Raw genomic sequence first — 72,089 nt, 5'->3', positions numbered from 1 at the left:
TGAAGCTGAAGCTCCAACACTTTGGCCACCTGATGGGAAGAACCAACTCACTGGAAAAGACTCTGATGCTGGGGAAGACGGAAGGCAGGAGGAGAAGGGGACGACAGAGGATGAGATGGTTGGATGGCATCACTGATGCAATAGACATGAGTTTGAGCAAGCTCTGGGAGATAGTGAAGGACCGGGAAGCCGTGTGCTGCAGTCCATGGGGTCGCAAAGAGTCAGACATGACTGAGCAACTGAATGACAACAAAATCCGGGAATGTATACAACTTTTAACAAGAACTCTTGGAAAAGAGGAAACGTGGTGCATGGAATATTTTCAAATGTACTGTCTCAGCTAAACCTAAAAAATAGGAACAAATGGTTTTTAAGCAGATAAGACTCTGAGCAAAGCTGGCTAACAGGGAGTGGGCAACATAAACTAGCGCAGGACCTACACGTGCAGACCGCAGTGCCGACTCATGAAACAAGACACTGGCTGGATTCTCAGCACTGCCCAGCAATCCTTTGTCCTTCCTTGTTAGAAGTTCTGAGTGGAAACCAAAGGGGCAAGTAGTGGAAAGAGCTTGCGGAGGCTCAAATGGAGGTGACAGGTAGACTCTGGTTGAGAGCTCAGAGGGCAGCTCTGAACCAGAGAGCTACATCTGTGACCATCTGTGTCGAGGGGAGGTGAGCCTTCAGCTTTGCAGGAGATGGCTTAGGGACAAAGAACAGAGTGAGAAGATAAGGGGCCAGGACTGAGCTTCTTTTCCTGCTCTTCACTGCACTTTCTTTTCTCCTAAAATCCCTTACCTGCCAGCTCCCCAGGACACCCTCAGCAGATGACTGTGCTGCCCACTTTACCAAGGACAGCTTCCCTGGTGGCTCAGTGGTAAAGAATCCACCTGCCAATGCAGGAGACCCATGTTCAATCCCTGGGTCAGGAAGATCCCCTGGAGAAGGAAATGGCAACCCACCTACAGTATTCTTGCCTGGAGAATCCCATGGACAGAGGAGCCTGGTGGGCTACAGTCCACGGGGTTGCAAAGAGTCGGACACGACTGAGTGACTAACATTCACTTGCACTCTTACCAAGGACACAAAACCATTAGTTGAGAACCCCCTGAACTTCTTACCACCAAATCAACATGCTTACCTGCAGTCACGCCCTTCTTACGTTTCCAAGCCCCCTCCTCAGCATCAACCCTCTCCTAGATCTTCCAGCTCTCGAGATGAACTCACTCCAGTCGCTGCCATCTTTTAAAAACCCTCCTCCAGAGAGTGGTACCCTGTCTCCCTCCTCCTTCAGAGTTGTTGTTCAGCCACTCAGTCGTGTCCGATTTTTTGTGACCCCATGAACGGCAGCACACCAGGCTTCTCTGTCCTTCACTATCTCACAGAGCTTGCTCAAACTCATGTCCACTGAGTCAGTGATGCCATCCAAACATCTCATCTTCTGTCATCCCCTTCTCCTCCTGCATCAGGAATCTTTCCCAGCCTCACGGTCTTTTCCAATGAGTCGGCTTTTCCCATCAGGCGGCCAAAGCATTGGAGCTTCAGCTTCAGATCAGTAACTCCTTTGGAGTTAAACAGCTTTAAAACTCAGTCTCCGCTGGTCTCACCGTCTCCTCTGCACTCTATCATCTCTCTGTAGCAGCTTCTGCTCCCGCTACTCCACTGAAACTGCTCCTGTTGGGAACCCCAAAGGCATCCCTGTTGCAAAAGCCAGTGAGTCCGTTAAGTGTCCTAACTTTAACTGACCCTTGGCCGCGTCTGACACCAGTGACCACTTCCCGCCTCCTGGGAATGCTCTTCTCTCACTTTCTCTGAGCTCCTTCCCCACAGTGTCGCAGGTTCTTCCATAAACTCCCCTTCTCCTCACACTTTCCGTAGAAGAGCTCCATGTCCCCATGGCTTCCTAACCCTCTGTCTGCTCATGTCTCACCAATCTGTAACGCGGGTCCCCAAACCACTGCTGAGCTTCTGACCAAACACCGATGCATCCAACTCAGCACAACTAAAAGCGAAGCTCCTCTCCCGCTTCCCTCCTGTTCTCATTCTCAGTGGCAAGCACTCTGGTCTCTCTTCCTTATTCTCCCCATCCTACCTTTTCTCCCACACTCAGCCCTAATCTATTCTTCACTCTGTAGTAAGAGGTAAGAGGCTGTTTCCAAGATTTCAATCAGACCACCTAACCTGCCTCTTGAGAAATCTGTATGCAGGTCAGGAAGCAACAGTTAGAACTGGACATGAAACAACAGACTGGTTCCAAATAGGAAAAGCAGTACGTCAAGGCTGTATATTGTCACCCTGCTTATTTAATTATATGCAGAGTACATCATGCAATATGCCAGGCTGGATGAAGCACAAGCTGGAATCAAGATTGTGGGGAGAGATATCAGTAACATCAGATATGCAGATGACACCACCCTAACGGCAGAAGGTGAAGAGGAACTAAAGAGTGTCTTGATGAAAGTGAAAGAGGGGAGTGAAAAAGCTGGCTTAAAGCTCAACATTCAAAAAATGAACGTCATGGCATCTGGTCCCATCACTTAATGGCAAATAGATGGGGAAACAATGGAAACAGTGACAGACTTTATTTTCTTGGGCTCCAAAATCACTGTGGATGGTGACAGCAGCCATGAAATTAAAAGACTCTTGTTCCTTGGAAGAAAAGTTATGACAAACCTAGACAGGGTATTAAAAAGCAGAGACATTATCTTGCCTACAAAGGTCCTTATAATCAAAACTATGGTTTTTCCAGTAGTCATGTATGAATGTGAGAGCTGGACAATAAAAAAGGCTGAGTGCTGGAGAACTGATGCCTTCAAATTGTGATGCTGGAGAAAACTATTGAGAGTCCCTTGGACAGCAAGGAGATCAAGCCAGTTAATACTGAAGGAAATCAGTCCTGAATATTCACTGGAAGGACTGATGCTGAAGCTGAAGCTCCAATACTTTGGCCACCTGATTCGAGGAGCCAACTCATTGGAAAAGACCCTGAATGCTGGACAAGATCAAAGGCAGGAGGAGAAGTGGACAACAGAGAATGAGATGATTGGATGGCTTCACTGACTCAATGGACATGAATTTAAGCAAACTCCAAGAGATGGTGAAGAACAGGGAATCCTGGCATGCTGCAGTCCATGGGGTCGCAAAGCATTGTACACGACTGAGCGATTGAACAATTCTACACTTCGGCAATTGTGAACAAATTTCAGTTCCCTGATTTTCCATGGTCTCTGATGCTTTAAGACCTCTGCTGATGTTGTTCGTTTGTGTCTTGAACTCTCTTCCTCAGCTTCCTCATCTTCCCGAGGCTTATGCTATGTACTGTCAGAGCTTAGAAATCAATTCTCTCCAAAGACCTTCTCTGACCCCCTCCTGTAGTCTTTGAGGTTTACCTTGTATGTACTCCTATAATAATATCTGTCATATAGTGATACAAATGTGTCTTCATTCATCTATATCTTTCATCAGAGTAGAAGTATACTAAAGCCAAGGAATGCCTTGTTCACCAGTTCACCCTCTATCTAACACTATGCATGGCACATATTAGGAAATCAAAACATATTTGTTGAATGAATGAATGAACTGGGACTTTATGTCTAAAATGTTTTATCTCAAGTTAGGAGGCAATGCAGTAAAATGGTTGGTGCTGCTGCTAAGTCACTTCAGTCGTGTCTGACTCTGTGAGACCCCATAGACGGCAGCCCACCAGGCTCCCCTGTCCCTAGGATTCTCCAGGCAAGAACACTGGAGCGGGTTGCCATTTCCTTCTCCAATGCATGAAAGTGAAAAGTGAAAGTGAAGTCATTCAGTCGTGTCCGACTCTTAACGACCCCATGGACTGCAGCCTACCAGGCTTCTCTGTCCATGGGATTTTTCCAGGCAAAAGTACTGGAGTGGGGTAAAATGGCAGGTACACAAAACTCAGAAACCTGAATTGCATGCCAGCTCTCTGCCTGTTAGGGGCTTCCCTCGTGGCTCAAATGGTAAACAATCTGCCTGCAATGTGGGAGACCCCGGTTTGATCCCTGGGTCAAGAAGATCCCCTGGAGAAGGGAATGGCAACCCACTCCAGTATTCTTGCCTGGGAAATGCCATGGACAGAGGAGCCTGGTGGGCTACAGTCCATGTGGACACGACTAAGTGACGGCTAACACCACTTTCACTTTCTTTACCTGTTTACCAGCTGTATGACCATGAGCAATTTAACTTCTCTGAATTCAGAGCCCACCCAATGCCAGGCACTGTACTGGGTGCTTGCAAGGTAAAGATGAAGAGAGCCATGCTAATGGCCATCAAGGAAGCCGAGTCCAAAACAATGTGTTGGATGTGGGAGGAAAGAACATTCCAGGTAGAGGGAGTAACACTCGAGAAGGGCTAGAGGTGAGCAGTCAACCAGGTGAGCAATCGATCACATGCCTTCTGAGAGGAGGTGGATCTAGTTCAATAAATCCAGAAGAGAAGGTGCAGGACAGAGAGTTGGGATGAAGCAATGAGACTGGAGACATACAACGAGCCACATCACAAAGCATCCTTTACAGAGTGTCAGAGACTTTGAGATTCATCCTCAAAGGCATGGAATTAAAACCCCTAAGAGTTCTAAGCAGGAGAGTCGCAACACTAGAGCTCTATCAGAGAGGGAGCTATGTCAAGTGGCAAGGCAGAGAATGGGCTGAAAGACAGTGAGGTCAGAAGCAGGTTACGGGGCTGTTGTAGCGGTCCAGTCAAGGGGCCTCAGCTTTGACAAGGACTTTGAAGATGGAGAAAAGTAGTGGGAGACTGATTTGAGAGATACAAGTGACCGAACATACAGAACTTGGTGACTGATTCCATGAGTGGGGTGAGAGACAAGGAAGAATAAGGGTGGCGCCCAAGTGTCTGGTACAGGCAGTTGGTATAGAGAGGTGCCATTTACCGAGATGGGGACTGCAGAAGATGGAAAGACTTTTGAACAAAGAACTGGCATGATCACAGGGATCCTTCAGTGAGAGCGTTCGGTTGGCAGGAAGCAGGATGGGAAAGCGAAATGTCTGGAGTCAGGAAAATGAACTAAGAAGTTACTGCAATGGTCCAGGGGAAGCTGAGAGGGCCTGGACTAGGATGAGCAGTGAGCCTGGAAGGGAAGCTTCAGTAACAATAGACAGGGTTGGCAATTACTGTGGAGAGTCTTGGAGAATAGGATTAAACAGCTGCATTAGGAAAGCTGACCTGAAGGTCTTTGAAAGCCAAGCAGAGGAACTGAGACTTGATACAATAGGAAAAAATAAAACTTTACAGTGTTACTGAACAAAGTAGCATTTGAGGATATGTGCTTACTAAGTCCATTCAGTCGTGTCTGACTCTTGGCGACACTAGGGACTGTAGCCCGCCAGGCTCCTCTGTCCATGGGATTCTCCAGACAAGAATACTGGAGTGGGCTGCCATGCCCTCCTCCAGGGGATCTTCCCAGCCCGGGGATAGAACCTTTGTCTCAAGTCTCCTGGTTTGGCCACCAGGTTCTCCACCACTAGCGCCACCTGAGAAGCCCCAATATTTTCATCAAGCATTTAAAAATTTCACATGATCATCTCCTTTGGGGTACAGAGGGAGCTGATCCTATTCTGTTTCTACTTTCAGTCCGAGGAAAACTTTTAGAGAAAAAGAAAACTTTAGTACCACGTAAGACGAAAGGAGGTGGAAGAACCCAGGGCCAAGACAGGGTCACTGTGTGTGATGCTGAGGGAGGCTAAGCCCCTGGTTCACTCCACTCATTCCCTTCCCTGATCCTCTTCTCTGTTGGCCGTAACTCAATCCGTTCTAAGGTTTTAACAACTAACAATAGAACCAGTAACTATCCCTTCTAGAACTTTGTTAAGAGGTTTCTTAAAAATTAAAAAATAATTTTTTCTTTCTAAGCCAGAGTTAGTATTTTTGGCAAGTGGGGACCCAGGTCCTTCTTAGTATTGGATCAGAAATAAATACAACAGTGACCTTGAACTTGTATCACCAGGGGAACATAAGGTATAATGATGCTAAGTGGGGATAGTGTTTATCTAAAAGCGTTCTAGTAATTCTACTGCTCTAAGATTTTAGGGGGTGGAGAGAGGTGGGGATTCCTTAGTTAAATTCTTTCAGAAAAGCTGCGTACTACCATCCTCTCTTGGAGATTTATATTGTATGTTAAAATATTAAGGGCGTTAAGAGTTTTAACACAAAATTATCAGATGAGGTGTGTTTAGCACAGAGATGATAAACTCGACTGACCACGGAACACCTCACTTTATGACCTTCCTCTCTGAGGAATGAATTTCTATGGAATACACCTTTGGACACACTGTTACTGAGAAACCAGCCCCTGCCCTTGAGGTCACTGAAGTGGCCGCACACCTTGTTTGGAGATAGGGGTGCCTATTTCTGAGATGGGGTTGCTGATCAGACCAGTGCTATCAGGGTCCTTACCCCATGGTTTCATGGTATATGAGCTCTTGCTAAGTCACTTCAGTCGTGTCCGACTCTGTGCGACCCCACAGACAGCAGCCTACCAGGCTCCCCCGTCCCTGGGATTCTCCAGGCAAGAACACTGGAGTGGGTTGCCATTTCCTTCTCCAATGCACGAAAGTGAAAAGTCAAAGTGAAGTCGCTCAGTCGTGTCCAACCCTCAGCGACCTCATGGACTGCAGCCTATCAGGCTTCTCCATCCATGGGATTTTCCAGGCAAGAGTACTGGAGTGGGGTGCCATTGCCTTCTCCGATATGAGCTCTAGTAGTATACGTTAGGTGTCACCCTTCCATTCTCTTCAAATCTCCTGAAGTCAGGAAATGCCTAAAATTATTATTCTTTCTTGCTACTGTTAGTACAATTGCCAGCTAACCTTCTTAGGCTGCTGTGTTATTTATGGTGATATTAAAATATTCAAGGATTTCCTTCCTTCCCCAGTTGCTTGTCAATCTTGGCTCTGTTTCCTTGACTATTTTTTTTTTGAGAGCTTCTCCTTAAAACTTATATTTTAATATGCATCATGTGAATCCTCCTTTGTGCCTCTGTCACATTTCTTGGGCATAATTGGTCAAACAGTTGGCCAGAGCACAAATGGGACAAAGAGAGCCTACAGCCTCAGCATTCACTGGCCTGCATCTGCCACATTAGCTTTCATTAGCTGGGAGCATACAATAAGCACAGGAATCAAGGAAAGGCTCATTAATAGTGTGCCAAGGTGTTTGTGTTCTGCTTCTTAAATGTTTTAAGGACATATTTCCCTCAGAATAATATTTCAGGAACATGTATGACTTCAAGTCAGTACTATGTAGGCAGAATTCACTCGTGTTACAGTGTATCTTAAAGCAGCCCGTGCTGGGTCTTGAAGAAACAGATGCCAACATGAGGTTAAATGTGCAAGAAACTTGCTGGAGGAAATGCCTGTGAGAAAAAATAGGAAAGAGCCTGAAGAGGCTCTGAGAGCCATCAAACTGATGCAAATCTGACCTTGAGTGGAGAGGCAGAAAGAAGGGACAGAGGAAGGCTGTGTAGCAGTTGTTGTTCAGTTACTCAGTTGTGTCTGACTTTGCAACCCCATGGACTGCAGCATGCCAGGCTTCCGTGTCCTTCACTATCTCCTGGAGTTTGCTCAAACTCATGTCCATTGAGTAGGTGATGCTATCCAACCACCTCATCCTCTGTTGCCCCCGTTTTCTCTTGTCCTTAATCTTTCCCAACATCAGGGTCTTTTCCAATGAGTCAGTTTTTCACATCAGGTAGCCAAAGTATTGGAGCTTCAATGAATATTCAGTGAACGTTCAGGGTTGATTTCCTTTAGGATTGACTGGTTTGATATCCTTGCTGTCCAAGGGACTCTCAAGAGTCTTCTCCAGCACCACAGTTCAAAAGAAGCACTCAGTCTTCTTTATGGTCCAACTCTCACATCCATACATGGCTACTGGAAAAACCATAGCTTTGACTATATGAAACTTTGTCAGCAAAGTGATGTCTGCTTTTTAATATGCTGTCTAGGTTTGTCATCGCTTTTCTTCCAAGCAGCAAGTGTCTTTTAATTTCATGGCTGCAGTCATTGTTGGCAGTGACTTTGAAGCAGTAAACCTAAGGAAAGTTCAGCAAGACCTTTGGGAGCCCAGGACCCCAAGCCTCCCATCAGAGGAGTTGTCTTATCCCTCAGGAATGGGTCAGTTTGGGTCACTGCTGTGTGCCTGGCTGAAGGCAGCCCACGGGAAGTACAGTCTCACAGTGCAAACACAGTAACAGATCTCAGAGCATAGTGGGGCCCTCAGTCAATTACCCTCCCTGTCCTCCAAGATCTGAGAAGTGCTTTCCCATGGCCATCACACAAGATTCTCAAAATTTAATTTGCATAAGAGTCACTCAGGAATCTTACTAAAACGCAGACCCAATGGGTCTGGCATGGAGGCCTGAGTTTCCATACTTCTACCAAGCTCTTAGATAACATGATGCTGTTGGTCCACAGACCTCACCTTAAGTAGCAAGGTCCTAGAGAATATTTAGAAGACCCCTATTCAAACCATCAATGTAGGTTGAAATAGGTTTATGGAGTACTGTTCACAGGTCTCTTTCCTCATGTTCACAGGCCATTTCCTGATGTGACAGTCATCTCAGTTACAGTCAGATATATATAATTCCAGGTTAGGTTTTTTTCCCACTCAAATAACTCATTCCTCTTCCTGTTATCACAGCTGTCAACCCCTTTTGTCACATTGCTTATATAACCTGTTAATGATCATTTCCACAACATCTCTCTATCTATATGCACTCATTTTGGTACCAAGAGAGAACTTTGGTCCTTTATGGTCTGAGTATGACTCCTTCTCCCTCCATGTATTTAGTTTGGACAGTTTATGTTTCTTCAGTTCAGTTCAGCCACTCAGTCGTGTCTGACTCTTTGCAACCCCATGAATCGCAGCACGCCAGGCCTCCCTGTCCATCACCAACTCCTGCAGTTCACCCAAACTCATGTGCATTGAGTCAGTGATGCCATCCAGCCATTTCATTCTCTGTCATCCTGTTCTCCTCCTGCCCCCAAACCGTCCCAGCATTAGGGTCTTTTCCAATGAGTCAACTCTTTGCATCAGGTGGCTAAAGTATTGGAGTTACAGCCTCAGCATCAGTCCTTCCAATGAACACCCAGGACCGATCTCCTTTAGGATGGACTGGTTGGATCTCCTTGCAGTCCAAGGTGTTTCTTAATCTTAAGCAAAAATTTCTAAGCACCTCCTTCCAATCATATTGGGTTCTGAAGTCCACTCTACATAGAAATTCTGGTACAGGCAATCATCATATTTCTCCTCTACGTGCAAGTTCTGAGGGATCTGGCCACATGCCTCCCCATCACCTGAAGACTTCTGCAGTTATCATCCTAATACCACGTAGCTGTCCATCTATTACTAAACAGATGCATCTTCTTCCTTCACTCCATTCACTGGTCTCTTTGTACATCTTCCCTGGTGGCTCAGATTGTAAAGAATCTGCCTGCATTACAGGAGATCTGGGTTCTATCCCTGGGTCAGGAAAATCCCCTGGAGGAGGAAATGGCAACCACTCCAGTATTCTTGCCTAGAGAGTTCCAGGGATGGGCTACAGTCTGTGGGTCTCAAAGAGCTGGACATGACTGACGGAGTAACACTTCCATTTTGTATGTCTTCACACCCCACACAGTTTCTATGGTGTAAAATAGCAGTTTTCACATTCCCTCCTGCCCCCTGCTAAATCCATAGAATTTTTTCATCAAAGAAAGCTTCAGTAAAATAGTTGAGGCTGGTCTGGGTAAAATAGTGGGAAATAAAATAGAGGTACCTAGGAACACATCTTGTGTGTTAGGGTATTTGAGTATTACCATGAAAGCTATGGGGAGCAAATAAAGGATTTCCAGGGAGGAAAGACACATCAGACATGTGCATTTTGAAGGATTCCTCTGGCAGATGTGAGGTGGGTAACTTAAAGAGGGTCCAGATGGAATCAGAAAAACTAGGAGAATATAAGGAAGGTAAGTGATATTAAGGAATCAGAATCATTAGAACTTGTTGTCTGTGTATGAAGACAGTGAAAATTGTACAGTATTCCTCCCAGGTTTCAGGCTTGGCCAATTATTGATGCTCAGTTGTGTCCAACTCTTAATGACGCCATGAACTGTAGCCCACCAGGCTCCTCTGTCCATGGGATTTTCCAGGCAAGAATATTGGAGCAGGTTGCCATTTCCTTCTCCAGGGGATCTTCCCAACCCAGGGATAGAAACCGGGTCTCCGGCATTGCAGCCAGACTCCTTACTGGCTGAGCTATGAGGGAAGTATGATGCAGGGATCAGGGGTTGCCAATATGGAAATGGGGAAGATAGGAAGAGGAGTAGGATTAGGGAGAAAGATACTGAGTTGTTTTGAACATACTGAGTTTGAAGATGTTCAGTAACCAGCCATTTAGGTAAATGGATGGGGAAATCAGCAGGATCTGGTGTAGAGACCTTGCATCTTTCCAAATCTGTTATTTGCTGTCCATTCTCAGCAACTGCTTAACTGCTCAAAGTTCCTATTAAGTAAAGCCTTTTCAACTAAATTGCCTATAAAATCTTGCTTTCTGCAAATCTAGGTTGTCTGCCACACTTATTACTTCAGTAATTGTTTCCCTCTTCTTTTTCCAAAGTGCTCTTTGAATATCTGAGTTTAGAACCTTATTCAGGGTTGTTTGCAGGGAATGATGTGAAGTTTAAAAAAAAAAAAAAAGGTTACAGAGGTCCTATTTGGAATATGAAATAGACACAGCCACAATCTCAATTTGCAACATCCTTAGTCTCATGCCCCTTAAAATGCATTTTTAGGTGGGAATAGTTATAATAAGCTGTTCAAATCATGTTAGTATTCATAAGGACATACTTTAACTTCCTCTGTGTGTAGACCCAGAAAAGAACATTTGTAGTGTGATGGGATATTGCATAAAGTAGTTAATGCCTTGAAAATGAATCATTTCATAAAGTGGTGGTGTAAATATTTTTGTGTACTTTGGCAGAAAGAGTAACTTCAATTTAGAATCTGAGCTCAAAAGAAGATTCAAGACTCGAGCTATGAAGAAGTAGGAATCAATAGAAAATCATGGGCGCGGTCTCCAGAAGGTAAAATAGACTGGGTTGATGTCTGTGGCAAGAAAAGAGGTGCTATGTATGAGAAACTAGATATACTACTACTATGCCTTGTTTAGAAGGTTAAGTTGTGCTGCGCATTGTTTTCTATTACATTCTAATGCAATAGTTTTAAAATCTGGGTTGAAGGAGGGAGGTTGCTAGGTAGCTGGGACTTCAGGCCCAACACCACTATTTCAGGCAGAACAACCTAATCTGTTTTACATAAGCTTTCACTGAAGAAAGGATTCTATGGCTTTTCTTTTTTTTTTCTTTTTTAAGGGTGCCAGTTACTAATTTTTGCAACAAGTTGTAAGATGTTAAGAAGAGATCAGTAGAGTTCAGAGTGAAGGAAGAAAAACAGCTGTTTAAGAATAGACAGTCATCTAGGTAGTATTAGGATGGTAACTGCAGAAATCTTCAGGCAACCTGGAAATGCACAGTGGCCAAAACTCACAGTGTGTGTGTGCACACCACATTGCTTCAGTCATGTCCACCTCTTTGTCATCCTATGGATGACAGCCTGCCAGTTTCCTCTATACATCGGATTCTCCAGGCAAGAATACTGGAGTGGGTTCCTTGCCCTCTTCCAGGGTATCTTCCTGATCCAAGGATCATCTGTGTCTCCTGCATTGGCAGGTAGGTTCTTTGCCACTAGCGCCACCTGGGAAGCCCAAACCTCAGGTAACTTTCAGGCAAATCCTCACCAAGAAGAAAAATACCGTGATGGACTGGTCACACATGAACTTTGGGGCCCTACTTGATTGGAAGGAGGAGTTTAAAACTACTTTTATTGAAGATGAAGGAAAACATACTATCCAAACCAAATAATTGGAGGAAGGGGGTGTGGCTGGCACGAAAGAGAATCCCAGGGACGGGATTCTTCAAGCCTTCTCTTGGAACCAAAATGAGTGCACATGTGCAGATTTATGGAGACAATCATAAAGGGATTATGCAAGTCATATGACAAAAAGAGGTTGACAGCTGTGATGTCAGAGGCAATGAAATGCATGACGTTCCCTAAATGGGCCACAATTTTTCTGCTAATATTTTTTTCTCCATCGAAAACAATTTCCTTCCTTTTTCAATGAGCTAATCTCTACCTCTTCTTCTGTAACTCACTTCAAGCATCTTCTGGAAGGAAAAGCCCAATAAAATTCGAATAGATGGCCCTTCCTTTAAAAAAAAAAATCTTAAAATTTCTGTTAACTCATAGCCGATTAACAATGTGATCATTTCAAGAGAACAGCGAAGGTGTTCAGTAGAGGCCCTTCCTTGTGCTACTGCTGCTGCTGCTAAGTCACTTCAGTCGTGTCTGATTCTGTGCGACCCCATAGACAGCAGCCCACCAGGCTCCACCGTCCCTGGGATTCTCCAGGCAAGAACACTGGAGTGGGGTGCCATTGCCTTCTCCGCCTTGTGCTACTAAGTGAAGTTGCTCAGTCCTGTCCGACTCTTTGAGACCCCATGGACTGTAACCTACCAGGCTCCTCCGTCCATGGGATTTTCCAGGCAAGAATACTGGAGTGGGTTGCCATTTCCTTCTCCAGATCTTCCCGACCCAGGGATTGAACCCGGGCCTCCCGCATTGTAGGCAGATGCTTTACCATCTGGGCCAGATGGTAATTCCCACCCATTTAAATACTAATTTACTTTTGTTCTCCCTCATTTTAGCTTCTTAAAGGCAGTGCACAACATCTAAATCTGCATTTCCAAAGCTTAGCACTGTAAGAACCTAATAAATGTCTGTTGAATTAATAAATCCACAAGACTTATAATAAGATCCCTTCAAAGTCAATTCGGGTGGAATTCTTCGTGTAATTCTCCCGATTCAGATAAGTGTTTCAAAGCGGGGAATAAAACACGCCCGTGATTAGGGAAGACAGACGAGAGAGGAAAGATGCAATATTTTGAGTTTGTGTGTGTGCATGAAGACAGTGAAGCAAAAGGGGATGAATTGTGTTTCGAATAAGACATTAAGGGACTTGATTAAGGTGTCTCATGTAAAGTGACAGATGTTAGCCACAACCAGTATACTGGAATGCATGGGTTGGGGACAGGGGAGAAACGACACAAACAGATCCAAAGGTTTGGACAGTGAGACAAGGACTTTTATGTTGACTGGTAAAACCTAGTGTCTTGAGCGAAAGCTCTCCCGGAAAAATAGTCCAAGGACACCCAAGAAAATTATCATAAGACAACAGCGAGTTCTAAGTTTTTCAGCAGGTTTTCAAAATTGCCTTCTGCCCTCTCCTGCTCTATAGTTTTGGGGAAATTAATCTCACCCTTGCTCAAATCACAAAAACATCTTAAAACACGTAAAACAAAACAAAACCACCCTGCTTAAAATGCAAAGATGAGTCTTGGGACTGTGGACTGCGGTGAGTCCTTTCCTGGGACGCTGCCGTGAACCCGACTCCCCAGTCTACGGGTGAGTTCGATAGCACCGAGGGCGCCGTGGGCGAGCAGAAGCCCCCAGCCCCGGAGTGTTTCAGGAGCAAATTCCAAGCGGACTCCTGCCGCTGCTTGGGAGGGACTGCGTCCAGAGGCCCGGCGGAAGAGGTGGGGAGAGGCTGGCGCGACAAAGCCCTAGCGCCGGCAGCCCCCTGCCCAACCTGGCCCGCAACCCGGAAGCAGAGGCGAGCCGCGCGGCGTGGCGGGGTTGCGGTTCCGGGTCGGGTCTCGCTGCAGCCCGCGCTCCGCTCACTGCCGCAGCGCCCCGCCCCCGCACTCCGGACCTGGGCGGGCGGTGGCCGCCCGGCAGCTCCCGGGGCCACATGGCTGAGGGGGACGCAGGCAGCGACCAGAGGCAGGTGAGGCCCCAGCGGGGCGCCGACCTCCAGGCTCGGCTTGGCCTTGTCTCGCCGCCCCAGGCCTCCTCGGCAGAGGGGGCTTCTGCCCGGGGCCACCCCCGGTTTCGCTCGCACCACCAGGGGCTGAGGCTGCGCCATTCTCTCAGCCGTATCCCATTTTCCCGGCGCTTGATCTCAGCCCATCTATCGCGCTGGCGGCTCCCGGGCGTCGGCGCACTGGGCCTGTCTTGGACGGTGCCATCGTCAACCATCAGCACGCGACTCAGCAGCGCCGGGCTGGAGGCAGAAACCAGGGTTCTGCTCCCCAGCCTGTCTCTGCCGGGTGATCTTGTAGTGGCCACTTAAGACCCCAGTTTCTGCGTTTGCAAAAGGGGCAGTTATAACACGGACCCTGGAGTCCCCTGAGGACCCGTGGATCTAATGCTCTTGGGCTTGAGCTTACCCCCAGCGCGTGGCTCACGTGGGCGCTATTGAAGCTTTTCCTAAAGGGCCGTAAGGACAAAATGAAATCAAAGTTGGAAGTGTACGTTGCTCCCCATTTTTACCTTTAGATCCCGTTTTATTTCTAACCTGAAACCAAAGGTTATTTCTGAAACGTTTCGAGGATTTGATTACCAAAATCCCCAACAATCACCCAGCCTCGTGGCCAAATTCAAAACAAAGCAGGAGATAGGCAGTAGTAATATAAGGGCAAACATAATAGGTAGCAGTGGTCCAGGGGTCGGGGGGCATGTGGGAGGGGTTACCTGTTAAAAAGAAGGTGGAGCGGAGAAGACACGTTTATCCTTTCACTTGCGAGTCTCATACAGAATATAGGAGTGCGTATATGTTTTGGCTCAGTAGTGGTCAAAGGCATAGCGATGTAGGAGCAAGGCTGGCGTCAGTCATTGCTATAGAGTCTGGTACCCAGGGAGTAGGACATTTTGACCCGCTGCTGAGAACGTTTGGTGTTGTTCCTTTAGCGCTCCTTCACCCAAGATGGTTATGTTAAATGCAAATACCGTATAAAGCAGTAAGGAAGACTCAGGTTTTTTAGGGTAGTCAAAATTTTTTTGACTTTGTCCCCTCATCCATCTCTTTCAGAATGAGGAAATTGAAGCAATGGCTGCTATATATGGCGAGGAATGGTGTGTCATTGATGACTGCGCCAAAATATTTTGTATTCGAATTAGCGACGATATAGATGACCCCAAGTGGACACTTTGCTTACAGGTATTTTTCTTTTCATCTACAGCCGTTTTCCAGTTACAGTATTGATTTTGTATCATTGACTACTGTTGTATTCCTCTAATTATTCTTGTGTGACTTGCTCTGATTTGTCATTTTGTTGCTGACTTTTGTTAACGATTGATAATCTAAATGTATGGGTAGTTAGATCACTCTCCAGTAATGCTTTCATTGATAATACCCTTCTTTCCTATGCCAGTTCTTTAAGTGTTCTTCATGTACCTTTGGCAGACTCCAGTTTCACTTCCTTTCATTATCTTCTCCATTTAATAGAAGAGGGTGTAAACCTGGGAAGATGGCTAACGTTTTCTGAGAAAGAATAGATTAGTAATTTAGATGGTTCATAGAACAGATAACTCATTTCTTTGTTAATTGGGAATCAGTTGTGGTTAGGATACATACATGAAACTTACGGCTTTGTGTTTAATGCTTATTCTTTGGTGCCTGTCTGTACTTCCAACATAAAAGATGTCAAATTGAGTTTTTAATCAGCATTCATTTTTATAGTAATACTGATTTCAAAAGAAATATGCATGGTTTTCTAATAAGTGTTAGCTATTTAATAGTATTTGGTAGGATTTTTTTTTTTAATTTCTTAAAAATATCTGGAACACGTTACAATGCCACCCTCGTCATCCGGGGTTGGGTTATAATGACTCTATTTCAGTTTCCCTTTTGTCTTTGTCCACCCTACTTTTTCTAATTTTAATTGCTTTTATACTTTCTCGGCAAATAATCTCCTTAAAAAATTGGCATCATCTTAACAACATATTTAGGGCTTCCCTGGTGGCTCAGACGGTAAAGCGTCGCCTACAATGCGGGAGACCCGGGTTCAGTCCCTGGGTCAGGAAAATCCTCTGGAGAAGGAAATGGCAACCCAGTCCAGTATTCTTGCCTGGAAAATCCCATCGATGGAGGAGCCTGCTAGGCTACAGTCTATGGGGTCCCAAAGAGTCGGACACGACTGAGTGACTTCACTCACTCACTCACTAACAACATATTTACCCTAGAGAAGGGAATGGCAACCCACTCCAGTATTCTTGCCTGGAGAATTCCGTGGACAGAGGAGCCTGGTGAGCCACAGTCCATGGGGTCGCAAAGAGTTGGACACGACTGAGCAACTAACAACTATTTAAGGTGGAAGCATAAATGTGAGGAGGGAATTCGCTTTTGAAATTTGATAAAACAATGGTTTTGTGTCTTAGTTTGGCAAGTTAGAAATCTGTCTGGTGACTGGCTTTATGAATGTTGTTGTTTTTGAACCACGATAAAGTATAAGCAGGTTTGTTTTTAAACTGCTTTGCAGGTGATGCTACCAAATGAATACCCAGGTACAGCTCCACCTATTTATCAACTGAAGTAAGCTATATTTCTACATTTATATTTTTATAAAGAGTTTTACTTTGCAAAGATTGTTTGTACTGTACCTTGTGTTTATATAGACTGTAGTCAATATGTATATAGAAAATGTCAAAATGTATATAGAAAGTAAAAACATGTTGGACTTAATGTGGAGTATTTACATTTAAAAATTAAATTATGTAAAAACACACTGACGTTTGCCAGTTAGTATAAAAGAATCAAGGGATTCATAGGGGATAAAATAGCTCCAGAATGTCGTTAGAGATGGGGAAGGGAATCTTCCTCGTTAGAGTCTAGTAATCTAGAAACCTTGGTCTGTAGAGTCATTCCTAACCTGTTTCCCTGAGTGTTTTAAAACCACAGCAGTAAAGTTTGCTATCACTCATGGTTCTGTAATTTTTCATTTTTATTCATTGAGAATGAAAGATAGGATTATAGAAAGCTTGTAAACATAAGTGCTCTTTTCAGAAAAAGTTGATTTATAGTCATGTGGCAATTGACTTACTTGTTAGAGTTGTTTTTTGGGACATCAGTTAGAAAAAATTGGGAACTCTGGTTGTGTGGCAAATACTGTGAATTTGGAAATATAGATTCTGGAACATATTCTGCCACTTAGGTAAACTTAGGCAGCTTTTATGATATGCACTCCTCCATTTTTTAAACTAATTTTAATTGAATAATTTGTTGGTGTCATCATGGTTTCCTGAGAGGACTAAATGAGTTAATGCAAATGAAAGCATTTTGGAACTGTTTAGATTTTACAACATAAAATAATATTTTGATCAAAGTAGAAAAGTTTTAAAACTTAAAATCAGTTTGTGATTAATCAGTATTTTTTCTTTGTGATATAAACACAGTCTTTGAGTAATCATCTTTATTTTGTTTTATTTAATCTTAGTGCTCCTTGGCTTAAAGGGCAAGAACGGGCAGATTTATCTAATAGCCTTGAGGAAATATACATGTAAGTAATGGATGATAAAACAATGCTATTAGTGACTCTTATGGGCTTTGTTGGAACTGTGATATATTAGGCCCTTTTGTAAACTTTATGTTAATGTTTTTCCATTAACAAAAAGAGTACAGTTAAAGAATCCTTGAAAGATTAGTTATATAGTTTTATATATACATTTGATATAAATTCTGTTTAGAAACAAAAATAAAAGTATCATTTAGAACTAATAGCTATAAAAACACTTAGCTAGCTGTGAAAGTAAATTCAGAGACACTGTTCTTATTTTGATATTTTCATAGGCTATGTTGAATGAAACTGGTAACAGCAGAATCCTAAGCATAATTATTCTTTAAACTACCATGTACTGTTAATGGTAATGTTCTTGTATTAGGCCATAGGACTGAGAGTGTATTGATAGTATACTGTATTTTTCACTCATTCATTCAGCAGATACTACATAGCAGGTATTATACTAGATCCTGGATATATATAATTAGTAAAAACAGAAATGGTCCCAGTTTTCATAGCATTTAGAATTTGCTGGTAGGGGAGATATTACTGATAACTCTGTAAAAATGAATGTCAAACTGCAGCTGTGATGAGTTCTATGAAAGAAGGATATTAATGTGTAGTACTGAGTTTGAAATAAGACCTGACCTAGTAGGAGGTGAGGGATGGCTTGTTTGACTTAAGAGCTGAGTTACTTAAATGAAAAGAACTCCAGTGAAAGGCCACAGCATGTGCAGAGGCTCTGTGTCAAGGAGTTTGGAACATATGAAGACACAAAATAATGGTGGTATAAGGAGGGGGTGTTGGGGGAAAAGGGAGCATGGTGGGAAAGGAACCTGGTGAGGTGAGCAGGGGAAGTTATGGAGAGTTCTGTAGGCCATGTGGAGTGTCTGTCTTTGTCCTGAGACCTATGGGAAGCTTAGAAGAGCCGAGAAGTACTTTGATGCTGTGGTGAGATTTTCATTTTGAAAACCCCGTTCTGTGTCTGGGTGGAGAACTGACTGGAAGGGAGCAACTACATTTGGGATATCAATTAGGAGGCTGGTGCAATAGTCCAGAGAAGATGTTTCTGTGATTCGGGTGAATTGTATTAGGATATATTAATTAATACAACAAATAATGTTCTGAAATATCAGCTTTACTGTAATCCAGGAACTGATAAGGATTGTCTTACATGTTCTAGGTGGCCTCCCCATCTGGCACAGTGAGAAAACCCACTTTGTGTCTATACCAGGGTTCTTTTCTTCACAGAATAGTAAATTTAAAAATACTAAGTCTTCATGGAATTGATTCTGTTGGTTCTTACTAGGAGGAAGTGTGGTCTTCCTTGAGTCCCTAGGTTTACATTTGACTCAAGAAGTAACCTAGAACTGGAGATATCAATGGGAGATGCTCCCATTTAGTGATTCCATAGTCCTCAGAATATAGATATTACATGTTTTCTCAATGAAATGTTTTCTGTCCATGATCTTACTGGCCATTCCAACTTTTGTGCCCCCAACAAACTTCTTTCTGTAATCTTCTATTTATGCGTATTTACCAATGTAGCCCCTAAGGTAGAATAAGATAAATAACGCTGCAGATTTGCTCACCAAGGATGTCGTAATTTTACATCTTAAGTTCATTTTTCAGTTCTTATCTTATTTGGCCTCTAACTTTTGATGGTGTTGAACACTTCCTCTTCTTGGAAAATCTTCCCACACTTGCCTTCCGTCCTGTTAGTCATATTCATCAGTGAGATTTTTCTATTTTGCACAGTGTCATGCACTCTGAAATGGCTTCCCATCTGCCTTTTTTCTACCCCAAAGTGCCCCCTTTATTAAGAGATACCCTCCTATAGGGCACAACTTGCCGATCTCCTTAGCTGGTTCTCTTGAGCTATTAGAGAATTAGGAAGGATCAGAAATAACAAAGCAGTTTGTTCTGAAGATAGGATATTGTTCGTCCCATCTTGTTTATTAAAAGCACTTGAAAATAACCCCGGTCCAATAGTATTCTTTTCACACATGTGGTCTAGGTAGAAATGCAGATTGTGTTTTTAAAAGTTTTGTGTGACAACTTTTAATGGTATTTTCCCATAAAATCCCAGCAAGGGGCAACAAGTGAAATGCTATTGGTCATTGAAAAGTAAACATTTAAAATGTATAAATATAGTTCTTAATGTTTATAGTTTCATTATGTTCTAAATATTATAACATTATCAAGATTTTCATATTTATTTAGAATCATTTTGACTGCTGAAAATTTTTTTTGCCTAGATAAGAAGGTGAACTATGTTTTCTTTTATGCCAAGGAGGGAAGAAATCTGAAAGCTAACAGTCTTATCCAGTAAACATTTTATAAGTATTTTCTATATGCTAGCACTCTGTTAGGAGTTTGGAATTTAAAAATTAAGATAGATGTGTACCAATACACTATAGTGACATAATTGCTGAGAGGTTTGGACCAAGTGCTGTTCCTTTTAGAGGTCTCTGGAAATGTGGTGAGGTTGCAAAGGAGGGTTCCATTGTGAAGGTGACCTTTGGGTGTGGTGCTTGGCAGATACTCAGAAAGGGAGAGATTTTCAGATAGAAGGAACTGCAGAGTTCAACAGTCTGATATGCTGGGGATAGGAATTGATATAGGTGTAAGAAGAACCTGTTACCTGGGGTAAGGAGCTTGGACATTATCTTTAGGCTCCAGGCATTTTAGGCAGGGGAGTGATGTAGTCAGATCCGTGTGGCAGTGTGGAGGGTGGGCAGTGAAGAGTCTGAAGGAAGGGACTCTGTCGGAGCAGCAGTCAGTAACTAGCAGGGAGACGGGAGATCTTCATTGAGGCAACAAGAATGTAGGAGAGAAGAATGGTCAGTTAGAGGAATACTTAAGAGCATACACTAGGATTTGGTGATTGGGTAGATGTGGAGTTATTTGCTTATCATACCTTATTTTTGTTTAAACATTTTGCATTTTAAACATGGATAGTTTGAATATATGAAAATAATGATTTTTATAAAACAAAAGGTAAATGATAGATTTTAAAAATATTTCAAACATTATACCACTTGGTATTAAGAGAAAAATGAAAAAGATTAAGCTTTTTTAAAATTTGAATTTATGATAGTTCATTTCAACAATATTTACTTTTAAATCCAAGAAAATGATTAATTTCCCACAGCTCTTCACAGTGTAATGTATCACATGAAGTCTTAGATTTGGAACCTAGAGAATGAGCCTTGTCAAAGCAGAAAGTGCACCAAACCAAGTTAAACAGGCGAGGAATACTCTCTTCAAGACTATTGTAACAGGGGAGAGAGGCAGAACTCGGTCTGAACTCAGCTGGCTGAAACCAAAGGCAGCACGGTTTCTGAGGGCTGGGATAAGCTGTGCTAACCTGTAGAAAAGCAGAGGGGAATGCTGGGGAAGGTTGATCAGAGAGTGTCCAGCACATTCAGTTACTTCCTGAGTTTGCAAGTGTTTCTCGTGGTCAGGCCATCTGCGTGTGCAGATCGTGGCTCATCAGTAGTTAGATGCTCTTTCCAACAGAGACTGGGCAACAGGGCATTCTCTTCCTTGATGACTGCATTTCAGAAGAATGGCTCCCAGGTCCTTGAGAAAGACACTCCTTGGTTCTAAAGCTGACATAGCTTCTAAAAAGATACCCATAATCTCAAAGGAGCAAAAGAAAAATTTATGATGACAAGTTTTCTAAAGAAAATGCTCTAAGAACAGAGAGGTCAGGGCCTAGAGTCAGGAAGCTCTGCCTGTCTGAAGTTTAATCAAGCTGATGTTAAGGGTGTCTTGGGCAGGCTTCTGGGGTCAGTTTTTGAAATAATGCGACCTCTTTCTCATCTGTAAAATGAGGATAATAAAATAATATCATTGTGAGGATTAAGTGACATAATCCATGTGATATATTTTAGCACTTTATATTAGCAGCTCTCATTTTTGTTCTTGTCAGAAGAGTCGTCTCATCAAGTTTTGTCATTTTTAAATGAGATGATGGAAACTCAGATTGAGTGATTTGTCTGAGGTTACCCAGCTTTGTAGTACATTTTAGTGTATATCTTTACCCTTAAATAACAAATATACATACTGGAGAATTAAAATGAAAATTAGAGCCACAGGTCAAATGAGAGTCACAAGTAACTTGACTTTGTTTTGATCATTCTGAATTGGATTATAGTTATTTAAGTATAGTTAATCACAGTTATGTCTCAACTAAAATAGCAGTTTTTAATCCAAGTTGATCTTTTATTCAATTTGAAAAAAATTTGTTCTAGACTTTTTATATTCAGCTACTATACCACAATAATTTCATAAATTAAAAGCTTAGCATCTCACCGTATAATGAATATTCTGATTTTGCACCGATTTTTAGAATTCAGCAAACTTCCTCCAGGACCACTGGGGTGTGGGAAAAGAAGGGCACAGGAGGGAGGGCTCCAGCTTTTGTCTGTTTTAATTTGTTTTTGGTTCCATGAGAGATTTCATTACAGTGAAGGCAGAAGTTTGAAAACCACCAAATCCTAGTCTGCAGTTAAAAGATATAAGTAATCAACTCTTCTTTAAAAAAGCGGGGGTGGGGTGGGTGGGGTGGGGGGTGGTTTACAAACTACTGTTGTGAGAGAAAACACAAAAAAGCAGGAACAATGACATCACCCAAACCACCATCAGTGATAGAATTTGGAGGTCCAAGGGAAAGAATTTTCATTTTCTTCAGGAAACCTTTCACATCTGCTACCACTTCCTTAAACTAGATTTCAGTAAATCTAGTTAAATAGTAGGGACAAAGGAAGTAGTCAATAAATGATGTTAGATGGAGTGCTCCGGAATATTTTTCTTCAGGAAGCCATGGGTTAGAGGAGAGGAAATTTAGAGTTAAGGTTTAATGTCTTATTATTATTAGAAAAATTAGTTATTAACTGCAGAAATTCTTCCAAGGCATTTTCCACTGCCTTTCCCCCAAAAGTCCCCTAACAAAAATAACAAATCTGAATATGAATATATATTCACAGAGGGATGATTTTCCCGTCTCAAAGGGGGCTGTAAAGATTAAATGAAGTAACCAAGCATTTTCTACACCTTACATATGGTAGGTGTTCAATAAACACTAGATATTAGTGCTCCTACTTTTGGTGATGATGATGATGTGATGAATTCAATAGAATGGGGTTAGGAGATGGAGAGAATTACATATAAAAGCATATGTTTTTAAGAACAGTAATTGTAAGCACTGAGACCACGGACCCAGTTTTCTCATTCACTGCTGTACCCTCAGGGTTGCACATAGTGCCTGGTGTGTAGGCGAGGCCCTTACAGATGTGTTGAGTGAATTAAGACAGGTCCACTTGAAAAGAGACTGCTTTTGTAAAGTAAGACAAGATGCTGTAAATCTGTTTTGTAGGTGGGGAAACTGAGGCAGTTCAAGTGTCTTACTTGCCTAAGGGCACAGCTGCTTGCTAGGAGAGCAAAGTGATGTGGGCGACCTGAGCTCTGGAGTAAGTCTGCATTCCCATTCTCGCTCTGGACTTCTTACTGCTTACAAGACTGTCTTAGGCAAGTTAATTGATCTCTCCAGGCCTGCTTTCTCATCTGTACCATGGGAAAATAAAGCCTACTCTGTTAGCAAATTATGAGCATTAAATGTGTTGGTATATCAATATATAATGTACTTTGGGCTTAGTATATATTCAATACATTTTACCTTTCTCTGTCTCTATACCTCTGAATCTTTTATGGAGGAGAGAGGAAGGGAGTAGGAATTGTTTAAAAGAAACTCAACCAACGTTCTTAATTTTTAAAACTTTTCCAGTTGACTTTTGCCCTCTCTAAATAAGACAGGTTGTCAAAGAGCACAGAGGGTCGTTTAGTGCTCAGGGATTATGGGTGGGATGGGAGTGTTTGAGGGTACAGAATTATTTGAAAACAGTGTTGTTTTCTTCTGTATGCTTGTTTTGAAAGCTTCCTTTGGGTGCTGATGAGTGGTGATAAAGAGAGATAATGGTTTCAAGAGCAACTGTTAGAGGAAGGGGTAAGGTGTTATGAAGTAGTTTGGTGAGTTCCTTAAACACACATATTAACACATCTAAAATTAGTATCATTCCCTAAAAAACAGACACTTGGGCCTTTATTTTATTGCTGTTGCCATCATTTAACATAACTCTGTGGAAATGAACTATGACTTCTTCTTTTTCTCAGTGAGCCTTTGAGATGGATTCAATTATCTGATGCAGCCAGATAGCTCTTTGGAACCGAAATGAATTTGGGCAATAGAATATTATGTGGAAAACAAAATAAGAATCTAAAGCTTTGCATTGCATTAGTCTTGTAAATTGGCTTTCTTGGGGAGTTTCTAAAATGCTTTGTATTCTTAATTGTTGAAATAAGTATACAAAATTAAGTGGTTTGAAATTGTTCAAAAAGTTTAGGAAAGCAAGCAATGACTGGGCATCAGTACTACAATTATATTCACTGACAGAAACAAAATCATGTTTATATCTATCTTAATTCCTTTCAAGTTCAGAAATTCTCTTTCCCCTCTTTGGTTATAGCTCTTCTACTTATTTTAAGTAAGCAATGTTAATTTGGGAGCCACTGGGATTTTTAATATTGATGTATTAAATATTCATCTACAAATGTTAGTAAATCTCGTGTTTTTATAATTTCTTTTTAAAAGGCATGGTTAGGGAATTCCCTGGTGGTTCAGTGATGACGATTTGGAGCTATCACTACAAGGGCCTGGGTTCAGTCCCTGGTTGGGGAACTAAGATCCCACAAGCTGTGCAGCAAGGCAGAAAAAAAAAAAAAAGAAAACACATGGCTAGATATAATTTAATTTCTTAGATTATAAATATGTCTATATTATCTTGAATTTGAGAAATAATTTTTTTAATAACAATTTTTCCCCTGAATTTTGTTTAGCCAGAATATTGGTGAAAGTATTCTTTACCTGTGGGTGGAGAAAATAAGAGATGTCCTAATACAAAAATCTCAGATGACAGAACCAGGTAGGTTTGAAAAACGTTATCATTGCTCTTTTAATTTACAGTAATTAAATTTTCATGTATATATTCTCACTGAAACTTTTAATAAAGATCTATATCTTGTTATATGGTTTTATATAATAAAATATATTCTCTGAAAAGTTCTTTATTCGTGTAAATATGGTTATTTCTTTCAATAAGGTGCAGCCTCTTTGGTTTCAGATTACTGTAAGCTCTTACAGAGATAGAATTTTATGGTTAAAGAACTTTGCTCAAAAACTTTTGCTTTCTATGGCAATATCAACCATGTAACATTCTTCATGCATTATTGATATGTTAGACATTAGCTTCAAATGAGTGTAATGTTTATAGAAAAAGAACTTTGGAAAACACATTGACCAATATTTAGGGTATAAAAAGTGACTTTGAAATTTGATTTTTAAATTGAGATAGAATTCATATACTATGATCATTAACCTTTTAAAATGTATATTCAGTGGTTTTTAGTAGATTCCAAAGTTGTGCAGCCATCACCACTAATTTCAGAATATTTGAGAATTAATATTTTGCTTTATTATTATTCTCTCATTGAATCATAAGTATATAACAGCATAGAAGTTTCTTATGTTTTCTGTTTACTTTGCTAGTCTTTGCTCCAGGTACTACAAAAGCCTTTTAGAAAGGAAAATTACTAAGCATGATTTTATTTCCAAATAGAGTTTTATTGTTATCACTGATAGAATTATTTTTAGTTTGGGGAGAAGAAGAATTAAAGAACAACAATTCAGTAGTCTATTGACTAAGTTTTAGAAGGTTATTTACAGGAAACCAATTATTGAGGATTCCCGTAGCAAAATCAGTAAACATTTAAAGTTGATAGAAATATATATTTTTTTGGAGCATTTTGCAGTTTTTCTATAGAAGCAAGTATTTTTACTGCTTCCATTAAAATCAGAGGGATAAATGGTCTGAAGATATTCTGATCATGGGACAGTATTTTTTGAAGTGTTTTCTTTGACTTTTTATGATTCATGTTCTGATTTTGTGGCATTTCAGGGTGTCTGAGAAGAGTGGTCTCAAAATTAGTTTGTGCCAATCCCCCATTCTAGGGTGGGATAATTGCAAAAGTATTACGTATACCAGTAGAAATTTAGAACTCCAAAACTTTAGAATCACTCACCTCTTAGGAAGGTTTTTAAATTGTTGATTTTAATGTGGTATTTTCCTTTTCCCACCTATATCTATAATTTAGTTTCACCACACTTCAGTTTTTTGAGTTACTGATTTAGGTTATATAATTTATAATTTTGAAAAATTTTCTTCAGAATTTTTTAATAAAAATTTTCTAGACTTTATATTAAAATGGAAGTGATCAGGATATGTCATGAGAATTTTCTTCTCCAGGGCACCCACTTGACAAGTAATTTATTTTTATTTTACTACTAATCTTCAGTATGTATTTATTCTTTATTTTATTTTTTCTACTATGGAAATATTAAATCTTGAAGTAGTTATTTACAGCTATTTATACTTCAAAAAATTCTGAACTGGTTTCAGACTTACAGAAAAGTTGCAAAAATAGTAGAAATAGCTGCTGTATCCCTCACTCTGCTTCCCTGAGTAGCGTCTTATGTAACCATAGTATAATTATTAAGAACAGAAAGCAAGCGATGGTAAATACAATATAACAATATTTTCACTAGTGTTCCTTCTGCTGTTCTAGGATCTGGTCCAGGATTCTTTGTTGCATTTTTTTCTCCTTACTCCTCTAAAAATAGTTCCCCATTCTTTCTTTGACTTTTATGACCTTTCATGACCTTGAGTTTGTCCATTGTTTTCTCATGATTGGAGTAAGACTAGGCATTTTGGCAAAAATATCACAGAAATGATATTGTGTCCTCCATAGTGTATGTACCATATCAAGGAGCTGATGATATCAGTATGCTTTATTATTGGTGATATTTACCTTGATCCCTTGGTTAAGGGGGTACCTGACTCCACTATAAAGTTACTGTATTAGTCAGGTTTTCCAGAGAAACAGACTAATAAAATGTGTGTGTCTTATGTATGTATGTATGTATGTATGTGTGTGGATGTAGCTATGTATTGGGTTGGTCAAAAAGTTTGTTTGGGGTTTCCATAAGATGTGATAGAAAAACCTGAATGAACATTTTGGCCAACTCAACATTTATAGAGAGAGGTGAGGGGAAGGAAAGGTTGGGGACAGAGGGAGAGGTTGATTGATTTTAAGGAATTGGCTCACAAAATTATAGAAGCTTGAAAGTCCAAAATCTGCAAGGTAGGCTGACAGCCTGGAGACCTAGAGAAGAAATGATATTGAAACTCAAGGCTTATGAAAGCTGCATGTTGGCAGAATTCCCTCCTTGTCTTGGGAGGTCAGTCCTTTGCATTGTGGAGGGCAATCTGCTTTATGCTAAGTCTACTGATTTGAATGTGGTTTCCATCTAAGAAATACCTTTGCAGAAATATGTAAAATAGTGTTTGACCAAGTATCTGTGTACCATGGTCTATCTAGGTTGTCATATCAAATTATCACAGTTGATAAGTCTCTTGGGGGAGATACTTTGAGGCTGTGCTAATACCCTATTTGTCTTCAAACTGTCATCCCCCCGCCCCCTGATTTTAGTATCTATTAGTGTATCTTCCCAACAATATTTATAAACAATATGGTGTTGTAACAATATGGTGATTTTCACTTCTTTCTTTCCTTCTTGGTATGATTAATTGGAATTATATTGTTAGAACAAGATGTCTCTTCTCCACATTTATTTGATTATTTACATTAGAATGAACTCATTTTATTTAGTGAGCTAAAATTCCATACTGTCATTATTTTGTTGCTCAGATTGTTCCAGGTTTGGCCTTTCAGAGTGCTCGCAGGTAGGCTCCTGTGTTATTTTTATAAGCTCCCATCTTTTTCTGAACATTCCTTTACTCTCTACAATCACAAGATGTCCCAGCTCATCTTACATGTTCCTTGTCCCAACTCTGGAGACAACCACTTGTGAACACTGGTTCCTTCTGTTGAAGACTGATGTTTAGAGATGAAGACTCAAAGTTTTTTAAGTGTCATTTCTTATTGTCGTATGATCAGTCATAATGTCTCATATCCACATAGGCCCAGACGTAAAGAAGAAAACTGAAGAGGAAGATGTTGAATGTGAAGATGATCTTGTTTTAGCATGTCAACCAGAAAATCAAGTTAAAACTTTGGATTTTGATGTCAGTGAAAATCGAACAGGTATAGTGAATGTTATTAGTTTATTTTGAGGACAGTAGTGATGTGGCTTCCCTGGTAGGTCAACTGGTAAAGAATCCACCTGCAATGCAGGAGACCTCGGTTCGATTCCTGGGTTGGGAAGATATCCTGGAGAAAGGATAGGGTACCCACTCCAGTATCCTTGGGCTTCCCTGGTGGCCCAGGCGTAAAGAATCCACCTGGAATGTGGGAGACCTGGGTTCAATCCCTAGGTTGGGAAGATCGCCTGGAGGAGGGCATAGTAACGCACCCTTGTATTCTTACCTGGAGAATCCCCATGGACAGAGGAGCCTGGTATGCTTACAGTCCATGGGGTCACCAAGAGTCAGACACAGCTGAGTGACTCAGCACAGCACAGGGGGGTAGCACTATGACTTGTTTTTGGAATGGTGTCAGTTCAGTGCAGTTCAGTTCAGTCGCTCAGTCGTGTCTGACTCTTTGCGACCGCATGAATCGCAGCACTCCAGGCCTCCCTGTCCATCACCATCTCCCGGAGTTCACTCAGGCTCACGTCCATCGAGTCCGTGATGCCATCCAGCCATCTCATCCTCGGTCGTCCCCTTCTCCTCCTGCCCCCAGTCCCTCCCAGCATCAGAGTCTTTTCTAATGAGTCAGCTCTTCGCATGAGGTGGCCAAAGTACTGGAGCTTCAGCTTTAGCATCATTCCTTCCAAAGAAATCCCAGGTTGATCTCCTTCAGAATGGACTGGTTAGATCTCTGAGAGATTTAGTAAACTGTCACATTTTAAGGAATTCTTATTTACAGAGAACTGGGTTATATTTTTCCTGCCTCTTGGTCATTTTGGTGTTTTCTAAGTCTATCAGAATAGTGAGGACAAAAATAGAAACTTAGTTTTTCTTTTTTTTTTGCTGTTAGAGTTTTGAATTAGTGGTGGGAGAAATTGAAACTAAGCAAGCTATGTTGTTTTCAATTCATACTGTTTTTATATTTTTAAAATCTTAGATCTACTGATGGCTCAGAGTTAAATTTTAGTCTGTGCTAACAAATATAAATACAGTAATTGAAGGTGCAACCACTGAATTAAAGCTAATGAAACGCCTTTAAGATTTTAGTTTTTGCTCAAATTTGTTCCATAATCGAGTAGTATTCAACTTATGAATAGGTTGCTGTGATAAATTAGCTCTTTGTTTCTATCAGAAAGTATGTTCCATTTTAGTATTTTAAAATTTTGAATGATATCGTCAGTTCCTCACCTGTCTTACAAAAACATGATAGACCTGAGAGGATGTTCATTTTCTTTGAAGATAGGGAAGGTTTCCTCTGCTATCATATAGTACCTTTTAAATAGTGAATGAAAATTTAAAGTTCTTGCATAGTTTCTCAAAATTAGTGGAAGAGAGAGGACAAAGAAGTGCATGAGTAGGGGGACAAGACCCAGGATACCTGCCCCTGCTTCACTCTGAGTAGCTCCCATTTTATTCATTCACATATTTGTGGATTTGGCATAGGGTTTCTTTAGAGAAAGAAGATTCACTATAAAGAGAGTGAAAATTAAAGTCATAATAAATCACATCCGGTTCATATTGACCTTAGTAGTGTACCAGTACAGTGGTCACAATCCTTTCAAAAAGACAACACAACTCGGGGGAAGGTCAAACATCCTCCATAAACCTGGCTTCTTATTCTAATCCTGCCATAAACCAGAGCAGGGATTTGAGGCAAGTTATTTGAAATGCTCCAGAAATATTTTTGTATGAATTAGTTGAAGTATTTTATCACTTGTAAGGTAAACTAACTTGTAGAGATAGAAAAAAAATTAATTGTTCTTAAGCTTGTTTAAAGGGCAGAATAACTGGAAATCAAGTACTCAATGGCATACCAATATGGTGTCCTGTTGATATATTTAATTCAGTCCTACGAAGTAGGAACGGTTTTATTAGCAGAAAACATTATATTACAGCTATACAAAGTAAAGTCATAGGTTTCCCAACCCAGAGGTCCATCAACAGTAAAATAAATAAATACTCTGTATTAGCTGATCTTTTTGGTCTCAGGACTCCTTTATACTCTTAAAAGTTAGATATTATGCCAACTTATACTATTGAAACAGTCCAGTATTTGCATGCCAACCTGCCATTTTCACTGGGTGACCACTTAGCAGGTGAAAAGCATTTATAAGTCAAGTAGTTTTATCTTAATGTAGGATATACTGGGGGGACATTTTAAATTGTAATTTAACAGACAAACAGTATTGGTTATTTGAGTTGATTGGCCATGTAATTTACATCTCTTTGCTAACTCCCTCCGCTATACCATTTGCCCGTTTTTCAGTATTTGTATGTAAGAATTTTAAAAAGTAACATAATCCTTTACATTTATAGAAATAGAAGAATTACCTCCGATTGATCATGGCATTCCTATTACAGACCGAAGAAGTACTTTTCAGGCACACTTGGCTCCAGTAGTTTGTCCCAAACAGGTAAATTTACTGTGTCCAGTTCACTTTGATGTTGTTTTATCAAAGTAATTCATGCAGATGGTTTTGCAATAATATATTTGTTTTTGCTTTTAATTTTCATTCAAGACAAAAATTATTTCTGATTTTTCTACCCCCAAATTATTGGGAATCATGGAATATTTATTTCTGTTGATGACTGCTTTCAAAATTATATGCAGACTCTGATTAGAGCTTAACTAATGGATTTTCAAAGAAGAAAAACCCATTGTGGTGGCATAGAAAATTATGATGCTTACTAACTTGTTAAAAAATCATTTGTCATATCACAGGGGAGTTCTATAAAACCTAGCCTGATTTGTTGTTACCCAAGTAGGGGGACAGTAGACAGACTGATTGAGCTCAGTCTTTCCAACCTGAATTCCTTTTCCTTTCAGCTTTCTGAATTTAGGTGACCTGATAACCACCAAAGGATATCATTAGGGAAACTTTTCAGTCAAAAATGGTATTCATAGGTCTTTGTCTTTCTCAGTCTCTTCAGCAGAATTGTTTTCTTCTTCCTTGCTGCTATAGTCTACCCTAAACTTTATGAATGTAAGAGACAATTTCAGTACACATAGGAAGTTAAATTAACCAGAGAAGTCTTAGAGTAAGCATCGGTCTTCTTCCCTTTGGTCTCTCCAAGTTCTTCTAAAGCCCTATATATAGGGATATACTTTTTTGCACCAGGTTGCCTTTTAATTCTCTGTTAGTCTCTGGAAGAGGAAGTTCTTTTCTTCATTAATTTGTGGTTGGGATAAGAGCTTCTGGTGCAAACTTCTGAGATTTTCCCTCAGAAACCCTGTTTTGCCCTTGGCCATTACTTATACTCTTGTTGCCAGAATCCTTACACATTCTATTCTGAATCTCTTCATCTTGGATCCCTTTTCCATTTCTGATTATAGTCACTTAGACTTAGAGGATCATAATTTGTGAGAGCTGAAATAAATCTTAGAGGTCAGTGTCTACTTATTTTACTAATCAGGAATCTGAGTCTGAGAAACACAAGATAGCATCATTTCTGATCCAAGTTGGTGTCCCTGTCTCTAACTCAGTCTTCCTACCTCCAGTTTTATCCGTGCCCCTTGCCAACTACTTTTCTGGAAGATCTGACCACGTGTCACTCTTCCCCCGCATACTCAATAATCTTTGCTGATTTCCTTTGGCTGCAAGGAGAAATTCAAACATGTTATACAAGTCACTTTGTGATATGACCCTGCGTTAATCATCTGATACATCTATCATTACATTCATACTCTAAAGGCAGAACTACATAAAATTGTTGGTCACTTTCTGAACCTTTCTCTTTTATGTCCCTGCTAAGGTTGCCAGGATACCTACCTAAATTGGAATTTCAGATAAACATTATTGCATAGGTCATACTTATAATAAAAATATTGTGGTTTATCTGGAGTTCCATTTCAACTAAGTGAGAGTCACTCAGTCATGTCTGACTCTTTGTGACCCCATGGACTATGTAGTCCATGGATTTCTCCAGGCCAAAATACTGGAGTGGGTAGCCTTTCCCTTCTTCAGGGGATCTTCCCAACCCAGGAATTGAACCCAGGTCTCCTGCATTGCAGGCGGATTCTTTACCAGCTGAGCCACAGGGAACCCCAAGGATACTGGAGTGGGAAGCCTATTCTTTCTCCAGCAGATCTTCCCAACCCAGGAATCAAACTTGGGTCTCCTGCATTGCCGGCAGATTCTTTACCAACTGAGCTATTAGGGAAGCCCAAAGTGAAAGTTGCTCAGTCATGTCTGCCTGTTTGTGACCCCATGGGCTGTACCGTCCATGGAATTCTCCAGGCCAGAATATTGGAGTGGGTAGCCTTTCCCTTCTCCAGGGGATCTTGCCAATCCAGGGATCGAATCCAGATCTGCTGCACTGCAGGCAGATTCTTTGCCAGCTGAGCCACAGGGGAAGCCCAGGAATACTGGAGTGGGTAGCCTATCCCTTCTCTAGCGGATCTTCCCGACCGAGGAATTGAACCAGGGTCTCCTGCATTGCAAGCAGATTCTTTACCAACTGAGCTATCAGGGAAGCCTCCAGTTAAACTTAAGCATTGTTTATTTCTTCCTACTAAATCTGGTTCATTTGTACATGCTCTTTCCTCTGAAGGAATGACTTCTTCTTGCCCCACCCTACTCTTCAGTTTTGATGCAGAATTGTCACTTATCTTTCAAGTTCTGGCTCTTGTTATGTCCTCTCTGAACCTTATTTCTTCCAGGAAGAGTTTGGTTTCATAAGTTTTGAAACATACCATTACTCTGCACCTCTCACGCTAGTAAATTTTCAGAGCCATTTCTAGAAATTCTCATATTCTCACTTAACTTTCTCTCTACAGTATGGGGAAAATTTCTTATATACAAGTATCTTGGACATGGTTACTGCTCAGATATTTGTTGAAAACTGGTGCTCAAAAATTCTAGAACTGTTTTTTTTTGTACCAATTGGAGTAATTCAGTTTTTGCCCCTAAAAATGAGGAGAAAACTTTGGAAATGGCTTTTTCAAAATGTAGTTGATTCTTTAAATAAGTGTTAATTTCAGTTCAACAGTATGTATATCAATATGCTTTAAGATTTTTTTTTAGCATTTACAGAGCAAATAAAAAATATATATCAGTTTATTTATATTGTTGCTGCTTTTAAGGTGAAAATGGTTCTTGCCAAATTGTATGAGAATAAGAAAATTGCTAGTGCCACCCACAACATCTATGCGTACCGGTAAGTGATCATCACTACTTTAGGAATGTGCAGTTTGTCAAAAAAGAAAAAAAGGAGGGGGAAACAGATGCATGATTCAAAACAAACATCCATTATGTGTTTTCTTTTTTCCATTGTTAAAGTAATAATCATGTGTAAAATATTTGGAAATGGCAGAAAAAAAAGGAAAAGGTTAACCATTCTCTGCCATTCAGTGTAACTGATATTGTGAAATGTTTTCTATCTTTTCTATGCAAAGTTTATTTTTTAATGCTTCATTCTAGTATCCAGGTTTTTCCTTAATATAACAAAAGCATTTTTCCATGTTGTTATATTGCTTTCTAAACATTATTTTAATGGCTTTGTAATACTTGTTTGAGGTTCCACACCACAATTTATTTAACCATTTCCTTTTTGTTTTTCATTTTTTTAAACTATTGTAAAGAATAGTCCTGTGAACATCTTTGTATAGTTTTTAGATTATTTCCTTAGGATAAGTTCTGGTTATTTCCTATTCTTTTTTGAAATGAAACAGAAGTATAGTTAAAACGGAAAAAATGAATAGATTCCTGGAAGTAGAATTATCAAAAAATGTGAACATTTTTGAAATTCTTAATCCATATTACCAAATTTTTTCTGAAGTTTTTTTTAAACCAATTTATGCTCCTATTAGCAGTGAATTTGGAGTGGTTCTTTCACTACACGTCTTTGAGTATGAAAGTCTTATGCAAATCTCTGCAAAATTTGTTGTAAAGAGATGAAGGGTGTATTTTTTTAAATATTCAAATTTATACAGACTTAACATAGTTTAGGACTAAAATAGATCAGAATATAGACATAGGAATTTGGTATAAACTTAAAATGTGATTGAGACTATCTGTAAAATCTAGGCTATCTAAAATTCAGAAAACTCAAAAAAATTTATCACTTGACTTTTTAATATTACTAAGTCACATCCCATTAAATGCCAAATCTTCCAAAAACCCATTTGTTACACAATTCCCTACTTATTAGAGTATCAGGGTATAGAATTTTGGTGTTTTAGTGAGTTAGGGTCATCAGTAAAAAGGAGAGATTAGATTGTGGTTGCTCTCAGTGGTTAGAATGTGCTGTAAAATTGTTAATAGGTACCATTTATTTAGTTCACATCTTTATTGAGTGCCTACTCTGTGCACTCAATTTACATGCATTAATTCTAATTATTTAAGTGATTGTGCCCCTGTAAAAAGGTGAACTTTTTCAAGATCACATCATCATTAAGTCATAGATCTGAATTTGAGAATTTAATGTTATTTATCTCTATCTTATTCCTGTCAATACACGGCTATGTGGCTGCCCCTTCAACAGTCACTGGACATGATATTGATTTTACGTTATCTGAAAGTGAAAGAGGAGAGTGAAAAAGTTGGCTTAATACTCAACATTCAGAAAACGAAGATCATGGCATCTGGTCCCATCACTTCATGGGAAATAGATGGGGAAACAGTGGCAGACTTTATTTCTTTGGGCTCCAAAATCACTGCAGATGGTGATTGCAGCCATGAAATTAAAAGACGCTTACTCTTTGGAAGGAAAGTTATGACCAACCTAGATAGTATATTCAAAAGCAGAGACATTACTTTGCCAGCAAAGGTCTGTCTAGTCAAGGCTATGGTTTTTTCAGTGGTCACGTATGGATGTGAGAGTTGGATTGTGAAGAAGGCTGAGTGCCGAAGAATTGATGCTTTTGAACTGTGGTGTTGGAGAAGACTCTTGAGAGTCCCTTGGACTACAAGGAGATCCAGCCAGTCCATTCTAAAGGAGATCAGTCCTGGGTGTTCTTTGGAAGGACTGATGCTGAAGCTGAAACTCCAGTACTTTAGCCACCTCATGCGAAGGGTTGACTTATTGGAAAAGACTCTGATGCTGGGAAGGATTGGGGTAGGAGGAGAAGGGGACGACAGAGGATGAGATGGCTGGATGGCATCACCGACTTGATGGACATGAGTTTGAGTAAACTCCGGGAGTTGGTGATGGACAGGGAGGGCTGTCTTGCTGCGATTCATGAGGTCTCAAAGAGTGGGACACGACTAGATGACTGAACTGAACTGAAAATAAGTAATGTGCCAGATACTGTATTTCAAGCCCCAGGTTTAAGTACTTGAGTATTTTTGCATATTGATGGTGATCAACTATCACTTCTCACAGATGTCAGCTGACTGCATGTAACAGCCCCTCCAAATCACCCCCTTATATAATTGATATTTGGGAATGAAGGAACTTAGCTTGTCAGAATTGTGTGTCAGAGAAGACTAAAAAGGCACAAAGTGGAGGCTTAAAGGACTCCACTGGGAGTTAAAGAAATAACTTGTATGTGGTCCATGGACTTTGTGTTGTGTGTTTTGAATGCTTCGGGTCCTTTTAAGGTTACTTCCTGGTTCTGGGGCTGTGTCCCTGCTTTGGAGTTACGGGGCACTCTTCAGGCCATTGGTCCACACAGGTATTGGATGCTGCATCTTTGTCTTCCTGGCATGTGAGGAAAGGGGTAGTGAAAATGTCCATGGTACTTCTTTTTTAAAAAAACAAAAACCTAACAGTATTGATTTATATAGTTAAATTTCTTCTTTTGTTCCTTAAAGTCAATCCCTGACTCCTTTTTACCTTAAATTTGCCATACAAAATTTTGTTTAATAGTACTAACTCTCTCTCCTTGAAATCAGGCCAACTCTAAATAATAGTAGAGCTTGGTTCAGTGTGTGTGTATATGCATGCGTGCGTGCTCAGTGGCTTTAGTCTTAGCTGACACTTTGTGGCCCCATGACTGTAGCCTGCCAGGCTCCTCTTTCCATGGAATTTTCCAGGCAAGAACCCTGGAGTGGGTTGCCATTTCCTCCTGCAGGGGATCTTCTCAACCCAGAGATTGAACTGGGCAGTAAATATTTACTGAGTAAATGAATGGATAAATGGATTGGTGGATGGATAGATGGATTGGTGGATGGAAAGACAGATGAACGAATCAATGAATGAATATAATTGGTATAATAAAACTAATAAAGTTGACTTAGGTGTATAGATAAGGTAGTATTTGGCTTTTTATCACAATAGCTGGAAAGATATCTTTGCTATATTTGCCTAGTCCTAGATAGAATATTACTATTTGTAGGGGCCCAAAAAATCCACTAGATGGCATATCTTAACTGGCACTGTTTTCTTTTTATACCTCTTACTTAGCTTCCAAGCTTGCTGAACTACAGTGTAGCCCTATTTATTATTCCAGATGCTAATTTTCTAGATAATTTAAATGGGTAAAAACACTGTGATTTATTTCTGATACTGATAACTATCCAGGGGGAAATTATGGAAAAAAATAAATCTTATAATCCTTATAGTGGGGAAGATAAATGCTTCGTGGCTAGAATAAAGACTTTAGAAAAGTATAAAATATTGATTTAGGTTGGTTTTATCACCTCCATCTTTTTAATGTACTTTTTTTCTCCTTCACTAGAGCTTAGGCTCTTTGAGGACAGTGTACCAGCTGTTTCCTTTATACCATTTGTTAGTGCCTCTTATGTGTAATGTTCAGACAGCTGACTCTCAGTAAACGTTTTTTAGTGACTACTGTATCTAATCTCAGCTTCAAGATTAAATGAAGCAGAGAGTGTCATATGTGTAAGCTCACTTTCTGAAATTGTAGCATTTCTGATTCAAAGGAAGTACCCTTGATTTTAGCTTTCCAGAATATAAAAAGGGAAGCATATTGGATAGTAAATCATCAGTGAAATATATATCAAACCAATATATATCAAGAAAGATTTTTTAAAATAAATATGCTAATTTTGGAAGTAAATTGATGGCAACAAGTATGAGGGGGTATAACATTTACTTCAGTATTTCAAGGTTTCAAAGTGTAACACTGTGATATGGATTTCTAGAATATACTGTGAGGATAAGCAGACCTTCTTACAGGACTGTGAGGATGACGGGGAAACAGCAGCTGGTGGGCGTCTTCTCCATCTCATGGAGGTAAGTGTGAGTTAAACCCTGTCAGTCCTGTTCTGTGAGCCATAAAATTTCTCAACCAAACAGAGCTCCATTTAGGAATAAGTCAATCAGTTATATGATATATAATGAGCCATATTTGGTTTTATTAGGAGATAATTTTTAAACATTGATTGAGAGATAACTTTAACCACTGGATATGGGGCAGAAAGCAAAAGGTTAATAACTTGTGCTATGCTTTCAAGGTCTTCCAGTGATAGACAATAGAAGATTATCTTCATCTCTGGAAAAAGTTATCCTTTTTTCTTCATGACAGTTTCCTCTGTTTTCTCTGTTCTGTCTTTGTAAAACTCATGTTGGTTGGATATTGGACTTCTGGGTAGATCCAGAATGTTTCTTTTTTTTTATTAAGTTGTTCATTTCATTGCTTTATGTTCTGAGACATTTTCTTGAGTGCCTTCCAAAATTTCTGTTGAATAAAATTTTTCTTTTTCTTTAGCAACCATATTTAATTTTCAGGAGTTCTTTCTTGTTCTCTATTTTCCCCTTTTCGTAGTGTGCTTGCTGTTCTGCTTTTATGAATGCAGTGTCTTCTGCAATTTTTCTGAGTATAATAATTAGTTTTTTTTCCAGATGTTTTCTTCCTTAAATTTCTCCTTGTCCATTTTAGTTTGTTTATCTTGCCCTTTCTCTTTCATGGTGCTGGATTTTCTTCATCTATCTGGTGATCATTGATTGTTCATTAATTTTAAGAATGGATTGGTTTTTTTCCCTAAGGTAGCCGCTGTAGTTTCTTCTGCCATTGTATGTAGAGGTTTGTTTTCTAACCAGGCCCTTCCCTTGATAGGAACTTTGTGGGGGTCAGGCCTGTAGACCGGTGGGCTTCATGTTAAGGGGAACATTTAACAAATGTCAAACTGTGGAAGACCTTACTGGTAGGCACCAGAGATTACTCATACAGCCTCAGTTCTGTCTAGCGGTTTGTTCAAAAGCAGGTTTTGTGCTGCTGTTTGACGTATGAGTAGAAACCTGCCTAAGCTCAGCTATTCTGGTTGAAGTTACCAAGAACCGTAACCTACTGTATGACCTCCCCTTCACTCTGACTGGTGGCCTCCAGGTTTAGAATTTGAGGACACTGTGGAGCACAGTGTTTTCCAAATTCCCTTCTCATTCTAACATCTGTCCCCTCAGTTGTTACTAACCTCACTCTGCTCACTCATGGTTATGCCATTAAAGTCGGGGGGAAATTTTATGTGCAATTTTATATATGTGTATATATATTTTTTCATTTTTCTTTAAAACTCAGATTTGTACTTGTCCATATCTGTACATAATTATGCTTCTGAAAATAACAGATTTTGAATGTGAGAGATGTCATGGTGGTGGTATCGCGCTGGTATGGAGGGGTTCTGCTAGGACCAGATCGCTTCAAACATATCAACAACTGTGCCAGAAACATTCTAGTGGAGAAGAACTACACAAATTCACCGGTAAGTGGTTACTGACACTATATCTAAAGAGTGTCTCACTGCTGCTTGTGAGATTAAAAGAAAAACATGAAAATTAAGAGTGAATTAGAATGAGTGACGTACATTAGAAGAACCTTTGACTTAGGAAACTAGAGGCTTAGGTTTTGGTCAGAACAGTGTGATTGACTAGTTGTGTGATCTTGGGCAGATTGGTTCATCTCTTCAGACCTTAATTTCGTAGATTCATGGGGTTTTATAAAAACCTTAAGACCAGTCAGTTTCCACTCCCTAAAGTTGAGGCCTGTAGAAGTTGCAGCTAATGCTACAGTGAACTGGATGGTCTTTAAACATCCATAAAATTCTAATATTCTCTGTTAGTGTCAAAGTATATCCCCTTTTCCCTGGCATGCCTTTAGATGCCTTCTTCTTTTATATTTTGAGATTTTTGTCTCATATTTCACATACGTTCATATCTAATTCATTTAAATTTTGCTGCCTTACTTTGGAAAATGAACAATAGATTAAAAAACATTAAGGGGAATTCCCTAGGGGTCCTGTGGTTAGGACTGTAGGCTTCCACTGCAGGGACGTGGGTTCAGTCCCTCAAGCTCTGCAGCATGGCCAAAATTTATATATTCACAGAAAATAATAAAATTCTCCAGGCAAGAATACTGGAGTGGGTTAAGCCATTCCCTCTCTAGGTGATCTTTCTGACCTAGGGTCTCTTGCACTGCAGGCAAATTCTTTACTGTCTGAGCCACCAGGGAAGTCCAATAAAAATAAACATAAATAATATTGATACTACTTAAATATAAATTTGTTAGATAACTGAGATAAATGTTTTCTTTGATTATCCTTGACTGTTTTGGAAATATTAAAATAGAGTGTGATAAGTGAAAGAGCCCTGTAAAACGGAAAGATGATACATATGGAAGTAATTACACTTTCACTATTCTGCATATTCTGTATGACTAGATTTAAGATTCCTAAGTGTAGGAAGATACTACATTAATTTACATCTTTTTCAGGAGGAATCATCTAAGGCTTTGGGAAAGAACAAAAAAGTAAGAAAAGACAAGAAAAGGAGTGAACATTAACATCTGAAACTATATGAAAGGTTAATTTGCCTATAATTATATACAAATTCCATGGTCATCCAAGAATATATTGTGCAGAGAGAAAACCCTGGACTGTTCAAGTCAGCCAATTCATTGTGAACACCAGCATATCTTTTGTTCTTTGGTTATATCATCTGCCAAAATAGAGAACTTGTGATATTTTCATGTGTGTTTCAGGCTGATTCAGAAGGATTAATTTGAAGTTAGTCACCACTGCATCTAATTTTAGAAAGGTAACAGTTACCCAGGGCAGTACCTGAGTTAACTGTCCATTTCATTACATGTCAAGTGCCTTTGTTAGGTGGGGAAGAAGTGTCTCTAGAGGAACCTAAATACCTGACTTCTCGTTGTTGGGATTCTCATTTTGTTAAGTGAGTATTACCTTTTACTGCTCTTTATGGTTTACTGGAGTAGCAGCTCATTGAAGATGATCTTCAAGAGTTTCTTCTTGTGATTTTAATTCATAAGTCTGTCACCTTTCATTTTATAGTGTTCATCATGGAGTAATGGATTAAGTGAAAATCCAGGCGTATACACCTGCAGTTAATGTGCTGAAGTGATAATTCATCTAACAGATTTGTTAGTATAAGTGTTATGCCTCAATTTTCTGTTGCAAATTGGTATTTGTGAATTTTAAAAGTGATTTTCTAGTCTCTACTTTTTTGTTTAATTCTTGTACTGTTAAGCAATAAATACGGTGTGCCAGTAGTCTCCTCCAACCGCTGAAATGTATTGGTGTAATAGTCTGGTTTCTTCAAACAACCTGGAAGTACTTTTCTTGTGATCTTCATTGAGGAATTAGAACTGTGCCGCCACTGTGATAGGTTAATGGGACATTTATGGAGTGGCATAGAGGCGGCAGAACGCTGCTGGTGCACAGTGACAGTGTGCTGTGGAGTTCCGTAAATGTGCTGCGCTTTTCCTATTCATACTCCAGCTATCTTTCTCAGCTCCATGATTTCTGGAGAGAAAGAACAAATCTTTGATGGGAAAAACAGAAAATCCCTCTTTTTTTTGCCCATTCTTATAAAATCTTCCTTTCATCAGTTTTTTGTAAAAATTGCTTTTTTCATTTGCAAGTTGTACAATTTACCACTAGGCATTTAGAAAATAAATTTATCTGTGAGGTATTATAAGTCATTAACTATTCCCTTTCAGATAATAGTTATAAGCAACTATTAAAAATGATTAATTAGTCACAGATTTGCCTGAAATTCTTTCGAAGAGAGGGAACAGAAATAAGGAAGCAGTTTGGAATGGTGCTGGAGCGTGGAAAACATCAAAGAAAAGTGGACACATTGTTTTTTTTTTCCTATTCTCTAATGTTTTAGGAGATACAACATCTTGACTTGGTATTTTTAATTAGAATTTAGTAAACTGCTTTACTCTGGAATGAATTCTGAGAGGTAAAATCTAAATTACATTTGTTGTCAGTGTGTTTAATTGTTGTAACCCATATTTATTTAAAACATTTACCTCAAATTCCATGAAAAAGTATGTTTTATGTATTAACTGTTAAAGAACTTAAAGGCTATTGATCAAAATGATTTCAGTTTTGGCATGTCAAAACCTGTCAAAGAAGATAAAAAACAGTAAGAACTGGTGCTACAGAAAAATGTGAGTTAATTTTTCTGCAACACCAAATTTGAATTTCTTTCTAGCTGTTTTATCTAACATATATTTAGGTCTTCATGCTGCTGCTGCTAAGTCGCTTCAGTTGTGTCCGACTCTGTGCGACCCCATAGATGGCAGCCCACCAGGCTCCCCCATCCCTGGGATTCATCTTTATAGAAAACCTTTTAATCTCTGGTCCCATTTTCCCTTACTAAAAAAAAAAGCAACAACAACAACTTATTTTTGCTTCTTTTATTAACCACATTTTCCAGACTAAAAAAACCCTAATATCCTTTGCCCAAAGTCAGCTAGTAAAAAAGAGAGATCCAGAAGTCTCCAGTTATGGAACCTGAGTTATTTCACACTCTTCATTATGGACCCGTAACTAGTTATAGTATCCTTTTGTCTATTTAAAATTTCTCTCTATTAGAAGGTTTTCAAATTCTCCAAATAATAATTCTCTATAGCCAGATCTATGCTGTGGCATATTTTATAGTATATTGTGTTAGTTAAAAATATTCTCCGTATGCCAGTATGAAAAAGCAAGTAGCATCTACTTTTTAAATGGCAATAACAATATGATTTGGAGGTATATATCATGGTACAGAGCCTATTTGAAGAGAAATTGTATCAAATTGATCACAACCAAGAAAGAATAGCATGAAGCAGATACTGTTTGGAAGGCAGGTAAAATTTATTGTGAAAATTGTATAGCCACTTGTAATTCCACTGTCTAGAGATAACGTTATTAACATTTGGTATGCTTCTATTTTTTTTCCTATGCATGATTTTGTATATATGGCTATTTTTCTTTCCATAAAAATGGTATTAAACTGTATATACTGTTTTGTATCTTGCATATTTCATATAGAGGTATATTGTTAACATTTTCCCATGTCAATAAATATTCTTCTATGGCTTAATTTCTTATGGCTTTGTCATAGTCTCTATTCTGGGTATATCAAAATTTACTCACCATTTAGTATAAACTAGTTTCCAATATTTAAGTTTTTTTCCAGTTTCTCACTATTATAAACTATTAAGAGTTGTGTGCCAGAGATGGGGATGAAGACCAGATACATATTTCTAACTATAAATACAATACCACAACATGTAAAAACCATTTTTAACTCAGGAGGCAAACTATGGTTTGTGATCCATACTTTGCCAACCCTTCGTGTAGACCAAGTAGAAAGAGAAACAGGCAGGTCAAAAGTATAATGCTAACAGATAGGATTTGGGTCTCTGGACCTAGAAAAAAGTTTGTTTGTTTTTTCTAGTTAGCCCAGTTTTTCAGCTATATACTGTTTAGGGGCATGATAAAGTTAATTCATAGTATCAGGATGGACAAAATGGAGGCTGCCCCAGTGGCCTGTCCCATGTCACAAACCTAAAACCTAAGTCAGCCTGGACTGTCCAGAAAACCTAACACCAATCACAATGCTCCAGCTCAGTTTAGCTAGCTTATCTTGCCCGAGAAAATAGGACCTGCTCACCTTAGAAGGTAATTCCTGACCTCCTAGCCAATCATGCCATTCCTGCCTTGCCTCTTCTAATCCCTATAAAAATAGCACTTGCTGAAAATCTCTCAGGAAGGGTGTTCTGCTGCTTGCCAGGCACTGCACTCCACCAGTCCATGGACTGTTCTTCCTTGAATAAAGAACATCAAACTCATTACCAAGTTGTATTATTTTTGTCATTTGACAGCCAGACATACATCACAAGTACATGTTTCTAATCAAGTAGATTTGGAAGGCAGAGCTGGATTTAAATTTTGCTTTCACTGGGCATGGAACCATCTTGTAACTTATCTGTTACTTCTTTGAGCCTTATTTTTCTCATCTGTAAAGGGGGACTGATAATCCTTCCTCATAGGATTTTTGGAGGGTTGAATAAAATGAGATAATGTGCGAACTGTCACTAGTGTAAAGCTTCACACAAAGTGGGAGCTCAGTAGGTGGGATAGTATATTGTAAAAGAAGTGAAATCAGATTTGTCTGTAAATCAGTAAGATCTTGGTACTGACACCTGAATATGCCACCCTAATATATCTCTGGCACATTGAGTTACTTTGAGCTGATTTTTTTTTTTTTTTTTTTGAAAACTGCAAACACAGCAGAAGCTCTGAAAACAGAGTAGGAGTTACCTTTTTGTAAGGGAAATTACATTCATAAAGAAAATTTACATTAGAAGGGGACCTATACCCGGAAGAGAGCTTTTACCAGATAAAACTTTTTAACCTGAGATTTATCTGCCAGCAGGGCAATTTTTGCTGAGAAACATTTCCTTCTCTCACCTTCCTGTAAATTGCCTTTTCCCCACCCCCTACTCCCCAAATCTTTCCTTTGTATTTACTGAGGATGGTGTTTAAAGTAGTGGCTTGGTCCATCTCAGAAAGTTTTACCCTTTTTTTTCCTGGTTATCTCCAGTGTATACATGCATGCAGCATAGTGTTAAACTGTTTTTCTCTTGTTAATCTGTTTTTAGCCAAGAACTCAGAATGGTAGAGGGAAAGTCTGTTTTCCTCTTACACTACAAAAGGGCATGAAAAGAAGAGCCTCTAATGAGAGATGACGATGGCCTGAATTACTAATAGGGGAAATGGATGGAAATAAATGGATTTAAGGAGTATTGAGGAGGTAAATACTTTATTTTGGGGGTTCCAAAATCACTGCAGATGGTGACTGCAGCCATGAAATTAAAAGATGCTTACTCCTTGGAAGAAAAATTATGACCAACCTAGACACCATGTTAAAAAGCAGAGATGTTACTTTGCCAACAAAGGTCTGTCTAGTCAAAGCTATGGGTTTTCCAGTAGTCATGTATGAATGTGAAAGTTGGACTATAAAGAAAGCTGAGCACTGAAGAATTGATGCTTTTGAACTGTGCTGTTGATGAAGACTCTGGAGAGTCCCTTGGACTGCAAGGAGATCCAGCCAGTCCATCCTGAAGGAAATCAGTCCTGAATATTCATTGGAAGGACTGATGTTGAAGCTGAAACTCCAATACTTTGGCCACCTGATGCGAAGAGCTGACTCTTTGGAAAAGACCCTGATGCTGGGAAAGATTTGAAGGTGGGAGGAGAAGGGGACGACAGAGGATAATATGGTTGGACGGCATCACCAACTCGATGGACGTGAGTTTGGGTAGACTCTGGGAGTTGGCTATGAACAGGGAGGCCTGGTGTGTTGCAGTCCACGGGGTTGCAAAGAGTTGGACACAACTGAGCGACTGAACTGAACTGAGGAGGTGAAGTTGAGAGAACTTGGCACTAGATTTGAGGGCAGCAGGGAAGAAAGGAGTTAAGATGGCATTCAGGTCCTGACCTGGGCAACTGGGTAGCTGGAGGTGCCATTTAAGTCTAACCTGTTTTTCTGATTGGGAAGCCATTTCACTGCCATTTAGATGCCCCTTCATTGCTACTGCTCTACCACCTTACTCATCTACCCCTCAGGTTGTTGCCTACTGAATGCTGCCAGTATGGGTGTGATGCTTTGGTTCTGTCTGGCCCAGATGCATTAGGTTGGATGAAGGAGAAGCCAGACATCAGAGAAATTGGATTACCTGATGAAAGAACCCACAGAAACTTTCTTGAAAAAGGGAAGGACTTCCCTTGTGGTGTAGGGGCTAAAACACTGGGCTACCACTGCAAGGGGCCCAGGTTCAATCCCTTATTAAGGAACCAGATCCCACATGCTGCAACTAAGAGTTCATATGCCACAACTAAAGATCTTGCATGCTGCAACTGCCACAACTAAAAAAGATTCTGCATGCTGCAACTAAGACTAGATATAGCCAAGTAAATAAATATTAAGGAAAAAAGAAAGAAAAGGGAATGATCAAATCAGCATTATGGGCTGATCTCCAATCAACATGGAGAATCTCTTTGGACTGCAGACAGGAGAGTGAGTCATGAGACGAGCAGTGGTGTGCAGGAAGAAAGGCTGCTGGCTCCTGTACAGCTGTGATTCTCAACTGGTGGGCTGTGTGGGAAGGTGTGTATGAAAAATCCCAGAGGAGTCTTTTCTCCTTTCAGTAAGAAACACCACCATAGAGTCAAGCACAGCGGCACAGCTGAAGCCAAGGGGTAATTCAGATTTAAAACTGGCAGAAATATTGTCAAAGAAGGAATGTTGGCAGGACTGAATATTTTGTCAGAGGTAAGACTTGACAATATATAGAAAGAAAATGCCTATAGGTTTGAACCAGATGTTTATATTGCATCATGGAAAAAAAGCAGAAAGAGTATAGAGCTCCAAGAAAAATAAGACTATAGTTATGGACAAAGTAGGCATCAATGTTGACTCTATGTAGAAACTTTTTATTTTTTTAAACTCGATATTTCCCATTTATTATTTTATCTATATCTGATTCCAGTATAAAAATACAAACTAATAGGACTCATTGGAAATAACACCAACAGCACAGGTGAAGAAAGTAAAGATAGGTAAATTGGATAACATCAAAATAAAACTTTGCATCAAAAGACAATTAAGAGTGAAAAGGTAACCTATGGAATCTGAGAAAATATTTGTGAATCATGTTTCTAATAAGTACTCAAAATACTATCCAGAATATATGGATAACTCTTTAAACTCAACAACAAAAACCCTGCAATTTGAAAATAAGCAAAGGACTTGAATAGATATTTATTCAAAGAAGATAAGCAAATGGCCAATGAGCACACAAACAGCTGCTCAACACCATTAATAATTAGGGAAATGCAAATCAAAACCACAGTGAGATAACACCCTGCACCCATTAAAATGGTTAGTAACAAAAGAACAGAACAGATGTCGGCAAGAGTATGGAGAAATTGGAACTCCTGTTCCCTATTGGTGGGAATATAAAATCATGAAGCCACTATGGAAAACAGTATGGTGATTCCTCAAGAAACTAAACATAAAATACCATATGATCCAGCAATTCCATTTCTGTTTTTAAACACAAAAAAATTGAAAGCATGGTTTGGAGAGATATTTTACATCTATGTTTGTAGCAGCACTACTCACAATAGCCAAAAGGTAGAAGCCACCCAAGTGTCCATCAACAGATGAAAAGAGACACAAAATGTGTTATATACACAATGGTATATTTTTCAGCTGTGAAAAGGAAGGAAATTCTAACATATGCTTCAATATGGATAAACTTTGAGGACATAAGTGAATAATCACAAAAGGACAGATACTGTACAATTCTACTTATGTGAGAGAACTAGAGTAGTCAAATTCATATAGGCGGTAAGTAAAATAGTAATTGAGAGGATAAGAGAATGGGAAGTTGGAAACAGGTACACAGTTTGGGGTTTGCAAGTTGAAAGAGTTCTGGAGATTAGCTGTACAACAGTTAACACACTAACACTACTGAATGGTACACTTACAAATGATTGAGATATGCAGTTTTATTTTGTGTATTTTGCTGCAATTTAAAGAAATAGTGACAGGACCCTAAGTGGTCTAGAGTGGCAGTGGTTTTGTTCTAACTGTGCTGAAGTAACAACGCAGGAGGGAAGAAAGCTGAAAGAAAACTCCAGTGAAAGGATGATAGCTGAAAGAAGCTGTCCAAAGGCATGCGGCTGATGAATTTGAGAAAAAAATTCCCAACTGAAATAAAGGATCTGGGGAATTTCATTGGTGGAAGAGCCTACCTAACAGTTCATTTTTCTGTTATAAATTTATTGACAACTTCTACTTATAGGAAATGAAGTGTTGATGTCACTAGAGTGCATGGGGCTAGAGCATCTTGTGAGATCAAGGAGAAAAGGTCGGTGATGAATCAGTCAAGCAGAATCTTGTAGACCCTGATAAGATCTTAAAAAGAGTAATATGAAACAACTGAAAGATTTTAAGCAGAAGAAGGGAACAATCAGATTTGTCTTTTAGAAACATAACTGCTTGCTTGGCAAAAAATACATTGAAACGTAACAAAAGTGAATCATGGAAAGCATTTAAGAGGCTATTGCAGTAATAAAGAGATTGTGATAGTTTGGACTAGGAATAATGGCAAGAGAGATGAAATAGATGGATTTCAAAGATATTTAGGAAGCAAAATTACAATCCAGTGATGTACTAGATAATAGGATGAACCATTGGCATGGATCCATATTCTGATACTCTCATAAATACACCAGTTGAACTTTCTTTTCTTGGAGTTTCTCTGGTACTCCTATCCCTAGGATTTTGTGAGTTGCCAATGACACGTTTGCCTTCCCTCAACACAATATGCCAGCAAATCTGGAAAACTCAGCACTGGCCACAGGACTGGAAAAGGTCAGTTTTCATTCCAATCCCAAAGAAAGGCAATGCCAAAGAATATTCAAACTACCACACAATTGCATTCATCTCACATGTTAGCAAAGTAATGCTCAAAATTCTCCAAGCTAGGCTTCAACAATATGTGAACCATGAACTTCCAAATATTCAAGCTGGATTTAGAAAAGGCAGAGGAACCAGAGATCAAATTACCAACATCCGATGGATCATAGAAAAAGCAAGAGAGCTCCAGAAAAACATCTACTTTTGCTTTATTGACTACACCAAATCCTTTGACTGTGTGGATCACAACAAACTATGGAAAATTCTTCAAGAGATGGGAATACCAGACCACCTGGCCTGCCTCCTAAGAAATCTGTATGCAGGTCAAGAAGCAACAGTTAGAACTGGACATGGAACAATAGACTGGTTCCACATCAGGAAAGGAGTCCATCAAAGCTGTATATTGTCACACTGCATATTTAACTTCTTTGCAGAGTACATCATGTGAAATGCCAGGCTGGATGAAGCACAAGCTGGAGTCAAGGCTGATGGGAGAAATATCAATAACCTCAGATATGCACATGACACCACTCCTTTGGCAGAAAGCAAAGAAGAACTAAAGAGCTTCTTGATGAAAGTGAAAGAGGACAGTGAAAAAGCTGGCTTAAAGCTCAACATTCAGAAAACTAAGTTCATGGCATCCGGTCCCATCACTTCATGGCAAATAGATGGGGAAAGAATGGAAACAGTGATAGACTTTATTTTGGGGGGCTTCAAAATCACTGTAGATGGTGACTGCAGCCATGAAATTAGAAGATGCTTGCTCCTTGGAAGAAAAGGTATGACCAACCTAGACAGCATATTAAAAAGCAGAGACATTGCTTTGCCGACAAAGGTCCGTCTAGTCAAAGCTATGGTTTTTCCAGTAGTCATGTATGGATGTGAGAGTTGAACTATAAAGAAAGCTGAGCACTGAAGAATTGATGCTTTTGAACTGTGGTGTTGGAGAAGACTCTGGAGAGTCCTTTGGATTGCAAGGAGATCCAGCCAGTCCATCCTGAAGGAAATCAGTCCTGAATATTCATTGGAAGGACTAATGTTGAAGCTGAAACTCCGATACTTTGGCCACCTGATGCGAAGAGCTGACTCATTTGAAGAGATCCTGATGCTGGGAATGATTGAAGGCAGGAGGAGAAGGGGATGACAGAGAATGAGATGGTTGGTTGGCATCACTGATGTGATGGACATGAGTTTGGGTAGGCTCTGGGACTTGGTGATGGACAGGGAAGCCTGGGGTGCTGCAGTCCATGGGGTCACAAAGAGTCAGACACGACTGAGCGACTGAACTGAACTGAACTCAGGGATGACAAATGTTTGCCACTGTTTCCAAAACTAGAATCTTATAGAATGTATATCTCACATTTCCTTTATTCAGTCATCTGTTGAAGGACAATTAGGTTGTTTCCATGTCTTGGCTAATGTAAATAACACTGCAATGAACATGGGGCTGCATCTATTTTTTCCAGTTAATGTTTGCCCTTTTGTTCTTGCCCACACTGCCTACATTTTCTGACTAGAACCCTTAGTATATTCATGATAGTTGTTTTAAATTTCTGGCCTGATAATTCTAACATTCCTGCATGTTTGGCTTGGATTATTGCTCCATCTCTTCAAACTGTCTTTGCCTATTAGTATACCTTGTGATTTTTTTTTCTTTTCCTTGAAAGGCCAGCCATGATGTACTGTATAAAAAAACTGCTGTAAACAGGCCTTTAGTAATGTGCTGGTGAGGTGTGTATGGGGGAGAGGAAGTGTTCAGTGTTCTGTGATTATTAGGGGATCTCAGTCTCTCAGTGAGCCTATGCCTCTGGACTATGAGCTTTGCAAATGTTTCTCAAGTTTTTTTTCTTTTTTCTTTTTTTCTGCCTCCCCTCTTAGATAGGACAGGATAGCTTCAGTGGGCTAGAGTTGGGTACTTCCCTTTCATCATATCTGTTAGGGTTTGATAAAGCCCTGGTAGATCAGGCTCCAGTTAACTAGTTTCCACTGGGTAGGCCTAGTTAAGAAGGACAGACTGCTGGGTCATATTTCAAAGTGTTTCCTTTCCCCTTCCCCTGCATGCGTGGGTTTCTTCTGACACTTCTGTGGGAACCTGGTCAAGCTCCTGGAGGTAAATCTCACAGTACTGTGGGTACCTCCCTGTGAGCGGATCCCCCTTTAGTTGTTTTTCTTAATTAAGAAAAGTTTTTGTTTGGCTGTGTCACATGTCATGAGGGACCAGGGATGGGACCTGAGTCCCTCGCAGTGGAAGCACAGGGTCTAATCACTGGACTGCCAGGGAAGACTCCCAACTGGAGTTTTTAACTCTCAGAGTTGTCGACACTGATCTTATAGTTCAGGCTTTCTCCCCTGGCGCTAGTTCCCATGGCATTTCCTGTTTTCAAACTCTGTTCTGCTCTAGTAACTTAGGACTGTGTGTCTATCTCTCCAGTTTTGGGGAGAGTGGTTTGCCCTATGTCCTTTCTTCTTTTATGAATTCTAAAAGAGTTTACTTTTTAGTCCATTCATTCTTTGACTTGGCAGAAGGGAGTGGCAACTTCCAAGTTCCTTACATGCAAAACCAGAAGTTTTTAAGACCAGGTTTGTGTATATTTTTGTTGTTCAGTCACTCAGTAGTATCTGACTCGTTGCGACCCCAAGGACTGCAACACACCAGGCTTCCCTGTCCTTCACTGTCTTCTGGAGTTTGCTCAAACTCATGTCCATTGAGTTGATGATGCCAACCATCTCATCCTCTGTCTCCCCCTTCTCCTTCTGCCCTCAATCTTTCCCAGCATCAGGGTCTTTTCCAATGAGTTGCCTCTCTGCATCAGGTAGCCAAATTATTGGAGCTTCAGCTTCAGCATCAGTCCTTCCAATGAATATTCAGGGTTGATTTCCTTTAGGATTGACTGGTTTGATCTCCTTGGAGTCCAAGAGACTCTTAAGAGTCTTTTCCAGCAGCACAATTAGAAAACATCAGTTCTTCGGTACTCAGCCTTCTTATGGTCCAACTCTCACATCTGTACATGATTACTGGAAAAACCATAGCTTTGACTATAAGGACATTTGTTGGCAAAGTGAGGTCTTTGCTTTTTAATACACTGTCTAGGTTTGTCATAGCTTTTCTTCCAAGGTGCAAGCGACTTTTAATTTCATGCCTGCAGTCACTGTCGGCAGTGATTTTGGAGCCCAAGAAAATAAATCTGACTTGTTTAAATGTAGTCATAATAACTAGATTTGGAAATAAATTCTCTACTTAAGACTGTGGAAAATCACACTCTTCAGTTCTTTTGTCTGTCCACTGTACTGCTGTGTTATTTTGTTTTTGTTTTGTAAGGGTTTGGAAGAAGCTACATTGAAGAAAACATAATACTGAATCTTCATGACTGCCAGGAGCCAGCACAGGAGATCCCACCCATGACAAGGTCATGTGGAAGAGACCTGATAAGCAAGGCTTCAGGACTCGAGAGACCCCCTGGACCTGCTTGAGCATCTACTCCAAAACCAGAATCTGTCTGTCTTACTATTTTTATGCCTTTCACCAACTCTTCTGACATTAAGAGGGGGCTATCCCCGACCACCTTTCTCTGGAAAAAAATCAACTTAGGGCTCTAGTTGATAAATCTCCTGGGCATGAAAGGAGTATTTCAAACCCCCTGTTAGCATTCTAGCTTACTTGGCAGGTTTATCCAGACTTTTACAACATTGTTGAGCCAATGCTTGGTGCCAAGTTCCCACATCCCTTATCCATTGTGTTCCTGGGAATGCATATAGTTAGGATGTAGAAAAAACAAGCAGTAGCCTTAACATTAGCAATAAAAGGCTTTGAATTAATAAGTTCTTTCTTTGCTGTAACACACTGAATCTTTGCTCCATAAAAATATAACTCTGTACTTTAAGGGTGAGGCAGGTTAGGAATTTAAGAAGAAACACTTCAAGGGAAAATTATTGTTCTGGCTGACCACCCTTTATCAAAAAGAGGTAATAAAATATCAACAGGCCTCCAGGCCAGAAGATAATGTACAAAAAATAAGACTCTTGCCCGAAGGAACCTGGTATTGATAAAAGTTAATACTGATGGAATGTTGAGTTGACTCTGAATTTTTCACTTAGCTCAATGTACAACTCAGGGTATAAAAGCCCTCTCTGAAAATAAAGTGATGGGCCTTGCTCACTGAAGCTTGGTCACCCCGTGTCATTCATTCATTCATTCGCCAACGTTGTCCATCCTGAGGATATCCCTGGACTCTGCTGAGGCTGGACCCTGACAAGTGGTGCCCAAACAGGGACATCCGAAGGTATGCTCCCTCAGTTTTCAGGATGACTAGGACCCCACTCAGGGTGCCGCGGACCCCCCTGCATAAGATAGGTAGGGTGAGTAAGAGTGGATGGTGAAGGATTGAAAGAAACCCAGTTGAAGGGTTGAAAAAACCCCAGTTGAAAGGTTGAAAAAAACCTCCTTTACAGAGGTTGAAAAAAACCTTTACAAGACAAAAATCTTTCTTTCTCTACAAAAATCTTTGACATGGGAAAAAGTGAGTCAAAAGAACGACAACTCTTTATAGGAGTAATTTTGCAACTGTTAAACAAAAGAGGAATCAAAGTTGAAAAAGCCAATGTTCAATCCTTTTTTACATTAGTACAAGAGTAGTGCCCTTGGTTTCTAGAAGAGGGCACTGTTAACTTAAAAACTTGGGAAAAGGTAGGAAAACAGCTAAAAACTTATTACACTCAGCATGGTCTGGAAAGGGTGCCACCTGATACCTTTTCCTTGTGAAATATGATTAGAGATGCTTTAGACCCTGCTCATGAATCTGAACGAGTGCTTACTAAGGAAAAAAGTGAGGAAGAAGAGTCCAAGCCTAGCTATCGGCATTTAAGAAGTATGCTGGCTGCCATGAACACCAATAGTCATTTAGAAAGCGGGGATGAAAAGGAGGAACAGCTTTCACCCCAAGATGAAAAGATTTAGAAGAATCAGCAGCTCATTATCATTCTGATGAAGATTGGTCTTTTTTAGCTGAAGAAACTCCTAAGAGCTTGAGAGAAACATCCCCAATCAGACCATTCGTAAGATCCAAACAGCAAATAGTTAAATCTCCAGAACAGGAAAAGAGAAACATGGGACACTCCCGTTCCCCCATGCCTCCTCCTACATATGGGAGTAAGGGGCCTCCGTTAGGAGTTGTTCAAAAGAGGGTTTTCTCAATTCCATAGTTATCAACAGGCAGTATAATTAATAATACTTATATGTTGTTATAAATACATAATATATTTAAATATAAATATACAAATTTATATTTAAACTCTTTGCCTAATTAGGTATGGGTATGAAAGCGTTCTTCAGCGATCAATGCAAAGAAATAGAGGAAAAGAACAGAATGGGAAAGACTAGAGATCTCTTCAAGAAAATTAGAGATACCAAGGGAACATTTCATGCAAAGATGGGCTTGATCAAGGACAGAAATGGTATGGACCTAACAGAAGCAGAAGATATTAAGAAGAGGTGGCAAGAATACACAGAAGAACTGTACAAAAAAGATCTTCATGACCCAGATAATCATGGTGGTGTGATCACTAATCTAGAGCCAGACATCCTGGAAAGTGAAGTCAAGTGGGCCTTAGAAAGCATCACTACGAACAAAGCTAGTGGAGGTGATGGAATTCCAGTTGAGCTGTTTCAAATCCTGAAAGATGATGCTGTGAAAGTGCTGCACTCAATATGCCAGCAAGTTTGGAACACTCAGCAGTGGCCACAGGACTGGAAAAGGTCAGTTTTCATTCCAAACCCAAAGAAAGGCAATGCCAAAGAATGCTCAAACTACTGCACAATTGCACTCATCTCACATGCTAGTAAAGTAATGCTCAAAATTCTCCAAGCCAGGCTTCAGTAATACGTGAACTGTGAACTTCATGATGTTCAAGCTGGTTTTAGAAAAGGCAGAGGAACCACAGATCAAATTGCCAACATCCACTGGATCATGGAAGAAGCAAGAGAGTTCCAGAAAAACATCTATTTCTGCTTTATTGACTATGTCAAAACCTTTGACTGTGTGGATCACAATAAATTGTGGAAAATTCTTCAAGAGATGGGAATAGCAGACCACCTGACCTGTCTCTTGAGAAATCTGTATGCAAGTCAGGAAGCAACAGTTAGAACTGGACATGGAACAACAGACTGGCTCCAAATAGGAAAAGGAGTACATCAAAGCTGTATATTGTCACCCTGCGTGTTTAACTTATATGCAGAGTACATCATGAGAAACGCTGGACTGGAAGAAACACAAGCTGGAATCAAGATTGCTGGGAGAAATATCAATAACCACAGATATGCAGATGACACCACCCTTATGGAAGAAAGTGAAGAGGAACTAAAAAGCCTCTTGATGAAAGTGAAAGAGGAGAGTGAAAAAGCTGGCTTAAAGCTCAACATTCAGAAAACGAAGACCATGGCATCTGGTCCCATCACTTCATGGGAAATAGGGAAACAGTGTCAGACTTTATTTTTTGGGGCTCCAAAACCACTGCAGATGGTGACTACAGCCGTGAAATTTAAAGATGCTTACTCCTTAGAAGAAAAGCTATGACCAACCTAGATAGTATATTCAAAAGCAGAGACATTACTTTGCCAACTAAGGTCCATCTAGTCAAGGCCATGGTTTTTCCAGTAGTCATTAATGGATGTGAGAGTTGGACTGTGAAGAAGGCTGAGCACCAAAGAATTGATGTGTTTGGAGAAGACTCTTGATAGTCCCTTGGACTGCAAGGAGATCCAACCAGTCCATTCTGAAGGAGATCAGCCCTGGGATTTCCTTGGAAGGAATGATGCTAAAGCAGAAGCTCCAGTACTTTGGCCACCTCATGTGAAGAGTTGACTCATTGGAAAAGACTCTGATTTTTGGAGGGATTGGGGGCAGGAGGAGAAGGGGAGGACAGAGGATGAGATGGCTGGATGGCATTACTGACTAGATAGACATGAGTCTGAGTGAACTCCGGGAGTTGGTGATGGACAGGGAGGCCTGGCGTGCTGTGATTCATGGAGTCGCAAAGAGTTGGACATGACTGAGCAACTGAACTGATAAATAAAGTATAATAAAGATATACCTAATTTTATTTATAAATTTATAGTTAATTAATTTATATATAAATTAATATGTATATTATATATACATATTATATGTACACTGCATAATTATATTATTACAGTACATTAATTTATATTAATTAATATTAATTATATACATGTTATATTACTGTAACATGTATTGATGAATCTAATAATTATAAAGATTAATTCAAATACATTGACTTATATATTATATGTCAATAAATTTATACTTATTACCATATCTAAATACATATATAAACACATTTTGTATTTAGGTATATCTGTATACCTAAATGAGATTAAAAAGTTATACATTTATTATTTAAATTTATACAGAGACCTAAACTAAACATTAGACCTAATTTAACATATCTCTAAATTTATTTTTTGAAACATAAATTTTAAAAATTTAAAAATTTAATTGACAGCTGCTTGGCAATTCCTTTGCCATAAAACCCCCGTAGGTGTAATTGGGGTAGCCAGACAAAAAAATTGGTGTGATGGCTAAACGGCCCCTGGTCAAGTGAAAAGACCTCCTTACCAAAAAGTAAAAAGGACCAAATGTGTTCCTAACTAGTGGTAGAGGGTATGCTTGTGTGTTTCCACAAGATTACACTTCTCCTGTTTGGATCCTGGACAGACTGACTCACCATGTCACAGTCCCCTGGGCACCTGGTTCCCCCGTCGCCTCAACCACAAAAGAAGAAGAGCACTCCTCTGCTCCTGCCTCCACCACCCACCTGGAAAGTCCAGCAGACTCTAAGTCAACCGGCAGTGGAGATCCCGAAAGAACCACCCACTAAGCAGGTGTCACCGTTTTACATAAGAGACCGTGATCCTCCCTAATCTTAAAAAATTCAGCTTTAATAACAGCAATTACTTCTGTTACTTCAATTACTACTGTTACTGTTACTGTTGCTGCGGCAGCAATGTCATTGGCTCAACAAGTGCATACTGCCCAGTATGTTGATACTATGTCCAGGAATGTTTCTTTGGTGTTGGCAATACAAGAGGTTGTAGATGGGAAGCTAGAGGTGGGGGTAGATGCCCTGGAGGAGGCGGTGATGCATGTTGGGACTAAATTGTAGGCTTCAAAAGTGGAGTTGGCATTGTCCTGTCATGCCAACTGCCGGTGGATTTGTGTGGCACCCCTGAGGGTAAATGAAATGGATTGAGGCTAAGAGGAAATTAAAAATCACGTTTTGAGGGTATGGAATAGTTCCAACATTAGTTTAGATTTAGGGAAACTTCATAATCAGATAAAGACCATGGAACACTCCTGATTAGATTTTGCTGCTGCAGGAGAAACAAGTGACTTTTTCCATACACTCTCTAACTTTATTTCAAGAAAAAAATCTGTCTACTATTCTTAGCTATGCTGCTGTGGCCACTCTAATTCTGCTTCTCATAATTATTCTTCCTTGTATTGTCAAAATTCTTCGACAGACCACTCAGAAGCCTGCGCCTGAATTACACCTGGCTGTCTTAAAAAATAAAAACGGGGGAGATGGCGGGTGCCAGCACGGGAGATCCCACCCATGACAAGGTCATGTGGAAGAGACCTGATAAGCAAGGCTTCAGGACTCAAGAGACCCCCTGGACCTGCTCGAGCATCTACCCCCAAAACAGAATCCGTCTGTCTTACTATGTTTATGCCTTTCACCAACTCTTCTGACAATAACAGGGAGCTATCCCCAACCACCTTTCTCTGGAAAAAAATCAACTTAGGGCTCTAGTTGATAAATCTCCTGGGCATGAAAGGAGTATTTCAAACCCCCTGTTAGCATTCCAGCTTACTTGGCAGGTTTATCCAGACTCTTGCAACATTGTTGAGCTAATGCTTGCTGCCAAGTTCCCACATCCCTTATCCATTGTGTTCCTGGGAGTGCATATAGTCAGGATATAGAAAAAAAAAGCAGTAGCCTTAACATTAGCAATAAAAGGCTTTGAATTAATAAGTTCTTTCTTTGTTGTAATCCACTGAATCTTTGCTCCATAAAAATATAACTCTGTACTTTAAGGGTGACGCAGACTAGAAATTTAAGAAGAAACACTTCAAGGGAAAATTATTGTTCTGTTTCTCAAAAATTATTGCTCTGTTTTTCAAAAAGAAGTAATAAAATATCAACAGGCCTCCGGGCCAGAAGACAATGTACAAAAAATAAGACTCTTGCCCAAAGGAACCTGGTATTGATAAGAGTTAATACTGATGGAATGTTGAGTTGACTCTGCATTTTTCACTTTGCTCAATGTACAACTCAGGGTATAAAAGTCCTCTCTGAAAATAAAGTGACAGGCCTCGCTCACTGAAGCTTGGTCACCCCGTGTAATTGATTCATTCATTGGCCATGGTCATCCATCCTGAGGATATCCCTGGACTCTGCTGAGGCTGGACCCTGACACATGACCTTGGATTAAATAATAGATTCTTAGATATGACACCAAAGCACAAGCAACTAAAGAAAAATAAATAAATTGGAATACATCAAAATTAAAACCTCTGTGCTTCAGTTCAGTTCAGTTCAGTTGCTCAGTCGTGTCCGACTATTTTTGACCTCATGAATCGCAGCACGCCAGGCCACCCTGTCCATCACCATCTCCCGGAGTTCACTCAGACTCACGTCCATTGAGTCCGTGATGCCATCCAGCCATCTCATCCTCTATCGTCCCCTTCTCCTCTTGCCCCCAATCTCTCCCAGCATCAGAGTCTTCTCCAATGAGTCAGCTCTACTCATGAGGTGTCCAAAGTACTGGAGCTTCAGCTTTAGCATCATTCCTTCCAAAGAAATCCCAGGGTTGATCTCCTTCAGAATGGACTGGTTGGATCTCCTTGCAGACCAAGGGACTCTCAAGAGTCTTCTCCAACACCACAGTTCAAAACCATCAATTCTTTGGTGCTCAGCCTTCTTCATAGTCTAACTCTCACATCCATACATGACCACAGGGAAAACCTAGCCTTGACTAGATGGACCTTAGTTGGCAAAGTAATGTCTCTGCTTTTGAATATATTATCTAGGTTGGTCATAACTTTTCTGCCCAGGAGTAAGCGTCTTTTAATTTCATGGCTGCAGTCACCATCTGCAGTGGTTTTGGAGCCCACAAAAATAAAGTCTGTCACTGTTTCCACTGTTTCCCCATCTATTTCCCATGAAGTGATGGGACCAGATGCCATGATCTTTGTTTTCTGAATGTTGAGCTTTAAGCCAACTTTTTCACTCTCCTTTCACTTTCATCAAGAGGCTTTTTAGCTCCTTCTCACTTTCTGCCATAAGGGTGGTGTCATCTGCATATCTGAGGTTATTGAGATTTCTCCCAGCAATCTTGATTCCAGCTTGTGTTTCTTCCAGTCCAGCATTTCTCATGATGTACTCTGCATAGAAGTTAAATAAGCAGGGTGACAATATACAGCCTTGGCGTACTCCTTTTCCTATTTGGAACCAGTCTGTTGTTCCATGTCCAGTTCTAACTGTTGCTTCCTGACCTGCATACACATTTCTCAAGAGGCAGGTCAGGCGGTCTGGTATTTCCATCTCTTTCAGACTTTTCCACAGTTTATTGTGATCCACACAGTCAAAGGCTTTGGCATAGTCAATGAAGCAGAAATAGATGTTTTTCTGGAACTCTCTTGCTTTTTCAATAATCCATCAGATGTTGGCAATTTGATCTGTGGTTTCTCTGCCTTTTCTAAAACCAGCTTGAACATTTGGAAGTTCAAGGTTCACATACTGCTAAAGTCTGGCTTGGAGAATTTTGAGCATTACTTTACTAGCATGTGAGATGAGTGCAATTGTGCAGTAGTTTGAGCATTCTTTGGCATTGCCTTTCTTTGGGTTTGGAATGAAAACTGACCTTTTCCAGGCCTGTGTCCACTGCTGAGTTTTCCAAATTTGCTGGCATATTGAGTGCAGCACTTTCACAGCATCATCTTTCAGGATTTGAAACAGCTCAACTGGAATTCCATCACCTCCACTAGCTTTGTTCGTAGTGATGTTTTCTAAGGCCCACTTGACTTCACTTTCCAGGATGTCTGGCTCTAGATTAGTGATCACATCATCATGATTATCTGAGTGTTGAAGATCTTTTTTGTACAGTTCTTCTGTGTATTCTTGCCACCTCTTCTTAATATCTTCTGCTTCTGTTAGGTCCATACCATTTCTGTCCTTGATCAAGCCCATCTTTGCATGAAATGTTCCCTTGGTATCTCTAATTTTCTTGAAGAGATCTCTAGTCTTTCCCATCCTGTTCTTTTCCTCTATTTCTTTGCATTGATCGCTGAAGAAGGCTTTCTTATCTCTTCTTGCTATTCTCTGGAACTCTGCATTCAGATGCTTATATCTTTCCTTTTCTCCTTTGCTTTTTGCCTCTCGTCTTTTCACAGCTATTTGTAAGGCCTCCCCAGACAGCCATTTTGCTTTTTTGCATTTCTTTTCCATGGGGATGGTCTTGATCCCTGTCTCCTGTACAGTGTCACAAACCTCATTCCATAGTTCATCAGGCACTCTATCTATCAGATCTAGACCCTTAAATCTATTTTTCACTTCCACTGTATAATCATAAGGGATTTGATTTAGGTCATACCTGAATGATCTAGTGGTTTTCCCTACTTTCTTCAATTTAAGTCTGAATTTGGCACTAAGGAGTTCATGATCTGAGCCACAGTCATCTCCCGGTCTTGTTTTTGTTGACTGTATAGAGCTTCTCCATCTTTCACTGCAAAGAATATAATCAATCTGATTTCTGTGTTGACCATCTGGTGATGTCCATGTGTAGAGTCTTCTCTTCTGTTGTTGGAAGAGGGTGTTTGCTATGACCAGTGCATTTTCTTGGCAAAACTCTATTATAGATTTTGCTCTGCTTCATTCTGCATTCCAAGGCCAAATTTGCCTGTTACTCCAGGTGTTTCTTGACTTCCTACTTTTGCATTCCAGTCCCCTATAATGAAAAGGACATCTTTTTTGGGTGTTAGTTCTAAAAGATCTTGTAGGTCTTCATAAAACCATTCAGCTTCAGTTTCCTCAGTGTTACTGGTTGGGGCATAGACTTGGATAACTGTGATATTGAATGTTTTGCCTTGGAGATGAACAGAGATCATTCTGTCGTTTTTGAGATTGCATCCAAGTACTGCATTTCAGACTCTTTTGTTGACCATGATGGGTACTCCATTTCTTCTGAGGGATTCCTGCCTGCAGTAGTAGACATAATGGTCATCTGAGTTAAATTCACCCATTCCAGTCCATTTTAGTTCGCTGATTCCTAGAATGTCGACGTTTACCCTTGCCATCTCTTGTTTGACCACTTCCAATTTGCCTTGATTCATGGACCTGACATTCCAGGTTCCTATGCAATATTGCTCTTTACAGCATTGGATCTTGCTTCTATCACCAGTCACATCCACAGCTGGGTATTGGTTTTGCTTTGGCTCCATCTCTTCATTCTTTCTGGAGTTATTTCTCCACTGATCTCCAGTAGCATATTGGGCACCTAATGACCTGGGGAGTTCCTCTTTTGGTATCCTATCATTTTGCCTTTTCCTACTGTTCATAGGGTTCTCAAGGCAAGAATACTGAAGTGGCTTGCCATTCCCTTCTCCAGTGGACCACATTCTGTCAGGCCTCTCCACCATGACCCACCCGTCTTGGGTTGCCCCACATGCATGGCTTGGTTTCATGAGTTAAGCAAGGCTGTGGTCCTAGTGTGATTAGATTGACTAGTTTTCTGTGAGTATGGTTTCAGTGTGTCTGCCCTCTGATGCCCTCTTGCAACACTTACCATCTTACTTGGGTTTCTCTTACCTTGGCGTGGGGTATCTCTTCATGGCTGCTCCAGCAAACACAGCCGCTCTTCCTTACCTTGGACGAGGGGTATCTCCTTACTGCCACCATTCCTGACCTTCAACGTGGGATAGCTCCTCTAGGCCCTCCTGTGCCTGCGCAGCCACCACTCCTTGGGTTGCTCCTCCAGGCCGCCGGCCCTGGCCTCGGGCTCCGGATGGCTCCTCAAGGTCACCGCCCCTGGCCTCGCGCGAGGTGGCTTCTCCTGGCCACGCCTGATCTCGGACGCGGGGTGTCTCCTCCCGGCTGCTGCCCTTGAACTTGGACGTGGGGTAGCTCCTCCCAGCCGCCGCCACTGACCTCGGACGCAGGATAGCGCCTCTCGGCCGCTGCCCCTGACCTTGGACACAGGAAGTGAAAAGACAACACAGAGAATGGGAGAAAAATATTTGTAAATTGTGGATCTGATAAAGGTGAGTATTCAGAATATGTAAAGAAATCTTACAACTCAACAACAAAGTAACAAACAACCCAACTGAAAAGCAAGCCAAATACTTAAATATACATGTCCCCAAAGACAAAATACAAATGGCCAAGAAGCACGTGAGAAAATGTTTGACACTAGGAGACACCAGGGAAATGTACATCAAATTCACAATGAAAAATCACTTCATATCCACTAAGATAATATAATAATTTTTTAAATGGAAAATAACTAGTATTGGCAATAATGTGGAGAAACTGAAATCCTGTGTATTACTGATTAGAACACAAAATGATGTAGCTGCCTTAGAGAACAATTTGGCTGTTCATCAAAAGTTAAAAATAGAGCTACCAGCAGTTCTGTTCCTAGGTATAAACTCCAGAGAATTGGAAACATATGTGCACACAGAAACTTAGAAACAAATGTTATAGCAACATTATTCATAATAGCCCAGAAGTGGAGACAACCCAAATGCCCATCAATACACAAATAGATAAACAAATGTGGTCTATCCACATAATGAAATATTATTCAGTCATTTAAAAAGAATGAAATCAGATTCATGCTACAACATGGGTGAATATATTGTCACCCTGCTTATTTAACTTATATGCAGAGTACATCATGAGAAACGCTGGACTGGAAGAAACATAAGCTGGAATCAAGATTGCCGGGAGAAATATCAATAACCTCAGCTATGCAGATGACACCACCCTTATGGCAGAAAGTGAAGAAGAGCTAAAAAGCCTCTTGATGAAAGTGAAAGAGGAGAGCGAAAAAGTTGGCTTAAACCCAACATTCAGAAAACGAAGACCGTGGCACCCAGTCCCATCACTTCATGGGAAATAGATGGGGAAACAGTGGAAACAGTGTCAAACTTTATTTTCTGGGGCTCCAAAATCACTGCAGATGTTGACTGCAGCCATGAAATTAAAAGACGCTTACTCCTTGGAAGAAAAGTTGTGACCAACCTAGATAGTATATTCAAAAGCAGAGACATTACTTTGCCGACTAAGGTCCATCTAGTCAAGGCTAGGTTTTTCCTGTGGTCATGTATGGATGTGAGAGTTGGACTGTGAAGAAGGCTGAGTGCCGAAGAATTGATGGTTTTGAACTGTGGTGTTGGAGAAGACTCTTGAGAGTCCCTTGGACTGCAAGGAGATCCAACCAGTCCATTCTGAAGGAGATCAACCCTGAGATTTCTTTGGAGGGAATGATGCTAAAGCTGAAACTCCAGTACTTTGGCCACCTCATGCGAAGAGTTGACTCATTGGAAAAGACTCTGATGCTGGGAAGGATTGGGGTAGGAGGAGAAGGGGACGATAGAGGATGAGATGGCTGGATGGCATCACAGGCTCGATGGACGTGAGTCTGAGTGAACTCCGGGAGATGGTGATGGACAGGGAGGCCTGGCGTGCTGCGATTTATGGGGTCGCAAAGAGTCAGACACAACTGAGCGACTGAACTGAACTGAACTGAACTGTGTAAAAGAAGCCAGTCACAAAAGAGCATGAAGTATATGATTTTATTTATATGAAACGCCCAGAATAGGCAGAACTATGGATACAGGACTTTTCTGGTGATACAGTGGTTAAGAATCCACCTGCCAATGAAGCATTTATTTTATGTAATTTCTTAATTCCAGTCTCTAAACTGGAGAGGCTAGAGAGCATTCATTGTGAAGCAGGAAGGAAAGCAAGGTTGATAAATACTCTGCTGATGTTGTATATATTAGATAAGGTGCAAAAGTAAACAAGATGACTCTAACCGCTGTAGATAAGATGGTGAATGGATACTGAGTAGGCTGGCCCAGAAAGTAAACAGGGATTTACTTTACAGATTGTGCAGATAACTTGCACGTTTTGTTTTTTTTTTTCCTTGCAATTCTATGTGGAAAGAGAAAGCAATTCGACAGCCCTGGGGACCTAGCCTTAGGTTGTGTTGAACTGTTTTCACAGAAATGGGCTGCCAAGTAGAGAACATTGAGGAAATAGAATAATGATGAAATCACATTGGCTACATTTCACTCTCTCACTTTGTGTGAACATACAGTTGTTAGGAGCAAAGCTCAGAATTTTATTCTTGGTGCTCTATTTGAATTTATTTAAATTTACTGAAGTGTCAAGTCTTTTTGTAACTTGTGTACCAGTTCCCTTCCTTCTCTATCACATCTGATGTATGTCTATTTCTTTAAGTATCTACAGTACTTAAAAAATTCAAGCTCTGTAAACAAAAATATGCATAAATAAATCCTGCCAACAATTAGCAATTTGCTATTAAACAAAGACGTAAAATAATTTTCTTTTAGTGGATTGTGACTAGTGGTCCAAGATCTATTGACATTGTTTAGATCCTTTAACTTAATTCATTAACTTTCTAATATAGCTAAGAACAGAAATAAACATTACCTTGCCTTATCCAGTCACTGTGGAAAAAAAGTGAATAGAAGGCAATTGAACATAGACTTAAAGATTCATCTTGCTTTTGTCAAGAGGGACACAGTAAGGAGAGGGTGTGGAGAAAAGGGAACCCTCCTACACCATTGGTGGGAATGTAAGCTGATACAGCCACCTTGGAGAACAGTATGTTGATGCTGTTTTAGTTACTAAGTTGTGTTCACTCTTTGATGACCCCATTGCCTATAGCCCACCAGGCTCTTCTGTCTACAGGATTTCCCAGGCAAGAATACTGGAGTGGGTTGCCATTTCCTTCTCCAGGGGATCTTCCCAACCCTGGATCGAACCTGCATCTCCTGCATTTCAGGCAGATTCTTTGCCACTGAGCCACCAGGAAAGTCTGGAAATCAGTATGGAGGTTCCTTAAAAAACTATAAATAGAGTTACCATATGATCTAGCAATCCCACTCCTGGGTATATATCTGGAGAAAACCATAATTCAATAAGACACATGTACCCCAGTGTTCTTCCCTGGTGGCTCAGAGGGTAAAGAGTCTGTCTGCAATATGGGAGACCCGGGTTTGATCCCTAGGTTGGGAAGATCCCCTGGAGAAGGAAATGGCAACCCACTCCAGTATTCTTGCCTGGAAAATCCCATGGATGGAGGAGCCTGGCAGGCTACAGTCCATGGGGTCACAAAGAGTTGGACTCAACTGAGCAACTTCACTTTACCCTAGTGTTCATTGGAGCACTACTAACAATAGTAAGGACATGGAAGCAACATAAATGTTCATTGATGAAGGAATATATATATGTGTGTGCGTGTGCGTGTGTGTGTGTGTGTAATAAAATGTTACTCAGCTATAAAAAAGAATGAAATAATGCCATTTGCACTGATATGGATGGACCTAAAGACTGTCATACTGAGTAAAGTTAAGTCAGACATAAAAAGATAAATAAATAACATATGATGTTGATGATTAGAATCTAAAAAATATTACAAATCAATCTATTTACAAAACAGAAATAGAGTCACAGATGTAGAAAACAAACTTGTGGTTACCAGGGGCAAAGAGAGGTGAGGGGGAGCAGCAACAAATTAGGAGATTGGGACTGACATATATGCACTGCTATATATAAAATAGACAATAAGAACCTACTGTATAGTATAGGGAACTCTATTCAATACTCTGTAATGACCTATGTGGGAATAGAATCTAAAAAAGAGTAGATACATGTATATCTGTTTCATTTTGCTGTAGAGCAGAAACTAACAACATTGTAAATCCACAATGCTCCAACAAAAATTAATTTGAACAAAGAAAAGAAGGACAAAGCAAGAGGCTTAATCTTACCCAGTAGATGATGGACTCTGTATCGTAGTCTTGATGCCAAAAACATGGCCTCTGTACATCACTATCTAATTGAATCTCAATAGAGTTTTGGGTGAAGTAGAAAAGTCTAGTTTCATTGCTTTGCCAGACAAAGAGGGATACAGTGGGCCCCTGCCCTCAGAATTGTGTGTCCCAGTCTGGGGGATTTGGTGAAAAGTTTTACATCAATGGTTAAAGGGTGAGGTTGCTGATAAGGATCAGGGTGTGTGTAGGCCTGCATTCCTTTAATCTAGCTTCAGGTGGTCTCCTGATGAGCTTCTGTGGTTCTTGAGGTTATGAAACTGATTTTCTCTCTGAAATGAAGAATGCTTTGTCTAGTAGTTAACATCTTCATTTAGATACTGTTATATGTATCCCTTGAGGCAGAACCAGGACCCTGCCTGCAAGGCTGTATTATTGTTTCTTGACTGCTCCTCCCTTGTCTCTGCATGGCCTCCCTTTTCTGATTAGCAACCTGCCCTTTGGAACTCAGGGAAGCTCATAGAGGCTGAAGCCTAATCCCTACAAAGAAGAAAGTTCAGTTCAGTTCAGTCGCTCAGTCGTGTCTGACTCTTTGCGACCCCATGAATCGCAGCACGCCAGGCCTCCCTGTCCATCACCATCTCCCGGAGTTCACTCAGACTCACATCCATTGGGTCCGTGATGCCATCCAGCCATCCCATCCTCCGTCGTCCCCTTCTCCTCCTGCCCCCAATCCCTCCCAGCATCAGAGTCTTTTCCAATGAGTCAACTCTTCGCATGAGGTGGCCAAAGTACTGGAGTTTCAGCTTTAGCATCATTCCTTCCAAGGAAATCCCAGGGCTGATCTCCTTCAGAATGGACTGGTTGGATCTCCTTGCAGTCCAAGGGACTCTCAAGAGTCTTCTCCAACACCACAGTTCAAAACCATCAATTCTTCGGCACTCAGCCTTCTTCACAGTCCAACTCTCACATCCATACATGACCACAGGAAAAACCATAGCCTTGACTAGATGGACCTTAGTTGGCAAAGTAATGTCTCTGCTTTTGAATATACTGTCTAGGTTGGTCATAACTTTCCTCCCAAGAAGTAAGCGTCTTTTAATTTCATGGCTGCAGTCAACATCTGCAGTGATTTTGGAGCCCCAGAAAATAAAGTTTGACACTGTTTCCACTGTTTCCCCATCTATTTCCCATGAAGTGATGGGACCAGATGCCATGGTCTTCGTTTTCTGAATGTTGAGCTTTAAGCCAACTTTTTCACTCTCCTCTTTCACTTTCATCAAGAGTCTTTTTAGTTCCTCTTCACTTTCTGCCATAAGGGTGATGTCATCTGCAAAGAAGAAATGAGGAACACAAAAAGGTTTCCATGCCCAGGAACCCTACAGGTCTTGCTCGGTTTCAGTCTCCAACGTCTTCCATTTCCTTCAGCCAACAGGAGAACAGGGCTTTCCTTATGCTCAGTAGGTAAAGAATCTGCCTGCAATGCAGGAGATCCGGGTTTCACTCCTGGGTTGGGAAGATCATCTGGAGAAGGAAATGGCAACCCATTCCAGTGTTCATGCCTGGAGAATCCCATGGATAGAGGAACCTGGCAGGCTACAGTCCATGGGATCACAAGTGTTGGACATGAGTTAGCAACTAAACCACCACCAAGAGACTAAAACCATCACCATGCAGGGACTTCCTAGCAGGCTTACATTTAGGGATGAAGGGAAAGTACAAAAACCAAGGTCTTTTCTTCCTGAGACTATTTTGCATTTTATTGATAGCTTTTTCCTTCTTTTATTCTTTTTCACATATTTTTTTTGTCTCCTTTTTTTCTTAAGTTAAGCTGCCATAACTTTTTTGTATGCTTCTCAGTTTGTGTATTTAATTCCCTTTGCATTTCTAAAGGAGTACTTGCTAAAGCTTTCTTATTGTTTAATGATACCATGTTTTATAGCTCCCACAGCTCTGTCTAGTTCTCTCTGACTCATGTCCTTCAACTTGGTGGAAAGCTTTTGAAAGATCACACAGAGAACGTAACAACTGAAAACATTTACCATCCGTGAGTACCCAGGAAGGAGCCCACTGTGAGGTGAAGGAAACACAGCTCCTCATTCTTCAGGAGGCCTCAGGCCTCTCCCCAGGCTGTTCTCCATCCAGCTCCTTGATATGTTTTCCTGAGCTACTTTTTTCTCCATCATTCATCCAGTTCTGGGAAAACCCTAAGGCAAGGGTGCAATGAAGGATTAACTCAGCAGGTCTGGGTTGTCCAAATGCTTCCTATTTCAAAGAAAAGTTTGGCCACTGATCAGATCCTAGGAAATAACCTCGAAGGTCTTGGAATATCTTAGCCATGTAAGTGTTTTTGTTTACTTGGGGCCTAGGCAAAGCCAGATAGTCTGTGTTAAGAAGGTGATTCATGGTGTGAATCTTGGGCCATGTGGTATCAGTGTGATCTCTGGAAGGGTTGGAGACTGGGTAATGAAGGTCAACCATGTGGATGCTAAATGCCCTTATGATCAATCCCCCAGAAAACCCTGGACACCAAAGCCCAGGTGAGTTTCTCTGGTTGGCAACAGTTTATGCGTGTTGCTGCTCATCATTGCTAAAATTATGCACTATCCATATGACTTCACTGGGAGAGGACAACTGGAAGTTTGTGCCTGGTCTCTCCTGGATTCTCCCTTTTGCTGATATTACTTTGTATCCTGTTGCTGAATTAAACTGTGACTGTGAGTACCACATCTTCACTGCATTGTGAGCCCTTCTAGCAAATCATAGAATATGAAGGTGGTCTTGGTGAGCCCCGACAACAGAAAGGCAGACCAGTCAATCCTTCTGGTTCTTCCTTGAGATCTCCTCTCCTGGGGTGAGGTATTGAGAGCCTGACTAGGGTTGGGGGACTCACTTGTGGCTTACAGTAGTGGGTCAACATTGAAAAAAGATCAGATGGCAAATATTTCAGGCTTTGCATGTCATTTGGCCTCTTGCAACAGGGTTAAAACCTGCATAATATATTTTCTTAATAAAGTTTTATCTACCCTTTGGAACATCCACTCATTAACTACATCATCAACTCTAGCACTCTAGTAGCATCAACTCACATACCCTACTCACTCTGTGAGGGTATTCTGAGCACCCTTACACCTTTAGTTAGGTCAATTTTGTTCCTTGGTGTCTATCCATTAACAGGTTTGTGTCCATGGTGGTACTGGGTAAGGGGTGGCATATATCTTCTGGGTGGCTCAGTTCTAGGATATGAATCTAAAGTATGATATAGCTGGACACAGCACTCAAGTTCAAAAACCCTACACGGGAGCCCCTAATGTAACCAATGAGACAGAACCCATTCCTTCTTGTCTACAAAATGAGTCCTTAGCTGCCATCTAAGAAAGGTAAAAGTTGGAAAGATGGCTGCTATTACTCTTTGCTGGAGAAAAACTCTTGGGATTATAACTATGTTGTCAGTGCCCAGCCTGTTATTTCCTTTGGCCTCACTGCTGTGGCTCATACCTTCTGGCCTCCCACCTGCCAGCATCTGCATTTCCTTGCTGATGGCTTTTTCTGGTGGCCTGATACTGCTCTGCATATGTACCTCAGGCTGGAAATACCAGAGAATTGATGCCACCCTCAAACTCTAGCAATCTTTATCCAGTGATTTGTGGCTCCCTTACAACTATGGGAAGAACTCTGAGAAGCCCATTCTACACTGGCCTCCAGAGTGTCCCAGGAGGATTAAGATTTCATTAGTCAAAGTGTAACTTCAATGCACCCTTCTTGGCTTGCTTCCTTTTGCCCCTCTTCTCCTAGTACTCCTGGAATCAGCTCTCAAACTTCTTGTATAGATCTTTGTCTCAGGATCTGCTTCTGGGATTACATAAATTAAGACACCTGTCGGTTTGTCTGTTGTTCCTCATTTGCCTTGGGCTTCTCTTCTGTTTTGTTGATTTTGAATACACTGATCCTTGATGCAGATTTAGGTAGCTCTTTACTGTAAACTTTCAGTAGAGTCTGACCAGTACTGTGGATGGAGACTGGCTTGGGTTTTATGGATGGGTCCTGTGACAGCTTTTTTGGGCCCACAGTGAGTGAGGATGTAAGGCTTTAGCAGTGTTCCGAGCGAATGCTCTCTCAGACTTACTTTACATTTTTCTTTTAGCTCATTCTTCATGTCTTTCTTCGTTAATCACCCCCATTTCTTACCAAAGCCCTTTCCCCACGATTTCCTGGGATTTCCCCGTACCCCACAGATAAGATCAAGTCCCAGTAGTTTCTTGTATCTTGCAGTTTTTGACAGACTCAAGTTTCCACTGTGTATTATTTAGGTGGTCTACGTTCTCCTGGGTGAGAGATGTGAGCTGTCATCCTAGGAGAGAGTGTGTACGTGTGTATGTATGTGGTGTGGGGGTGGGGAGGTGAAGGGGAGATGAGGGTGAGAAATTATGGCTGTTACGCCTTATTTTACTAAAGCATCTGGAATTTAACTGCATTAATGGTGACAGCTAGATAGTGTTCAATCACTAAGGAAGACTCACAGAACCAAAATGAAAATGCTTACAAATCCGTGGTTTATTGCAGGAAGGGGATCTGATACAGCATCAGCATAGAGGAAAGATAAACATCACCACCCAAGGCTGCTTTACAAAGAGGGTCTGGAGAAGTCAGGCTGAGCTCCAGATGTCCTCTCTTTGTAAGGGCCACACATGTGTGCTTCTTCCCTGGGACCAAGTGACTTTGAGCACCTTGAACCTAGGGAGCCAGAATGGGAGTCTCAGCCAGGGTTTCTTATTCCCTGCTGGTTACATAGGCATATTCTTGCTACATAATCAGCCCAACAGCACAGCTTCCTGAGACACGAAGAGCAGATGCAAATCATCAGTCTCACTGTTATCGATCAACAATGCTCAAAGCTGGAACAGACTGGCGGGGAACTCCTCAAACTCATGGTTCCAAAGCAACTCCATTAACCAGCACATTCCATGTTTTGATCTGGCTAATTCCAGTTCTTCTGGAACTGGAACTTCCCCTCATAGCATGGTCTAGCTCCCTGACCTATGAGTAAGCCCTTTTTAGACCTAACGATAACTCTTGGTTTGACAGTAATTACTTGCCTTAAAGCATGACATAATCACAGAGACAATAAAAATTCACCAAATTGCAAACATCTGTAATAACTAACAAGGGTTTGGTATGGATTTAAACAGATGAACAATCCAATAATATTAGTACAGACTAGCACAAACCTCCTCATATTTTGAACTAACTTTATAATACTTCTGTCTTCCTGACTCACAGTTATCAGCACTTAATGTATATATCCATTAGGTGAGAGAGATTAAGCCATTTCTCCTCCATAGGAAGAACACATGAGGGGGTTTTAATATAATCTCATAATACATTAGATCAACCTGGGTAATGCCATAAATTGTATTAGCTTCTACAATATTAAATTTATCTATGATTTGTGTATTATACCATACAGTAGTGTCATGGATACACAGTACAATATAAATCAGATATAATTACATATCATTATTTTTGTCCATTCCAACAAAATCTACCTTTTCTCAGAGAGGTGTAGGTTAGAGGCCATGTGTGTCTCCGTTATTTCAGGACTCCAAACCTCTTGAAAACACAGTCAAATTCCTTTTCTCTGTCTGAGAGACAGTGGTTCTTAGTGAGATGTTCCACAACTGGGAATAACTCTTCTCTATGGGGAGCCCTCTAGTCCTGTTTAAAGTCTTGTCCAATACCTGCTAGTCATGTTACAGGAAAGGAATGGTTCGCCATCAGTCATGACACTAAAGTTGCTAAAGAGCACTTTGAGAGGTAACATTCTCCAGTTACAAATTTCCACAGACTGTAGAGCTCACAGGTCTCCCATGCAGTGAGAATCTTTGGTTATTGGGCCTCAGGCAGCTCAGACTCCATTTGAGTTATGACAGCGAAGAGCCCAGATGTGGTGATATACAAGCCTGTTTCCGCTGCTGAGTTTAGGCAGATTATCACTGTGTCTGTGCTGGTTGAAAAGCCCATTTTCCCAATGCTGTGTTACCATCCAATTGCCATCTTTATCTTTCCTCCTGGAGGAAAATGCTTTGGAGGTCCCCCTTCTTGGAGGTCCCAGAAGTCTTTGTTTTTCCTTCAAAATATCTTTCCTCATTAAAAGTGAATCCCTCTTCATCAATTACTCCTAGACCAGCTCCTAATTCTCCTAAGATTCTCTTTTTTCAAGAAAGCAAAAGCTGTTTGATCCACTAGACCTGCTGTTGACATTTAGAGTATCAGCTTCTCACAATTAGGGCTTGCCTGATGGCTCAGCAGTAAAGAATCCTCCTGCAAGGCAGGAGACAAAGGGACTTGGGTTTGATCCTTGGGTCAGGAAGATCTCCTGGAGGAGGAAATGGCAACCCACTCCAATATTCTTGCCTGAAAAATCCCATGGACAGAGGAACCTGGTGGGCTACAGCCCAAAGGGTCGTAAGGAGTTGGACATAACTGAGGAAAAGTTTTCTTACAATTAGGAAATACACCTGGCAGCTGATCACATTGACCCCCCCTTAGGCTGTAAGATACTGCAAGTACTTGTGACTGCTAAATGGACTTTGGTTTGGATATGACATAGAGCTTCCCACAGCCATCCACACAGACTTTCAGGCTTTTCATTCTCAGGAGGGTGGGCCTACCAAGTTATACTAAATTCTTTTCCTTTCTCAGTGATCCAAGAGTCTCAATTGTTCTTCTACCTCTTTATGGTTTTTCACCCACAGTGTTGGGCAAGGAGCTATTTTCACACACAATGTTTTGACAAAGGAACATTTAGAAGATGAACTTCTACTCTTGTATTCCAGAAGATGAGCTTCTATTTTCATATTCCTTAAATCTTCACCATCAAAATTCATGGGCATGCAATTGCTAATCTAGATGATTATTAATCAGTGTGGATATATATTCCCTTTATTTTCTTCCTAACTCAGGTCTTCCATAATAGCTCTATCCTATGAAATAGTAACCAAAAGGCATAGTCACCTTCGTATTGTTCATATGGTTACAGTCAGACATTTCGTTCATCCATCATGAGGACACAGACCACTCTCACAAGTGTGTATATGTATGTTCACTGGGTTGGCTATTCTGCTTACTTCTTGATTATTCAAAAGAGAATATTTTGAGAAATGAGTCCTTCACCCAAAGGGCATCTGAGTTAAAACTAAGAGAATAATATTCTCTTGCTCTATGCTTCTCTTAAAGTACCAAAATTTATCAGACTTTGCCTTTTGTAACACCTATTGATTAGCTAACTTCCCCTTAGCAATAATTTCATTTTTCTTCCACTTATCATTACTTTAATCCAAATATTTCTCCCCAGTGAAGGTCCCTCTGGTTAAGTCACTGGGTTGGTCTATATGGCTGGCACAAGATGCGATAATCCTAAACAATAAGGTCCTACATTAGAGGATAGTGAACTACATTCAATACCCTGTGATAAACCATAATGGAAAAGAATATGAAAAAGATATAACTTATAATATATATCTGTATCTTTTTGTATCTGTATATATATCTGTGTCTGTAACTTATATATATATGTGTGTGTGTATAACAGTCACATTGCTATACAGAAGAAATTAAACATTAACACTAAA

General features: G+C 40.4%; 1 protein-coding gene across 1 annotated transcript; it reads left to right on the top strand.

The window, feature by feature from the left end:
* Window positions 1–13,879: 13,879 nt before the first annotated feature.
* On the top strand, window positions 13,880–39,747 carry IMPACT (impact RWD domain protein). The gene is made up of 12 exons (XM_068993917.1): window positions 13,880–13,915; window positions 14,999–15,127; window positions 16,449–16,501; window positions 17,403–17,465; window positions 24,366–24,451; window positions 27,567–27,689; window positions 28,475–28,480; window positions 30,050–30,147; window positions 32,817–32,890; window positions 36,781–36,871; window positions 38,203–38,337; window positions 39,345–39,747. Exons 1-12 carry the CDS (start codon window positions 13,880–13,882, stop codon window positions 39,411–39,413), a joined length of 963 nt encoding a protein of 320 aa, XP_068850018.1. The 3' UTR covers window positions 39,414–39,747.
* The last annotated feature ends 32,342 nt before the right edge of the window (window positions 39,748–72,089 follow it).

The sequence above is a fragment of the Capricornis sumatraensis genome, chromosome 21, assembly GCF_032405125.1.
Source record: "Capricornis sumatraensis isolate serow.1 chromosome 21, serow.2, whole genome shotgun sequence".
NCBI lineage: Eukaryota > Metazoa > Chordata > Mammalia > Artiodactyla > Bovidae > Capricornis > Capricornis sumatraensis.
The sequence above is the reverse complement of the archived record's forward strand: the minus strand, read 5'-3'. Positions and strand labels throughout refer to the sequence as shown.

Coding starts and splice junctions, on each gene's coding strand:
- IMPACT (XM_068993917.1), top strand. CDS start 13,880: ATGGCTGAGGGGGACGCAGGCAGCGACCAGAGGCAG. Junction 24,452..27,566: donor ATCTCAGATGACAGAACCAG/GTAGGTTTGAAA, acceptor ATATCCACATAG/GCCCAGACGTAAAGAAGAAA. Junction 32,891..36,780: donor CACAACATCTATGCGTACCG/GTAAGTGATCAT, acceptor ATGGATTTCTAG/AATATACTGTGAGGATAAGC.